We start from the raw sequence: 72089 nt of genomic DNA, 5'->3' as shown, positions 1-72089 counted from the left end.
AAAAAATATCATTTGCATACAAGGGATTTTTTTAAAAATGCCAAAAAGTTTTCTTAATAAATAGAAAACTTAAATATGATAAATAAAACTTACTAAAAGTAAGAAAACATTACATTAAGTGATGAAGTAATAAAATTTTCTCACCAAAATTCATGACTTAAACAAGGATGCCCACTCTTGTTACTGTTATTAATTTTTTAAAAAAATTCTGGCTAAGGAATAAGACAAGAAAAGGAAATAAATGGCATACATCTTGAAATTAAGAACAATTATTCTCATCTGTAGACAACACAACAATATTATATTGGTAGAGAAACAACTAGAATTTATTAAAGATCTGTGACACTATTTGAAATCTTATTTACTAGTTCTAGTTCTTGCTGTACCTGAGGAGAAATTGATTTCATGAAGAGATATTAGATACTATCTAACCATCTCTTCCCCTAAAAAATACAAGAATTGTTCAGCTTGGTAAAAACAAAAACCAAGGCAAGAAGGTATTCAACTCGTGTATTTTCCTTACCATTAACTACTCATCTCAATGTTATTTTGATTGTGCTTCTCTTGTTTCTTTCAAATCAGCTCAATGTGGACGTTAGCATTATTCTACAATTCTACAGACCCATGCTGCATCTTATAATCACACTTGTTGGGTTTTCTTCTTGTATCTTAGACTTCTGAAGTCCCAGTTCTCTAGAATTCCCCATTCAATCCTGTTTTTCTTCTCACTGGCATCATTGCTTAGAAATACACCATCAGAAATTAAATGTATTTGCTTCCCAGCTTCCTCATAACATCTTTCCTCTCCAAGTCTTCTGCCCCCTAATTTCCCTGCCTTTGCGTGAGTGTTTGCAGTATTCTTTTCTAAAAGTAAATGTATGCATCTGACAACTTCTAGACTTTTCGTGGTTATAAAAAAAATTCTTAGAATGTACATTACAGAAGTTCTTAGACAACAGATGGCCAATCTTCCCTAAATTTCTGATACTTTACCCTTCACCCAGTTTTGGCTTCTCAGTTACAATTACATAGAGCAAATGTTCTCACAGTGTGGTTCTTTAGACTAAGCAGCCTCATCAACATTACCCAAGAACTCATTAGAAGTGCCAATTCTCTGGTCTAACAAATGTCAGACCTAGGGAACCAGAGACCACGGGGATGGAGCCTATTCATTAGTGTTTTAATTAGCTCTCTTGATGATTCTGATGCAGTCTAAAGTCTGAGAATAAAACTTCAAAGGATAAATGTTGATAGAGGATTGCACTATTTAGCTCATTAAACATTTTTAGTAATGAAATTTCCAAAAGATATTTCTTCATCCAGAATGGATTATGTTAAGAACATGGTTTTGATCTTTCAGCCAAGTATTTTGTGACTGCTACTATTCTTAGGGTGATAAGTTTTCATGCACATGTAAGTCTTCTTGACATGCTGTTGTATACCTTCTCCTGTCCCGACAAGCCTGCTTTTTCAAATTGGACTTTCCCTCTCAGTGCTATATTCTAATTTTAAGTGCTTATCAGTTGATCTTCATGCAGCTGTTTCTGCATTCTTCACCCAGTGAACCAGCCATGATAGAAAAAGAGGAGGGAAGATTTTTTGCTTAAAAAATATTTGAAACTATCTAGATTAAGTAATTGGCATACAACACCATGTAGGAAGGCTTAGCATTGGCCTAAAGATGGGACAGGACATCCAGGGTGATACTGGCCTGGTCATCACCATCATTATCAATCAGAAGGCACTCGTATCAAAGGCATTTACTGGAAATGGTCTTTTTTTATTTTTAAATATTTTTTAGTTGTAGATGAACATAATTCCTATTTATTTATTTATTCATTCTTTTTACGTGGTTCCGGGGATTGAACCCAGTGCCTCACACATGCTAAGTAAGTGCCATACTACTGAGCCAAAACCCTGGCCCCTGGAAATAGTCTTTATTAAGACCTACAGCATTTCATAGAAAAGTTTACAAGAAAATGGATGATGCCAGCTTCATTCTTGACCCTCTGCTTCCCACTTCATCATCCAAAGAGCTAAGCAACTTTAATTTATCCCAATAAACTTTAACTGAATAGTAAATTCCAGTCCTGTGACTTGCTTTTGCTCTTCACCAAGTGGGATTGGATCAGTTTCCCTTATTTTCTTATAAACGTCCTTGACATCATTGCCACAGTGCTTAGCAGGTTATGTGTGTGAATGTCTCATTTCTTCAAAAGCATAAGGTCCCTATATCTCATGATGGTGGGCCTGGAATGAAGAAGTGTGTGTAAACAAACAGGGGAACAAGTAATGCCAGACAGAAACCATCTAAACCGTGATGGCTGATGGGGTTTTGATGTATGTATTCATCTATTAATTTTGTAGTAGTTTTAATTCTTCCAATGAGTTTGAATTTTCTCTGTTTAAAATAAGTGACTGCCAGGAAGGCATTTTTAAAGAAGCGCACTTAAAGACACTTGAGATTATGAAATTGCTGTAAAATTTTTCACTGTATGCAGAATGAAGAGTTATTGGTAGTGCTACATATTCTAATCACTTCATTCTTTTAATCCATGTTCTTCGTTTTACGTTTTTGGGTTAGTCTTATTCTCTTTTGCATGCCTGCTCAACCCAGACTCACTGTCTTTGAGAACTGCACCCCCAAAACATATACTGGATTCCTATAGCCACAATGTATGTGTGAGCGAGGCCCCTGGCACAGGTGACTGTCAGGAATGGAAATTCAGTTCATTGGTTGTCGATGGCCAGATACCTGTTCATTGAAAATGTGAACTGAGAAAAAGGCTGAGAGTCATGGGCAGAGTCACCTAATGTTGGTTCATTAAATCAACAACCTATACTTTCCTGCAAAGTCCCCCAGACTCCCTTGGCCCATGACTTGAGACCCAGGTCTTTAGCTTTCCTTGGACTCTGCTGTATATTTCCATAAATATGCCCTTTCTCTCTCCTTGGAGTGGCTTTCTGTCAAGTCCAACTACATTTCTTTAAGACAGTCTTTGAGATGGTTTATTTAATTTTTGAGATGATTATCCTGAAAAATTAAAACCATATGCTTCTCCTCTCACACTCTTAATCTCAAACCTCAGTTACCTTTCAAGCCATGAAAGTAGTCAATCAAGACTACTATTTAAAATTATCTGAGAGTCTTTCAAAACCTGCTGATGCCACAAGCCACATAGACTGAATAGACTGAATCTGAAACTCCAGGTGCTGATCCTTGACATAAAAGTGCTGTCAAGGTTCCCCAGGGAATTCTAAGAATCAGCCACATGACAATGACCCAGCATTCCCCAGATGTATCTAGTATGTGGCAATGCTCCTTCTCACCACAAATCTTTCCTACCAACATTTGCAACTTTAAGAAACATAATTATGTGTCAGTGTTAGTTCATCAATTATAATAAATGTGCCACTCATGGAGGAGGCTGAGCACGTGTGGAAGCAAGAGATATATGGGAAATCTTTGTACCTTCTGCTCAAGTGTTCTGTGCACCTAAACTACTCTAAAAATAGTTTATTTTTTAAAAAACCTCACTAGTCTCTCATAACATCTTTCAGTTCCTGCTTATTTTCTCTGCTTTCTTTCTTTCTTTTTTCTTTTTTTTTTTGAGCACAACTTTTAAATATTGTGATTGAGTACCTTCACAATATCTCCACTTAGATGCCAACTACCATGGCCAGAACAGGGCTCTTTGTTCCACCTTCTCCTCATAATCCGGAACCAGATGCTGTTCATCTCCATCTCAGTAACCAGCAACATCCTTGGCTGAGGAGTCAAGTCAAACATTTGAGTGGGATTTGATTATTCTATTTTCCTCATGCCACTCCCCGCATGTGCCCATGAAGCAAGTTCTGTGGGATCTACTTAAAATGCCCCCAAGTGGCTGCTGCTCACCATCTTTCCTGCTGTGGCCTCAGGCTGTGCCACTGTTGACTCACTGGACAAGTGGTGTAACCTGAGCACTTTACTTCTCTGCTCCAGTAGCTTCCCACCAACGCAGAATAAAATCCCAAACTTCTGAGCTAACAAAAATGCTTCAATGATCCAGCCTCTGCCTCCTTTTCCAACCTGCATCTATCTCTTCCCTGTGCCCCAGGCTCATCTAGTCAAACCAGTCTGCTTGCTGTTCATGGGACATCAGTGGCACTCCTGGCTCAGAGGAGCTCATCCCCCAAATAGTGACTTGGTTTGCTCCTTCATTTCTTCCAGGTCTCCACCCAATGTCATCCTCTCAGAGAGGCTTTTTCAGACTTCTCCACCTAAAAGGGCATTCTTTCCATTCCATCCCTGGCAAGCTTTATTTACCTGCATTACTTTTCTTTGTAACACTTATTATGGTGGAATATTACACTGTATTTTTGTTTATTTGCTTATTGTCTGTATGCCTTACCCCACTGAAGTGCCCTAATAACAGCAAGGATTTTGTCTGATTTGTTCTCACTATAATGATGGTGCTTATTGTGTGCCTGGCACATAGTAGGCACTAAATAAACAGTAGAGATCACCGGGCACCAGAGAGCTCAGCAGAAAAACGAGGACCTGTAGGTACAAGCAGACCTATAACCAATGTGGGGAAAGGAGGGTCATGATGGGAGAGAGAGAGGTTTTGTTTTTGTTTTCCTAAAAAAAAAGAGACACTTAGATGAGACAGTTAGAAATTTGCCCTGTCTCTACCATGGATGAAAATAGCATAGGCTCAACAAAACTCAATCTCTTCATCTATCAAGCAAGAAACAGAACATTTCATAGTGGGTTGGGGCATGAAAAAACAAAGTAACTCAACCAAAAAGTTTTCGACTTCTCAGAAAAAAAATGAATTTCATCAATCCTAGGTATTGTTAATACCCCATCTGGCCAGGGCTGATGAAACAGATATTTGGATTCCATGAATTGAACTACCTGCTAATGTCACTTCTGGATTCTTCAACCTTCTGATAGGAGGTTGGTCCCTTGTTCTGTTAACACTTCAGGTGTCATGTGAAAAAAAAACCTTACCCCCGTTTTATGAGACCATTCTCTGTCCTCACTACCCAGAAAGTGACCGTTTTATTTGTTTTCTCAAGCTCTGACATTAGACATGGAAAAAACAAGGGAGGAAACTGAGTTTTTATGGGGGATCAAAGTTGCTCAGAATAGCCAAGCGGTTGACATTAAGCCCAAATTCCTAAGCCTGATATTTAAGATTCTTCATCATCTGCCCTAGCCTCTCCCTTTAACATTGTCTTTCTTTTTCTTCTTTTTTGCTGTCTTTGCTAAAAAACAAAATTCTGCTTCATTACACCCCCAACATGGCCTCCTCCTCTTTTCCTGTTTAATGTCAAGCTGCCGTATCACCCACCTCCCTGTCCTACATGTTCAGGAGACATGGCTGCTCAGCTCTGTTTCTGGAGATCCGTCTGCTCTGAAGGGGAGGAGGGTCCAGAGTTAAAGAGTTAAAGAGAACCCATTGTGCTATCGAAATCAAGACTTTTCCTCAGCAGGCCAATGATTCCTTAGATTCACAGTTGAGCCTCTGGCTGTCCTATCCACTGACACTCGGGATTTCAGTCAAATCCTTTGCAATACACAACCCAATTGTGGACTCTAAAGTCACATATGACACTTCACTGTAAAGTAGAAACCATTAAAGCCGATTCCTGCTTCCTCATGTCTCCCCACACCAGAGCTCCTGAAATTTATTCATACAATCATTTATTCAAAGGCTACTTACTGAGTATCTATCATGGTCTGGACCCTGCAACAGCACTAGGAATAAAAAGATGACTTAGAAACATACTATTTTTTTTAAAAGACACATCAAGTCTAGTTGGAGAGATCAGATGTGTCTCCAGAGATCTACAATGAGGTCATAAATTGGCAGATGCCACGAGATTAAGGCTATAGTTGCATGTTTAAGGGTTCAATAGACCTGGGCACTTAGACATGACACTACTCGTCATGAATTTCATGAGTATGGGCACTGATAACCACCAGGAGATTCAGAATCTTCATTTGTAAAGTGGAAATTGTGATAGCACATCTTCCTCATGGGACTTCTATGAGAAGTCAGTGAGATCACACACCTGATCAGCTGGGCATGGTACCTGCCACATAGCAAGTGCTTTACCCACAATAGTGATTGTTTTCAACATTTATGAGATGTGGATAAGGGAACAGCTCAGAGAAGAGTGCCTTCAGATGGAAGATGAGACCTTTTTCAGGAGGTAGACTTTGAGTATGACCTTAAGAGAGATTGAACTGTGGGTTTGTGGATTCCACAGACACACAAAAAGAGGAGGAGCCTATGTAGGGGGAGTAATGAAGAGTTTAATTTTGTTTTGTAGCAAAGACATCAAGAAGGAGAAAAAGGAAGACTAGGGAAGATCATGAAGAATCTTAAATAGCAGGTTTAGGAAATTGGGCTTAATGTCAAAGTTATTACGAACACTCCTAAGACTCTTAAGTTTTAGAAAAAGAATGGAAGAAATACAGAATGAAGGAAAATAAGAAGGTTCATTTGAGTCAGCAAAGCTGGTTTGAAAGCTAAGTGACACAAATACGATTTCACCTCCCTCTGAATACCACAGTCCACTAAGCTGATACAGAGCCTCAGAATCTTCATCAAGTAGCCATTAGTAATTGATCAGTGCTGGCTTAAGAAATAAACTTCATTATTATCCATCCCTGATGGAGAATCCGACAGAAGAGGTGAGGGAGATGTGGCTGATATTCATGTAGCAAACACAGGGTGTACTCAAGTAGAAAGCGGGGACAGGGATCTGACAGGTACCATAGTTACCAAATGATAGCAAAGTCAACTTTCAATTGTTAGGGACAGAGGATTCAGTCTATGATTCATAAAAACCAACTGTTCTTGCCTAGTATTTTACTGGTGGAGCAATTCACAAGTCCTCCTTGGGAACCAGACATTTGAGTGGAGGAGGGTTATTTGATTCATAGTGGATTTTGGTTTTCCACAGGACCCCTGCGCCCTGTCTAGTAAAATCTGGTGGAAATTACAAAGTGAGAAATTCAACCCAGTGCCACAATAACAGGATGCACCTGTACATTTCACAGAATTAGCAGCCCTGTTCTCTCAACACAGTTTGAGAGAAAGAAAACTGTTTGTATAGTGCTAACTGGGGAGAACATGACATGTTCTCACAGCCTGTCAACAATGGACGTAGCAATCATGGTGACAATTGTCCAGCCACCCAGCAACTAAGAATCAGAAGCCCACATGCTACAAGTCCTCTTGCATTACTCCTCTTTATTTGCTCCTCTTGGTATCACTAAATTTTCAGTTGCACTTGAAATTAATAGGAGGCTTTTATTTCTCTATTCCCCAACCACCTCTGTTACATTGTTGGCTTTTTGAGAGCAAGAATCCCTTTGGTTTTGCATCTTTCAGACCCTAGAAGAGAACCTGGTTCCCTCCTCGATTAGTATTTATTGCATTGAATAATATTAAATGATGTGACTGAGAGCCCATGAACTATGAAAAAAGTAAATCATGGGTACATTTCAGGTCCATATCTAAGAGATAAAGGACAGAAAGGCTTGGAACGCCATTAGCTGGTAAAACCAACTCTTAAAAAACCCTAACAAGAGTTATCAAATATGTAAACAATATACTTTTTACAACCACCTATGTCATCTCACTGCCACCCTTCAAGAAAGCAAAACTTCATTATTATCCAAAGGGTTCTCTCCTCTCTCAATTTTGGCTCTGAAACCACACAGCTCAGCACATGGCTCTTCTAGAGAAAGGAGAGTGCGGCTGCTTGCGTGTGGTGCCAGTTGGGTAACACAGGGCAGCCTGACCAGGTAGAGGAGCTGCCCTGCAGAAATGAGTGGTTCATTCCCTTTTCAAGGCCCATAGCCTTTTCTCTTTGAGTAGATTCTGAGCATCCTCGGAGCATGGACCAGGACTCAAGTTTCTTGGAATTCTCCCCAGATCCCAGCAGAATGCTTTGTTTAATTGCAGGTGTTCAGTCAATATTTATTGATGGACTACTTGACAGAATTGAAATTCTTTGATCTGAGTTTCAGCTTTTTCTTGCCTTGGAGTTCCTGGTGAAGATGCTAATAAACAATGAAACCATCAAGGAAGCAGCAGCAGTCAGGCAAAGAGAGAGATCCTGGAGTCCCAGACTAAACGTGCTGCCCTCCTATCTCTAGCTCACAGAGAAAGCAAACTCTGGTGCCCATCACGAGAACAACCCACTGTTGTTCTCTGAGCTCGCTTCTTTCATCCTTACCCCATCCTTTCCCTCCTGTTTTGATTTCTGCACTTAATCCTTCAGGACCCATTTCTTTTATCTTCCTTTCTCAGGGTCAGAAATTTGGGATAGCAGGCATTGTTGAAAGACAAGCCATGAGCATGAGTGAAGGGAAAAGAAAGAATATAATTGATTTCTCAGCACCTCGCCATTACCTTCTTATTCTTTCCATTCCCCTCCCCCGTCTTAACCCTGATAGGCAGAAAGTGTTTCTGTTGCAAGTGAATTCTTTAGTAGTGTGGCGCGGGGAAAGTTTGAGAAATCAAAGTTTAGGGTAAGGATAGTCTGGATAAACTCCAGAAGCAGAGCTTCCTTCTGCAAGAGCCATTCCACATCTTTTCCTACCTTCTTTCTGTGCTGCAAGAAGGGTGCACATGAACACTCTGGCTGATGCTCTCAAAGAGCATCCATAATGCTAAAAACAGAGACAAACACCAGGTCATTACCAGGCCATGCTCCAACGTCATTGTCCAGTTTCTAACTGGGATGATGAAGCATGGTTAAGCTGGCGAATTTGAAATCACTGATGATCACAGAGCTGGGAAAATTGTCATGAGCTTTGCAGACAGGTTAAACAAGTGTGGAGTGAGCAGTCCAGATTTGAGGTGAAGCTCCAAGACTTGGAAAAGTGGCAGCATAATCTGCTCCCATCCTGTCAGTTTGGTTCATTGCATTGACAACCTCAATGGGCCACGAAGAAGTAAGACTAAAACACACAGGAGGGAAATTCCTGGGATTCTTTTTCTAGGGATGTAAAACATACATACAAATAAAATCCCTTGGTGGTAGGGGGAGAACTTTTCCATAAAGTGGGGATGAGAGAACAACCATAGAAGGTATTACCTTTCTGCCACTCACCTAATGTCAGCCTCCTGCACCTGGATTTAACCAATTCATTTGATTAACTCAAGTCAGTGAACCTTACCTCCATCAAAGCTCACAACTTCCATTCTCTACCTCTTGTCCCCGCATTCAGGTATTAAAAACTACATTTTGCCTTTGCAAGATATTCCAACAGCAAGCCTCCAAGTCATTCTGATTTGCATCACCTCATTCGGCTGCTTTTATTTTTTGCCTGGAGAATATCTTATCATCTTTGTGTCTCTATCTTCCCTACATATTTCCTCTGCCTCACTGCACACCACACCAGCTCAGGCTAATTATGGCATCACCTGGATTATGTCTGACTCTGTTCAGACATCTTCAGTGGATAAAACCCAAACTTACTCTATCCTTCCAGATCCACTCACCTCTGAATCAAACTGACATTTCTAGCCTTAGCTTCTGCTGTCTACCTAATTCTACGTCCGGTTGACTGTAGACCACGTTCGCTATCTCAAGATCCACTTACCAAGGCTACATCCATCCTTCAAGAACAGCACTTAGGTCTTTCCTAATGATATCAGTTCAGTAACTTTTCCCTTCTTAAAATTCTACTGTTCTTCTTATCATGATCCTTAGGGCCACCTTTTACTGTTAGAAAGAAACTCACCTCTAACCCAACACAAGTCAGTCTAGGTCAGAAATTTGGTATCTGATGTGATGAGCTGTTTCTTCTGGGAAGTACCAAGCATTTCTGTTAACTGAATTGAGCAATTTCCTGATAAACTGAGACTCACCTTGCGCTGTTGACCATCTGTCCTGTGAGGGACTTAGTTAGCTTTAACCAAATGTTTCTTTTTTAAACTAATCTATCAATGTTATCTAGATATCATTTCTTCCTGAAAAATCTCTACTAGGAAAAAAATCTTTGAAGTGAATTTATTGGAAATTGCTTCCTTCAACTAGGTTTGAAATAAAACTTTTATATCTGCTCACAAAAAAAATTGAAATTGCTGAAATATATTCTAGTTATATTTTTATGTGCATGCTTTTTAACGCATGGTGTTAGACTTCCCCATGTGTTATTCACTGTGTTAGGTGATAGATTCAGCATAGGCTGGTCCTCTAGAAGCCAACAATTTGGCACCTTTAGCCTGAGATCCTGGGACTCTCAAAGTTCAGAGTGCCCATGACACTTCTGAAACTTTCTATAGACTATGTACATGTTTATGTGCATGTTTCTTCAAAGAGAAGAAACCAAAGATTTCATCATATTCTCAAAGAAGTTCTAAATACCCCCTCAAAAGATTATAAGCAAGGAAAAAAAAGAAGTACTTGAATAGTGTATTACAAGACAGTGTGGCAAGTGCTATGATAGAGTAGAAAGGATGACAAGAGGCCTGTTGGAAGGAGCAATACCACCCAAGTATCTTCCCATTTCAGTCGCAAACTTGCTGAGGGCAGCAGTTCTGATACAAAGTCAATCCTCTATATTGTGGACTCTGTATCCATGAATTCAATCAATCGTGGATCAAAGATACTTGGAAAAAAATTGTGTCTGGCCTAAACATAGTTTTTTGTTTGTTTGTTTTTTGTTTTTGCTTATCTCCATTCCCTAAACAATGAAGCACAACACCTATTTACATAGCATTTGCCAGTTATTAGGTAGTATAAGTCATTTGTAGATGACTTAACGTGTAGGGAAGCATATGCATAAGTTACATGCAGAAGCCATGTCATTTTACATAAGGGACTTAAGCACCTGCAGATTTTGGTGCCCACATGGAGTTCAGGAACAAAACCCCCATGGATACTGAGTGACCACTGGATATGTAGTTTCAGTATGAGATGATGTACAATATATGGCAAAATGGATCTGTTTTCTTTTCCTCTTCTCTCTCCCTCTTAGGTCTTGGCATAGTACAGTGAAGCATCAACTAGAAAACCTAAGGTCAATAAACTAGAACTGAGTTCAGCTACAGTGCAAACTGTAAAAGTCAACTAGATTATTTGTTTTGCAACAGTCCATCTCAGCTCCAGGAGCTGGTCCTCTTTTATTTTGAAAAATTGTGGGAGCCTTGTGATTTAAACAAATATTTTCTTTAAGATTAATTTAGTATTCTATGATTACAGGCAGTATAATACTTAAGGATATTTTTTCTGATATTTTACTAATAGAGCTGGGTCTTTCTTGCTTACTTAAACTTCCACAGATGTGCTAAACACCACTTCCACTAATGTTACTTGGCAAGAATTCCATTTCAAGAATCCACTTAGCTGTGGGACGCCATGAAATGAATCCTGTTCATGTGTTCAACAAGAGAGAAAGGACAATTTTGCTGGACTGCTGGCAGCCTGCATCACACTAAATAATGTATTGTGGTTGTCTATTTTTTGGTCTCTGGTCCATATTGTGTAAATTGACTTTCAATTTCATCATCTGCTTGTAAAATTACTGTTTAATGAACACCCAACATTTATATCATCCAATCATAGTTGACTTGGCTCTGTGGCTAAAGAAATTTCACATGGTTTTCCAACTGGGACTCTCTTTATCAAGCAACAAGTCCTGTTACTTCAAAATGAAAATTTAAAAATTCAATGTGTAATTTTTTAAAAATTGAGAAATGGGTATTTCAAAGTAAATCAACTGATAATTTTTCTTGAGCAGTATGCAAATTTTGTGTTTTTCTTTTTTCCTCTATATACCCTTGTAGGATAGGAAGTCAAGATTGTCTACTGTGGCTTCTGATTTGAGGTTCTAACTCAGCAAAAATTACCCACAAAAATTAATTATATGATTCAAAATACCCTGAAAATCACTATTTTCATTTTAATGGTTTGTATGTCATTTTTTAAATAAAAAATGTAAAATTAAAGATATTTAATCTAGTTAGCTAATATTTTATTACTTGGTTATTAAGAAAGTAACTTGAGGGGCTGGGGATGTGGCTCAAGCGGTAGCGCGCTCGCCTGGCATGCGTGCGGCCCGGGTTCGATCCTCAGCACCACATACAAACAAAAGATGTTGTGTCCGCCGAGAACTAAAAAATAAATATTAAAAATTCTCTCTCTCTCTCTCCCTCCCTCCCTCTCTCACTCTATCTTTNTTAAAAAAAAAAAAAAAAAAAAAGAAAGTAACTTGAATATTTATTATGAGGAGGGATTTACGAAGATTCTGACGAAAAGCAAAAAGACTGTGTTTCATCTTGATTATTTTATATAGCAATGAATTAATATGTGTGGTTAATTTTTGTGATTTAATTAAAGTATAACTTACAAGTGCTGATTCATATTTCTTTGATCCTCAAAAACATTTTAATATAAAAAGCATTGAATTTAATTTTACTTAATAGAAGAAAAAGAAACTGATTTTTTTAAAAAATAAAGGTATTAGTGAAAATATTAGTTGATCATTACTTTCCAATAAGAAATACTCATCCCTAAAACCTACTAGAGTAAAAAAAGTATTTAAAACACATGAGAAGCTGTTGGCCATACATACAGGTTGGTTGACTTCTTCATTACAATGAACATGTGTGCTGATTCTCTGAGCCTGTCTGGATTTTTAATTTTGGCCTCATTTTTCATTTCACTGCATTCTTCCTGAATGGTCGTCACTAGCCTTTCCTTCTCTCCCCTTTTCTGAACAATTCAGTCCTAAAACTTCAAACAGAATGTAGCCAGGGGACTTCTGTGATATTCTGGTGGACGTAACTCAGAGTAGGGTGTCAACAGCCTGAAGAGGGGTAGGAGGGAGGGGTCTGCATGGGGAGACGGTCTAGAGTGTGCAGCCAGGCTCCATGCAGAGTGAAGAGAGTACCCCACAAGGAGTAGCTTCCTGGGTTCATCAGAACCTGATGAGGGTGAGAGGAAGTCCACAGAGACAGGGGCTAGCACAGCCAAGTGGGGTGAGCAGGATAAATGCATAAGGCCCGTCAGGTAAGGGAATCAGAGCCCAAACCAGCTGAGGAGGTCATTTTCAACAGGGGCATCCCAACACAGGGATTCAGCACCCAAACAGGATCAGAAGGACATCTATGTGGGGGCAGGTGGCTAGCCTGGCAAGGGGCAACAGGCCCTGACCAGGTGAGGAGGCCATTCCTTCAGAGTCTGGGAGTTGACCAAACATAGGGAATCAAAACCTGAGAAGGGATAAGAGGAAACCCATGTGGGAGAGGAGCTGGTGTAGAGATGAGATTGGGAAGACAAAGGGATTGAGCATAGCAGTAAATGCCAGGGAGAGCAGAAGCCAACTGTCAAGGAAGAGAGTTATACATGGAGAAAAGGAGAAACTGAAAAATCCAACCCTATGGTGTCAGATTGGAATGAGGGTGTTGGGAAGTATCAGTGTGAATTCATGGATTTTAGCTTCTATAGATAAACACAGAAGTAAATATAGACATAAAGGTGAATGTCTGTGTGCATGTTTGGACATACACAAATTCCCAGCCACAGGGAGAGTCCAGGAGTGGTTGCTGCCCCTATAGTAATGAACACATCCAATGCCCAGAGCTTGGTTTCCAAAAAGAGTTCTTTGAAAGGTACCAGAACATGTTGGAAAAAGAAAAATGGCTGACTCCCAGGGCTGGGACAGAGAACACACAAAATGGACCTGAAAAATCTTTCCATGCACCCAAAGCAAGGAAGCACTCAAAGAATAACAGGGACATGTCAAAAAGAAAGAGAAACCAGCTTGAATTGACTCCCAAAGGACAAATAAGAGATAAATTGAGCATTAAAATAAGTGAGAGTAATTAAGTATAACCCAATGAATGAAATAGAAGAGCATGAATCCATGTGGATATAAATAAATATGAACAAAGTGAAAGTCTGACATATAATGGGATATTTACATCATTTCACAAAATGCTTGTTTATTACAAAGGAGAAAAGAGTAATTTTAAACCCAGAACATACCAAATAATCAAGTGGTCAAAGTGAACATTATGGGTGATGAGATAAAAGGATGCAAGAAGACAAGCATGGATTTAGTGTTATCTCTGCCAGAGAGGCTTAACCTGAATCCAGTGAGGAAGAAACAAAGAGCTAACCCAAATTTTGGGATATCCTATAAAATAATTTGCCTATGATTCTTAAAAATGTCAGGGTCGTAAGAGTCAAGAAAACACAAAGAAATTGTTAAAGACGCATGCAAGCTATATGCAATTGGTGATTCAGAACTGAATCTTTTTGCTACAAAGGACATGACTGAAACACTAGAGAAACCTAACTATAAGAACTGAGTGATGTAGTAGCACATCAGTGCTATTTCCTGATTTTGATGGTTGTGTTGTCTTGATTCTGAAGAATATCCTTGTTTGTAGGAACCCATGTTGAAGTATTTAGGAGTGATGGAACAAAATATTGGCAACTACTTTCAAACAGTCTAGGTGGAAAGTTAATTGTGTTATTTTTTCAATTTTTAGTAATTTTTTTCAAAATTACATGATAGTAGTTATTGCTAGCAAAAATTCTTATCTTAATAACTGGGACAGACCCTGGAGATAATAGGAATTATAGTCCAAACATTCACCTGCACAGTGGCAAATACTCCTAGTAATGAAATTATGCTTGGTCTAGAATCTTTTCTTATTATTTTTTAATTTTTTAGTTGTAGATGGACACAATACCTTTATCTATCTATCTATTTATTAATTTATATGTGGAGCTGAGGATTGAATCCGGTGCTTCATACATGCGAGGCAAGCACTCTGCCACTGAGCCACAATCCCAGCCCATGGAATCTTTTGAAAAGAGAATATTGTCACATTTTTATAAGCACCCCATTCCCAGAAAGAAAACAGTTCACTTTTTTTAAACTTGTAAACTATGATACTTATCTTGGAAACCACTCAGTTCATTTTCTGACTGCCAAGTCTCTTTTTATTTTTATCTTTTTATATTTTTTGTGCATTATAGTTGTACATAATGATGGAATTTTTTGTTACATATTTGTACATGCACACAATATAATACAATTTGGCCAATATTCCCCATGCCAAGTCTTGTCTCTGAGGGAATGTTATGGGCAGAGATAATCCCTCTTGCAACCATGAATTCCTTTGTTTCCCAGGTGGTCTTCCTTTTATCAATGCCTTCTTTCCTGGCTTTCTAATACTCTAGAAATTATCTTTTACTGTAACTAGATGATAGGCAAGGGGAACAGATTCCTAGGTCACAAAACAGTCAACCATATCATGAAAACTACAACAGAGCTCTGATAAATAAGCAAGATCAAATTAAAAAAAAAATCCAAAGTTTAGAAGCTAAGATCACTTCTAGTAGGATCCTTTAAGAGAAAGACAAATCTGAAGGCAAAATATCTTATAAAACCACAACATACTTTGAAGAACCCTGGATACCACGTTGAAATGATTATGGCTGGTACCCATTATATGCCATAGGAGGTTATTCATGAATTCTGAGTATTAGTCCACTGCTTACTTTTCCATGATCTGAATATTGAAGATCCAGCCCCAATGCCTGCTAGACTTTTGAAAAAGACTCAGGGTTGGACTACTTTAGGAAATGCCCATCTATGGTGAAGGCTGCCTTTCCCTGCTCTCCTGTGATTGCCCCTCCATCCCCTGGGACCCCTGCCTGCAAAGTAAGGGCTAGGGGGGCCTTAGTTTTCAAAACAGTAGATGAGACCACTGCCAAGAAGTGCTTGCTCACCCCTCCTTTAACAGCAGGGGAATCTCCCTTTCCTTTTATAGGTGAAGCTGAAGAAAGATTCATAAATGAAGCCTGATCCTTCTCACCAACCTCAGCCCACACCTCCCAGCAATTGAACTTGAAAAAAACCCTGGTTTGAAAATTACCACAAACTCTGTTGTCATAAAAAAAAAAAAAAGCCACTTTCTATATTTGAGATCAGAGAACAGAGTGGTAGCACAATTTCCTGGCTGAACACACCAGTCTGATACTTAAAGAGAGCAACTCCTGGCTGTAATAGAGACTGGCTGGACCAGCAAAGATGACAGGTCGAGAGGAATGAGTCTTTGCTCAGGCACCCTCCCAGCACCATGTGAGAAAGCTGCTGACAGGCAACCCGACCCACTGGAGAGAATCGCTTCCTCTTTACTGTCCGAGTTGGTCCCAAGTGCCAGGAAGATGGAACCAAGCTTGCTGATGTGGGGATTATTCACATTCATCATGGTACCTGGCAGCATGACAGGTAAGAGGCCATGGGCATCTTGAAAAGGCTAGTAGATGTCACCTCTCCCCAGCCACTGAGCCAGAGGGGACACCAAGTAGAAAGTTATAAGAAGGGAGGGAACCTTGCTTTCTACCTCTTGTCTACAGCCCACTGGGACCTCATTTTACACCTCGGTGGCCCCTGGTTTATAAAGCAAGCTTGGATGCTAAGAGACTCTAATCATTCACAGTTCTTGACAGTTCTGGGAAGAATAGTGATATGATATTTGGATGTTAACAGGATACTGATGAGCAAATTCCTCAGGACATTTTTCTTTATTCTCCAATGAATTTAGTTTCCCACTGTAAGATAATATTAAAAGGCAATGGGCTGGGGTTGTGGCTCAGTGGTAGGGTGCTTGCCTCACATGTCTGAGGCACTGGGTTCAACCCTCAACACCACATTAAAAAAATAGATAGATAAAATAAAGATATTGTGTCCATCTACAACTAAAAAAATAAAAATTAAAAAAAAAAAAGCTGTTAGACAGAAAAGGGCTAGGGATGTGGCTCAGTGGTTGAGTGCCCTGGGTTCAATCTCCGGTAACCAAAAAAAAAAAAAAAAATATTAGAGCCAGGCTTGGTGGCACACACGTGTAGTAACAGCGGCTCATGAGACTGAGGCAGGAGGATGTTGAGTTCAAAGCCAGCCTCAGCAAAAGCAAGGTGCTAAATAACTCAGTGAGACCCTGTTTCTAAATAAAATACAAAATAGGGCTGGGGTTTTGGCTCAGGGGTTTAGTGCCCCTGAGTTCAATCCCCAATATCCCTGACCCCTGAAAAAAAAAAAAAGCTATTATACCTCTCTTTATCCAGATTAATTTGCCTGAGACACCAGTAACTCATAAATGAAACACTGGAATAATTTAAGAACTCAAAAAAATTTAGCTTCTTTGCTTTTACTGCCTCAGGAAATAATACCTAGGAAACTTCTTTTAAGTGAAATTTTGTAGAAATTTTAGAAAATATAAACATACGTTACTTTTTTCCTATTTGTATATATACGATATATATATATATGTGTGTGTGTGTGTGTATATATGTATATATGCCTGCATATATATGTGAACATTTTCAACTTCCTCATCCTAGTTTTTTTCAGTTTTTTAGAGAACTAAAAATCCACCAACTTATTGCTCAAACCACCCTTTCTAATTGAATGTGAAAATTCTGATAACATTTTTCCTTGCTAACTCAGAAAGATACATAAGAAAGTATACATATATTTTGAAAGTATATAATTTCGTGTCCTAAACTTCTAGAAATAGAATCCTAAATGATTGCCAGAAGATGTGTTAAGAAGAGAAAAATGATGCTACATACAAGGAGTGTGTTTGCTTGCTTTGGGGAAGTGATTATGTTGTGTTGGGCAACATACTGACCCAGGGTAGGAATTTTCCCACTTTGGAATTAAAGGGTTATGATTTTAACCCTTTTGTGATTCGTCCCTCAAAAGGGTCCTTGCCAGGTCAATCACACTCTGAAAGACAAAATCTTCACAATCAATTGCGCCCTGCCTCTGGGAAACACATTTCAAGTAAACTTGTGTCATTACCAGTCCCTGGTGATTTAGCTGGGGATCAGAATGGTCTTGGTGGCAGAGTATCAGGCTAACTTTTTCATTCACTTGATTCTCCATTAGTCTACCTAATGCCTCTTCTGCCCTTTCCAGTGCTGTAGGCAGAAATTTTACTCATGTAGTGAACTTGACATGGCCCTGATCCTTAGGAGATAAACTTTGTTGGAAGAAGAAAGGCCAAGAGTGGCCATAGTGAGCCTTAAGGGAATATGGGCCGGAAGTAGGCCTTCATGAAGGTGGAGTGCCAACAGGACCTGAGGGACTGGTGAACTTCAGTAACAGATTCCATATAGAAAGGACAAGTGAGCAAAGACACAGCAGAGCACTAGGGAACAGCAAGGGGTCCACCATGTTTCCTGAATTGGGCGGGGATGATAGGATGCTGGGAATCAAGACTGAAAAAGTAGGATAGGGTCAAAGGGGTGATCCAAAGCCTTGGAGAGCACATCAAAGCCTTTGAATTTCACTTGGTAAGCAAATTTTTAGAAAAGAAATTATCACTTATAGAGTGACTTCTTCATGCCAGACATTTGCATCTTATTTGTAATCCTTATAACTACTTTGCATTGTGGATGTCATGAACCCATAGATGAAGAAGAACTCAAAACTCAGTATTACACAGGCCATGAGAAGGCCAGGGCTCAAACCCAGCCTCCCGGCTTGTGCTCTTTTGGTTCACTGCAAACAGGGTCAGAAATGACTCTGGCATAGATTGGAGGAAGATCAGGTACAGGGAGAAGGGACACGGGTCTCTTCAAAATAGTCCAACCAAGAGGCTAATGAGAACCCATGATAAAAGAATTAAATGAATTGAGATTTTGGAATCAAGAAACAGCACAGGAACCACTCCAGAGAAAGAAAGAATCTCATCTCAAACGTTTTCCTCCCAGAGGAACTCGGTCTTAGGATAAGGAAGTCTTTTTTATTCCCCAGGAGTCAGAGTTCTCTAACGAAATCAGTCTGTCAACAGATGCAATTTCTAGCTGATTCATAAGGCAGATTTTCATTCTGAAAATTTCCAAACCACCATTTAAAATTGTGATGAGGTATAGGGGATGTATTAGTCAACTTAGGTGTTTTTAATCTCTATATTACTGGGTCCTGGGATGTGGTTAAAAAGAGAATTCTCCTGATGTTGTCAACACAGCACGTTATTGAAGCTACCTTTCTCAGAATTGTGGAAATTCTGAGGGCTTATGTGTCCCTTGATCATCTTTTTTTCATTCTAGGAATTCTGTGATCAAATCTTCATCCCCTAGACCAAAAAAAAAAAAAAAAAAGAGTGCGGGAATCTATCAAGGTAATATATTAGTCTGATTCCCTTTCTTGTAAAGACTGCTGCCCACGCTAGAATTTCCTACCTTCAACTTGGTCATTAAAACACAAGATGTTTAAGCCTTCACATTTAATCCTTCCATTTCTCTGGATCCCAAAGTATTATTGTGACTGTTACCTTGTTCATCTTCAAAAGATCTTAGAGAGGTAGGCCTTTGCTAAGCATTTTGGAACTAACTCATAAAAATAGCCAGTAACTTTCTTTAAAAGAGTGTGTCTTAAACAGGCAGTTTGACATATCACCTATGCATATGCTCTATTTTAGCTCTGAGAATCGAAAAGAATTCACTTTACAATTCTGTGCAAAACAATTGACTCCCCTGGCGTGTCCAGAGAGTTGCTTATGAAGAATAGCTAGTACATTCTACCAATCCATTCCACTGGTCTCAAACATGAAATTTTTTCAAGTTTTTCTTTTCTCTCTGGCTAGAGATAGGGTATTATGGATACTTCCGAGCAATCTCTTGTGGAAACCATTCCCATGATAGCAACAGGCACCATTAAAGCAGGCTAGCCCTCAGTACACTGGCCATTCAAGTTAATTTCCTGCTCCCTCATGCCCAAGCATGAGTAGAAACCTTAGAAATAAACAGAGAATTCCTTTACAAAATAGGAGTGGTCACCTGAGATCAGCAGGGAATAGAATTAGGAGGAAAGCAAATTTTGTAGGAAATAGAAAGTAGAGTAAGGCGCCTCCCAGAGACATTGTTGGAGGACCCAAGACATGTGAAAGTCATGTCTTTTGACAAATTTCTCCCCATAAAAGGAAAAGGTTGACCAATGAAACCTTTTTGAGAAACTCCCTTTCAGTTCCATCACTCTATCAAGAATTCGGAAAGGAAAAAGAAGCTCTGTTTAAAAGGCATTTTCAAATGGGGGTACTTTTGGAAATGAAAAAAAATTTTTCCCAAGCAAAAACATACCCAGCAGGGTCAGGCTTGAGAGATCTTCAAGTGTCAACAGACTAAAGCCTGGTATCTTCTTGTAGGTTATTTCCAGCTCTTCAGAGGCACTGCCCTGCCCGGCAGCATGACCCACTGCTTCCGTATCCCTGCAGTGTAGGTGTTAAGGCAAAACCACTAACTATTGATGAGGTCTTTGGCTGTTGGCTCTTTAAGGGAATTTTTGCCCTTAATCAATGCCCTTGTTTCTCCTGGGAGAGGTTTTGCATAGGTGAAAACCTGTCCCTCCTCTCTTTATATGTAGACACTCACTGTAGAAAAGAAGGGAGACTTTAATTCAATGAACGGCTTCAAAAACCTACAAGCCCTTCATGCCTAAGTGTGTTCAAGTAAAGCTTGCACTAGAATCCCGCCTCTTAAATTCTAGCCCAATATCCCCTGCACATTAATTACCAATGATATCCCCTTGTCTATGCATTAGCGCTCTAGAATTACAGGGATGAAAAGGTTACAATCCTTGTCTTCAAACTGCTTATCATTTAACCATGGAGATGTCTCATCTGCTGAGCAATCCTCATCTGGAAGACTACCAAGGGAAAGCTAGTAGTATTTGCCAGTGAGTCCACATCTCACCACCAAATCCCAGAACTTACTTGTTTTCAAGTAAGTCACTCACTGTTTTCCCCCAAATTCTCTGGGAATTTTACCCATGTTCTACTCTAACATTACTCAGATAGTTTTTTTGTCTATTTTGGCTGATTTTAAGGTTACTCCGGAATTTGTCTGCATTAATTAGAGAACACAAGTCCCACTGGGAAATGTCTTTGGGACAATGGTTCCAGGCACCTGCTACACATCTGGGATGTTCTAAAAAGTGATGTCCATGATTGATTAAGAGTGGAAAAGTCAGACTCTCAATCTCTCTGGGGAGAACAAGATGTAACAATAACATTTGTTTCAACTTCCTTAAATGATTTAAGATGCAGTTAAAATTGAAACTTACCCACTTTAAGAAACAAAATGATAATTCCTGCAGTTGGTCTAATTCCATGATTTTATTTCTATTCATTGAGAGTAGAGCAGCACTTCTCAAACTTCAATGCATTTACAAGTCACCTGGGTATGTTTTTATAAAGCAGATTCTGATTTGAGAGGTATGGGTCTGGCGCCCAAGATTCTGAGTCAAACAGGCTCCAATATGAAGCCCGTGCTGGTGCGCAGAGTAGCAAGCTATGACATAACAGAAGCATGTATTGCTTCTACTGACCCAGAAACTGAGCTTAAAATGGGAAAAGATCAGATATTGATCAAATAATGCATAGTATAAAGAGCAAAACTGATGAATGTCATAAGTGATGAGAATGTGCTACCTGGATAATTAGGAAAGACTTCTGGATTTTGCTTTTAAAAAGTTGACATAAAAAACAAAAAGTTTGCAATCAGTTCTGTCTTGCTGCCTCTTTGTGGCTCTGTGGAAATCAAGGTTGTCTGTGCCCCCAGAACCCAGCCACTATTGTCATAATTGGCAGCTCCTCAATCTACTGGTGTGCCCAGCCTCTTGTAGGAACTCCTCAGGTTTCATCTGGTCTGCGGAGTCTGGGTTTTCTGGATCCTTCTGTCCCTGTTCAGTCCTCCTTTGACCCTCAAAGGACAGCTTGGGGTGTCTTCCTTGCATCTGAGTATGCTTCAAAGAAAGCCTCACAGTCACGGCTGCCCCAGCAGGCCGCAAAACAGAGGAAATTCTGAACACCCCTCCGCATGAGTCACTACACCATGCTCAGGAATTGCCATCACAGCCCACAGAATCACCCACTCTTTTCTGTTTGGGACCAAAATAGATGCCTCCTTCAGAAGCCTGCTGCTTTCTATACTCTCAGCAATAAAAAACAAAGGCAAGGATAGGTATGTGCCTCCCAGGTGTGGAGTGAGAGCATGGCTATACCAGTGAGGACAACATTCAGGGTGATGAGACAGATGGCAGGAGGAAGCAGTAGGGCCACTAGGGACAGCCCATTGCTTGGGGCAGGACTTCTGCTTATTTGTTTGTCCACTCCTTAGTTTACTCATTCATTCTGTAAACATTTATTGAGCAAGTACTACATAAGAGATAGGGTTAGAGATATTGAGATGAGTAAGACCCAGTCCCTGGCCCCTGGGAGCTCATCATCTACCAGGAAAGAAACACACCACCACCATGATGACACACACTAAGTGCTGAGATTCGAATTTCAGGAAAGCTGGTGGAACTTGCAGACCAAACCCTTGTTCACTTCTGCAAGCCATCTGAGGACAGTGACTGCCTCTCATTCACACCAGCCTGTGGGACACAGAGGAGAGCGGGAGCTGCTTGGTCATCATTAGCCACCCAAACTCCAACACCTGTAATTTTGAATTAAAAATAATATAGACAAAGGACATAATATAGACTGTTTTCTTTTGCTGAGGGAATTCCTTTCAGAAACATTTCAAGTGGCAGTATTTAAATTTCCTTAATAAACTGATGGCTTCCTCAGCCCCAAGAATCTTAGAGGCACTATTTATAGACAGTGCCAGTCAACAACCATGTGCCCAAGTCTGTATGAATCCTTCCAAATCCTAACCACGCAGGATCTTTCCCAGGGAGGGAGGGACCTTGTTGATTCAGTTTACTTTATTATGATGGTGTTCTTTTTTGTTTGGCTGGTTTGGTTTTTGTTTATGATGCTAGGGAATGAACCCAGGTCTTCATAAATGCTAGGCAAATACTCAACCATTGAGGTACATCTCCAGACCCTATGAGGCATTTTTTAAAAATACCCTTTTGTTTTATTTATCTATTTTTATTGGTGTTGAGGATCAAACCCAGGGCCTCACACGCGCTAGGCAAGCACTCTATCGTTGAGCCACAACCCCAGCCCGCCCCAAGTATGATGCTTTTTAAAGCAAAAAAAAAAAAAAATCATGTCTTTTAAAAAATATATTTATACATATATATTTATAAAAGTATACATTTACATATTTATAAAATATAAAAATAATATGGAACATATAAATACAAAAATATACTATTAGCTATATATATATAAATATACTTTATAGCTATATATAAGTATTGATCAAATGAGCCCCTTGAAGTGAATCCATTCATCTCCCCAGAGAGAGCTCTGTTTCTCAGGTTACCCAGCAAAAGGCAAAGCACTCATTTCTCAAAGTCTTGTTTGAAGTCCCCAAAGCATAGGTTGACGTCAGCATCTTCCTGCCCGGGCACCCTGAGAGTTTCCTGGGAGTTTTGGGGCTGGGGACGGGCACAGGCTGCGTGACACTGTGCCAGCTGTGGGCAAGCTGTCGGCGGCTTCCCCGGAGGAGGAAACCGGGCGGAGCTGCGACCCAGCTGAGCACTGGTGTGGTATCTGCTTCCGGCACTTGTGGTAGTGACACCTCTGTTCAGAGCCTGATTTAGAACAAAAAGAACCTTTGTAAAGGGAAAGCTCCTTATTTTAAGTGGAAAGCAAAACAAACCAAAAACAAAACAAAAAAAAAATTTTTTTTTTAAGGATTTTTTGAACAAAAGGGCAATTTCCTCAGACAGCCTGCTGACGCTCTTGGCCCTGAGCTGGAGCTGCAGCCCACAGGGCCAGCTCACCAGCCCTGATGTTCACCCCTGGGTCGTTTTCTTCACTCTGGTTTTCACTGCCTCTCACCCACCAGATCATCACTTTTACTTTCCTTTTCCCAATTTATCAGCTTCCATTTCTCTGGCCCAATTTTCAAAAGCTAGTGCCAGGGGACTAGCAGAGGCTCTGGCTTTGTCCCTCTCCTCATGGGATGTGATCATAGCCACTGAGGGCTTCCATGGTCCAGCCAGGTCTGAGCCTCATGCTCTGCCTCCATTATCTCATGGAATCCTTGCAAAAATTCTAGATGGCAGGGACCATCAAGACCATGCCTGTTTAACAGATGAGAAAACTGAGGCTGTGAGCCACTAATCACTTGCTGAGAAAGCAAGGAGCTGGATCATCTGACTGCAGCCGTGCTCCCACCCTGCATGAAGGAAGCAAGCCACGAAGCCATCATTCATTGCACGGGCTTCTTAGGCAAGCCCTCTGTTTACCATTTTAAGGGGCAGTAACAGGATAGCAGAGTTTATTGAAAGAGAGAGAGGAAGAGCGGAGGAAGCAACCCCATGGGAGAGCAGGTCTTATCAAATTGGAGAGCAACAACTCAGTTTTTTGTGAACTCAGTTTTTATTGGGGTTAAGGGGCACTCTCCAGAGGGTCCCATCTGCGTACCACTTCCCAGCTCCTGATTGACAGATTACATCAGACTTCTAAATCCCTGTTGCATCTAACTCATGAGTGTCTCAGGGGTGAAAAAATAATATGTCAAGGACCTAAAGGCAACTTTGATCATCCTGGCTTTTGCCTGCTGATTTTACCTGGAACTTGATTTCACAGACCTTGAAGCCACTGAGCTCTCTAGTCTCAAGGCAGAGCACTCTCTCTTCCCTTATTTGGGGAGAGCTTCCAGCAAAACTTTTCAGTCCTGGGTATAATATGTTGTTTGTCATCAGCTTTATCCTAAACCAGAGCACGGCCAGGATGACTTTGTGTGCAGTTTCTCAAAAAACATGTTGAAGCTAGGAGCAGCTTTATGGTTCTGTTTCACTGGAACAATGAGGAAGGCCAAGGAAAGACAAAAGACACAGTGAGTTCCAAGAGCTGCCATACTTGCACAAAGCTGAAGATTTGAGGCATGTGGCGGGAGGTGGAGGCTGTTGAGGCTGGGCATGTGCAGTGATATGGAGCCTTGCCATGTGAGAGGGGTGAGATGGCAGCAGGAGAGGGGCCAAGGCAAGGGACAGCAGGATTTATGCTTCAGAGAAACAGCACTGGGCTCCATGTGGAGAGTGATGGAAGGCAGATGTGATGGAGGCCCAAGGGGCAAGCTCAAAGGGTCATGAGCGACCAAGGTGGGGACTGATGGTGGGCCAGTACTTAGCCTTTGTGCAGCTCAGTTTCTGTTGGTTGCCTAAGGTGACTAGGGTGTGGGCCCAAGTGGCCCAGTAGACACGACTCACTGGACTTAGAGTTCACATGCCAAAGGCCCTCAGCCTTTCTGCATGGATGCTCACCAGCTGCTCAAACTTGTACAGAATCATGGCCCCAGGCTTCCCTGTCTCCTTCGTTTCCTTTTTCAATGAATGCTATCCACCGGGAATCCTGGGCAAAATCCCATTTCTTCCCTTTCCCTCCTCCTGGCAGCCAACCAAGCCCCAAATCCTGGAGATCCCAGGATTAAAATTTCTTAACATTAACAACCTCTCTTCCTCCTCACCCATCACCACCCAAGTCCCAGGATTCGCATGCTGCGGAACAGAGACGTGGCAGTAGAAGGTCAGAGGTCACAGTGGCCACAGGAACAGGGTGCAGCCAGCCCACAATGGGAGAATTAGAGTGCGCACCGCTGTCCAAATCCTGGCTCCCTCCACTATCGCTGGGCTGTGTGACTCTGGGAAAGTCACTGAATCTCTCTGTGCCTTGGTTCCTTTGTCTGTAAAACAAAGAAAAGAAGAATGCCTTGCCTAATTATCGTTGCATGTAATTATACAGATGTTATGCTATGGTAGCTTATGATATATTTTAATTACTTACTGCATATTTATATTTTCTTATATAATAGTGTTGATTATTATACTACACATATTTTATATTTATATATTTCATTATATTTCACTACAGTATAAGATATAACATAAAATAACAATTATTTTAATTATTATACCATAGTAATTTACATATCTTAATTAATCATTATATATCTATACATTTCTGGGATATGTAATGTAATGCAAACTGCATTAATTTTATCATAATATATTTTACTTATGATATATTTTCATTGTGATTCATAATATAACCTTAAATAATAGTAATGTTAATTGTCACTAACATTAGCAACACCTCATCCCTTGGTGGCTGTGAAGATGGGAGAGGGGATGCCCCACACAGTGCTTGGCATGCAGCACGTGCTGAGTCTCAGCTCATACGATTGTTACTATCAGTTTCTCAAAAGCTTCAGAGCAAGGTTGGCGCCTGAGCTTTCCCCAGGTGCTGAGACACCTGACCCCCCTGGGTGACACACCTGCCCTTCTCAGCCTCTTGTCTCCCTTTGGCTTATCCAGCTCCTGGTCTGGTTGCACTGGGTACTGTGCAGAGTATGAGATTGGGACAGAATGCTGTCAGTGTGATAGTGAACTCATGCACTGCCCGACTGTCCCTTCTAGCAGGTCAACAAGTGATCTAGGCCAGGTTTCTTCACTCGGTTACCACCATGCTGAAAAATACATAGTGCACCCAAGAACTTGAGAGGCCTTAGACAAAGTGTGCACTTTCTCCAGGCAAGTGATAAGATGGCTATCAAGTGTCTTTAAGACCCCTGGCAGTCCTAACTTTCTATGGTTTAATAAATACTTGCTGAGTAAAAAGCAATATCTCAACACCACACTGAGGAAGACATTTAGCTTCCCAGTGGGAAAGCAGCTCTTGTCCTGTGTCTTAAATTCCCATGTACTTGGAAGATGTGGCCACCTTGGTCACTTCCAGAAGAAGCCCAATGTTAATGCTTATTGCAGTATGTTATAGTCAGCTTCCATTGCTATGACAAAATACCTGAGAAAATCAGCTTAGAAGAGAAAAGATTTATTTTGGCTCACAATGCTAGAACTTGCAGTCTATGATCATTTGACCCTTTCACTTTGGGCCTTTAACAAAGCAGAACATCATGGCAGAGAGCATGTGGGAGGGCAAAACTGCCTATCTCATGGCAGCAAGAAAGAAGACAGAGAGAGGTGGGAAGCGGGGAGAGGAAGGGACCGAGGACAACACACCCTTCAAGGGCATATCTCCAGTGACCTGTTTCCTGAAACTAAGCCCCATGTCTTAAAGTTTCCACCACCTCCTGATAGCACCACCATCTCAGGACCCAAGCCTTCAACAGGTAAGACTTTTGAGGAACATTCCAGATCCAAAGTATAATACAGGAGCAGTCTGCAGTCACACACTGTGTCTGTTAGAAAAATAGCACCTACTGACTAAAACCGTCAGAGACCTAGATTTTGTGTGTTAAGTAAGAACTTATGCAAGGTAGAAATATTTTAGAGCCAACACTTTAAAGAAAACTCTGGGGAAGGGGAAGGCTGAGCTTCCTTTCTGCAAGACATGGGGAGCAGGACAGAGCAGCAGGTAGAATTTCCACCAGCCCACTCTAAATACATAGACCCCTCAGTGAATGCCTTTTGGATGATTTTGGTTTTCTGAGGCCAGTCCTTGGAGAACAAGAAAGGGCTTTTGATTCCATTTAACCTGTGGTCTTAGCATAATCTTCTCCCAGCTCAACCGCATCCATCTACCCACACCTGAAATTGGTTATGCTTCGCTTCCTTATGGAGTGTCAACACCTGGGGTTTGTGGAGTACGCACAAGTGCCATTGGTCTATATTGAACCCATCGCAAGCAAAACCACAGTAGACCAGCAAATCAGGGCAGCATATGAAACACCCAGGACTTGGAGCCCAAATCAGTGCTTCCCCTGTACCATAATCTATGGCTATGCTTCCATGTCACTCTCCATGAAAGGGTTTGAACCTATCAAAATGTGTAGTGTGAACAACCTGGATCTTGCTTAAAATGGAGTGTGAATTCTTGATGGCGGGAAGGAAAGGGAACACAGGAGGCACCATCTCAGAAGCAGGCAGAGCACAAGTGTGGCTGAGAACGGGCATCTTGGGTGTGGTCATGTGGTTGTGGCCTACTGATACGTCAACATGACACACCCTGTCTGACACCGGTCCGCCTGGGCCACAGGAGCAGTGTTGGCATCGTTGCCCTGGGTCCCTGTCATTTCCCATGTCTTTAAGATTTTTTTTTCCTTCTTTCTGTTTCCCTTCTCTGGTCTGCAGTCTCTACCCCACATTATACTGACTTACAGGGTCTTTCTTTAAAATCTCAGGGGAAATCCCATTGATATCCAGTTCAAAATCTCCTTAGCAATATGGTCTAGTTTCTCAGAAGACTGTCTCTTTGCAGAAGACTGTGGGTGGGATTCACCAATTTAGCATATTTCTACTAAAAATATGACTCTGTCCCAAGAAATTGGTTTCAACGATTTGAGGGAAAACTGCTTTCAGATTTCGGAGAAAGAGCAGAGTGTTATTTCTTCCCCCTCCCCCACAACCTTGTTATTCTTATCTGATGACACTTTAATTTTAATCAGGTTGACATTCAGTGGTAAGCCTGTGGTTAACTCAGACATGGAAGCCTGTCACCGACTCGAGGGTGAGGAAATAACCAGCTCCTCACCATTCCTTCCTGAAGCATTTGAGACCCCCAAGATGACACAGCTCAGAGACAGCTCAGAGACAGCTCAGAGACAGCTCAGAGACAGCTCAGAGACAGCTGAGTGGAGGGATACTTCTGGTTCCCTGTTTCCTTTGTTGTTGTTGTTTGTTTTGGGAGGGTTTGTTGTTGTTGTTGTTTGGGGGTGCTGGGGATTGAACCCAGGACCTTGTTCATTTCAAGGCAAGCACTCTACCAACTGAGCTACATCCCCAGCCCTCCTTTTTCCTTTTCAAAGTAAAGAGAAAATAACTAGATCCCCTAACCCATAGTTTGGGTTTTTTTATTGTTTGTTTTTATAACAAGTACTGATTTTTTTCCAAAAGGGTCTGAGCTATGAGTCACTCATTCTTGGCTTGTGGGAACTCTGACCATTTGACACGGTCAGGGGAAGCCAGGCTGCAGAAACTGTGGGTCAGATAACACAAATAACTCACAGACGAGCAGGGGTAATTAAGGGAGAAACCCATGCCCGGTGGCCTTGAGATCACCTGCCCCGAACACATGACATCCCCTCTCCCACCAGAGAATCAGGCACCTTTTCTTTGATGACAGTAACTTTCTTTAAATCCCCTTAAAAGAAAATAATTATCCTTATAACATGGCACCTCACTTCTGCCTCAGTTTCCACAGTGTTTATACTGCTGGAATGAAAGGGCAAAGAGGGATCCTCCCACTGGGGATGTAGCTCAGTGGGAGGGCACTTGCTTAGTATGCCCAGGGCCCTGGGTTCCATCCCCAGTACCAAACACACACACAAAAAAAAAAAAAAAAAAGAAAGAAAGAAATTAAAATAAAGCAAAAAAGTCAAAGGTGGATAATTGTTTGAATAAATAAATTGATGGGTAATTGTGGGAGTTCTGTGTTTGGGATTGGGGTCTCTGACAAACTTTGTGATTGTGACATGCTTGGTAACTAGGAAGTTTCTATGCAAAGACACAGAATGCCTGGCTGCTAGGATATACCTGGCTACTGGGAAACTCCTGTGCAAAAGCACGGGATGCCCAGTTGCCATAGCAACATTCTTCACACGTTTACCCTGTTTCTCCAGGCTAGGAATGCCCAGCAAGTTTCCCCTCCTTGAAGCTACTAAGATAACTATGCAGGTGCATTATCTGGTTTCCTTAGCAATGTCCTTGGAGAGAAGGGGCTCTGTGTTTGTACTAACCGGGACCTTATCTCCGTTAGCTAGCACTTGGGCTTAATGAAATACTAATGAGGATGTGGTCATGGTAATGGTGGTTTGTAACTTTTTTTGAGTTAATAAACTCGGCAGGAGGAAGGAGTGGACACTTCACGTCTACCTACACTTCTTCTCCCTCTTCACTTCCTCCTCACTGCTTCTTCCCCCTCCGCTCCACCTTGTCTGCCTACCCCTACCCGGCCTCTGTCTGTCCTTTTGTTCATCTCTGCACAGGTGTTCTCCACAGGTATTCTTTATAGATAATATCACCAACACCAGTGCTGAAACACCCAAATATTCGCTCAGTGCCTACCACAATTCATTGCAAGGGAGCTAAGAAGCTAAACAAAGCTTACGGGCTGCTCTTGGGTGCCCATCTAGCCAAAAACAATGGAGGGCAGTGGGTAAGATCTGAAGTTCCCAAACCACCACTTGTATTTTGTACTATCCCATTTTTTTTGTTGTTCTGGTCCAATGCATATATAAATTTTCATATTGCTGTAATTATGCTATTCTCAAAGTCCTTTTACCACCTCCAGAAAGATGTTTTAGTCTTAATCCTCTTGTTGAATTCAACTACTGAGAGCTGAGAGCAATGATGGAGACAGCTGGTTTGAGAAATAAAATTGGGAGTCCAACACTCCTGCTGCGTAGAGGGCCCTGGACTGGGGGAAAGCCATTTTCCTCCTCTGTCAATGGTCAGATCCACAAAAGAAAGAAAAAGGCCCTGAGTTTGTGTTTGCCTTAGGAAGAGGCTTCAGCAAAGAATTAGGTTGACATAAAAAACTTATTTGTTCTATATATAATTTAAAATTAGTAAAACTTCAAACAATACAGAAAAGCCCTAAGATTAATATAGCTATCAAATATCCATCCTCAGGATTCAATGAATGTTTATAGTTGACCTTGGTTGCTTTATGTTCATTTTGTTCTCGAGCTTGAGAGGTACCCCCTAATGCAATGTGCACTACTGTTTTTTATAATTTCATTTTATTTTTGTTTTTCAATATATATTAATAGTAAACTTCCTTTTGAAACTTGTTTTTTCACTTAACAAATTTTTACTTAAACTTGTTTTTGAAATCTGCTCTTAGCAATGCTTGTTTATGCATTTAATTATGATTCTATTTTCTGATTATGCCAGAGTTCATTAATCTAATGCCTTCTTGATTTTTTTTCCTATTATAAGCAGTGCACTAATGAATAGCCTTGAATATATGCACATGTACAAAAATTTCCCTAGGAATTTTGCCTAGAAAAGAGATTGCTCATTGTAGAACATGGACAGCTTCAATCTTACTACCATATTTTTAAATTTCTCTTTGAAACAACTATGCTATTTTACAGTCCCACCAGCAATTTATGAGATTTTCTGATTTCCTCACATAATCCTCATTATCATTAGCATTGCAAAATCTTAACATTTTTGCCAATCTGGTAGAATACTATGAAGTCTCATTGTTGTCTCAAGTTTCCATGATTCCTGGTGATAAAGAGCATGCTATCACAAAGTTATTATTTACATGATTGCTTTTTTATAATCTTTATCCTTTTTTACTGGGTTGTTGCTTTTTTACTTATTGATTTGTAAGAGTTCTTTGTATATTCTGGATACTAATTCTTTGGGTAATTGCCTGTAGATTTTTGGATCTTCTAAGTTGATGCCATTATTACTTACAAACAACAGTTTCATCAACTCATTATATTTTTTCACGTGTTTTATTGAATTAGTTAATCCATGCAACACATTTGAATAAAAGTAGAGATTATGTATATTTCTGCCACATTTCTGACATTAAATAGATTTTAAAGTATAATTTTCTGTAAATTGGAGTGTCTTCCCTTTAGAACTCTTTTTTTTTTGCAATACTGGGTATTGAACTCAGGGCCTCAGGCTTGCTAGGTAAGTACTCTATCACTGAGCTATATCCCCAATCTTTCTCTTAAGTTGTTTAAGAAACTTCCCTTTTATTTCTGATACCTTAAAAGATTTTTTTCTTTTAATCATTAATGGCTATCCTTTTAGTCATCATTAGATGCCCCTTATTATCAAAATTATTACATGATTTTCCTCCTTCAGATAGTAAAAGTAATGAGTTACATCAAGAGACTTTCCACCTTAAACCATTCATAATTGCTGGGATAAATTCAAATTGATCAGAATATTATTTTCTTCTTAATATATTGATAGAATCAGGGCAATTATTTTATTCAATAGCCTGGCATCTATTTTCATAAGTGAGACTGTCCTATAGTGTCCTTTTTTCTATAGTCTAATCCAATTCATAGAAAGATTAAACTAACTCTGCAAAAAGAACTGGGGAGACTTCTCTCTTTTTAATTTTACTGTTCTGAAATAGTTTTTATAAAACAAATGATATTTTAGGTAAAACTTACTTTGTATGTTTTAATAATTTTTAATTATTGATTTAATTACTTTATTGGTTACAATTCATTCTACTTCTTTTTGAATCAATTTTTTCTTCCTGAATCTATTTACTGATTTATCTATGGTTTTGTAGTTGCCCATTTCATCTGTTTTTAAATGTATTGACAATATATATTTTCACAGTGGTCTTTTATTTTCTTTTAAATTTCTATTCCTCCCTTTTCTTTATAATATTGTTTCTTTGTGTCTGCTGTCTTTATTCTTAATCATTATTATTTTATTATAGTAACAGAAAATGGACCAAGACATAACATATAGGTTTAATATTATTATAACTTCTCATGATTTTTAACTGTGAAAATGTTTTTTGTCTAGTTTTGTTCTCCTTCTCTCCCCACCCCCTGCCTCTCTCTCTTTCTCCCCCTACCCCTCTCTTGGCTGGGGATCAAACCTAGGATGTAGCATATGCTAAACACATGTACTACCACTGAGCTATACCCTGATCCCAGTCTAGTTTCTCTTATGTTAATGTAGTTTCAGAAATTTCTTTGGATAAATAGTTACATGGAATGTATCTTTCAACCCTTTAGTTCAAACTTCACATGTTATCATATTTTAAAGAGCTCTTACAATACTAAAGACTGGACTTTGGTGGGGTTTTATTGCAGGGTGGAGGGGATATAGAGGGGCTTTTTCCTCAATTTGAATAGCTCTGAATTTTATAAGTTTAATCCATTTACATTTATTGCATCATATTTGAACTAGTCATGTTATCTTTTTTGGAATTTCATTAACCTTTATTTTTTGTTGTCTTTATCTTCTTTTGTATTGAATCAATTGAGTTTCTTTTGATTTCTTTCCTTCTACTGGTTTGCAAGTTATACATTTTAATTCTACTTTTAGAATTAAGCCTTCTTTAAAAAAAATTTTTTTTTTTTAGTTTTAGTTTTATATGCAGTGCTGAGAATCGAACCCAGGACCTCATACATGCTAGGCAAGCACTCTACCACTGAGCTATGACTCCAGCCCTAGAATTAAGCCTTCTTTAAAGATCTCCAAAATGGTCTTAACTTTCCAAGTCCACAGGTAATTAATGTTTCTCCCAGTTCTCAGATCCACTGTTTGGAGTTTATCACATTGCTTGTAACCAAGGATCAAAAATCATTTTAAAATGTGATCATTTTCCATTACATTTTCTGCTTGGCTATTCTCCAAATAAAGAAAATGTTGAATTTTATAAACTGATTTTGTATTTGGCTACCCTGCCAAACTCTTGATAGTTCTAATACCTTACCTGTCTTAGGTTTTCTAAGTACCTATTTAAACTGCTCACACACAATGATTATTTTGTCTTTCTTTTCCCAAAAGCTATACATCTTATCTGTTACCAGTTTTATCAGGTCACCAATCATTTAGATCCTTTTAAAGTTAATTGGAATGAGGAAAATCCAAAGATACTACTTAGCCTTTCAGTATTAAAAAAAAAAAAAAAGATGGGTTCAAGAAAAGAGAGACAAGGGCAAAGTGGACAGTTACTATGACAGTGTATCAGAAAGTAAGAAGTGATGCAACAGTGGCTAAGAAAATAATGAAAAAGTTGCATATATGTAACATAATGTATGCAAAATAGTTTAAATAAATAATTGGTAATCTGGGCAACCAACAACCCAAATAACTCAAAGTACAGAAACTAAACCACGAATTTACCATAATTTAGTAGATTTTAAATCCATTATAATCTACAAATGTGAATATAGGCCAGAGGAAAAAAACTAATTCAGAATTCTCATAAATAGTTCTTAGAATATGAATTCAAGAGAAACTCTATTTCCTGGTTCTGAGACAGTCGGGCTTTAAAGTAATAACATTTTTTCAATATTTCTTTCCAGCTCACAAAATAACTACACATTTTATCACTTGGTTGTACAAAACAACACTACTCAAAAAGTTATTGTAGAGACTGTTAAGATTTGTGGGGCATGTTATAGATTTCAATTTCGCTTACATTGTTTCAACTGATGCTCACATTTTTTTTTTTATATTCATACCCTTACAATTCATGCTCCAGCAAAAGATCCTAATTATAGTCTCCTGAACACAGCATTCTATTTCATACATCCCCTCTGCTAGGACGGCCTGTCCTGCCCCCTCCGCCACGTCAGGGACAGCCCTCATTCTTTTACCTGGATCCTGGGCAGGGGCAGTATTTCCAACAGGGGTCCCATGTCCAGAGGTGCAGAATAACAAATTAACAGGGCAAAAGGCAATGACTTGGGGTGTCTGAGGAGTTCCAGTCACATGGCTGGTTGACGGTTCAGAGGAATATGCCATCTACTATTTGATTGACAACTTGATACCCAAAATATAGTCATTACCTCTTGCAAAAACTTAGCATATATTAGACGAAACATTTCCTAGATCAAAAGAGAGTGAAGGGAGTTTTGCTATTCATGGTATAAATAAATCACAAAGATGGAGGACACATTAGACTTCATCACTTGGTTCCTTATTAGGCCCCTGGTACAGTCAGTTCTGTGCATAGGGTCCTTGCTTTTGCAGCGGTTTTTTGTTTGTTTTGATTTTGGTTTTTGGTGGCACTGGGCATTAAGCCCAGGGGTGCTCTATTACCAAGCTAGATGCCAAGCCCTTATTTACTTATTTACTTACTTACTTATTTATTGCTTGCTAATTCTGAGACAGGGTCTGGCTAAGTAGCCGAGGTTGGCCTTGAGTTTGAGATCCTCCTGCTTCAGCCTCCTGAATAGCTGGGTGGACAGGCATGTGCCACTGCTACCAGCTTGATTTGATAGTATTTTTAAAGAGGTATTGGAGGGGTGGAGAGAAGAGAGGCAGAGAGAAGTGGTAGGATGCTGTTGCCAGGGCAGATGGCAGATGGCCGCTGGGCTGTCACAGGGGCTGAGGCGGGTCTTGAAAGTCCGTGGAGATGAGGGTGAGTGGTGTTGAGGTAGAAATTATGACTCTGGGGAGTTGGCTGGATGTTGGGGGGCAGAGAATGGAATTAAAGCAGATGCTGCAGAGTCAAGCTCCAGTGACTCAGAGGATAAGGGTCACTAAGAGAAACAGAGATAGTAAGAGAGTGGAGTGTTCGACCTCGTGTTTCGAGATAATTATAGATTTATACTTCTGTCCTCTTTGTACTTGCTGCTTCTCGATACAATTATATTGGGTATTGGAAAGAGTTTCCTAAAAGTAAAAGTGAGATATTTTAAAAAGCAAAAAACGAGGGCAACAGTAGTAGACTTTCACATGACTCCTGCCCCACCACCTGGAGCTGTGTGGTTTAGGCAACTCAGGGTCTCTGGACCTCAATCTCCTGGCAGGGAAAGTGTCGATGGCACTGTCTACCTTCCAGAGCTGCAGCAAGACCAGGCAGGGATCAAGCATCATGGTTCATATTATACAAATAACCCCAAACAGAGGGTCTGAGCTCTCTGACTTCTGCAAAGATAATGATCTGAACAAAACCACAAGATTACACAAACACCTCTCAGTACTGGGATAGTTGATATAGTTGAGATACCTCTCAGTGAGAGAGAACCTTCAATTGGGGTGTGTGTGTGTGTGTGTGTGTGTGTGTGTAAAGCACACACACACAGATTAAGGCTCTCCAAAATGGGAAATCTCTGAACTGGGAGTCAAGGGATGTGGCTGTAATCTCAGGCTTACCACAAACTCATGGAATGACCACAGCTTCAGTTTCCTTACCTAAGTGTCTCCCAGTTCTCAGATTCTTTTGGTCCTATTTAAAAGATATAGTCAACATGTTCTGGGGTATTTTACTTTGCACCCAAAACACTTACTTTCTATAAGGCCCAAACACTGATTTTGTTCAAGAATATGGGAAACAATTTTGACTTTATCTTCGGAGTTCTCATTGGATCTGATGCAGAAGAGGGACTTTGGGGTAACAACCAGACCATTTCTTTATCAGGTGGCCCAAGCTCTTGATGTACTCCTGTGTCCCTTGTAAGGCTTAGCCATGCCTGGGCTCAGTGAATTATTCTCATCTTCATCCTCAATCTGTGTTAGAGAGGTGGAAAAGAAGAGAGGCACAAAGATGAAGTCATTTTCTCAGTGCTGACTTGGCTATGGGCAAAACAACTTGACCTTGATTCACCTGAAAAGCAAAGAATTTTATCTTACACTCAGTCCACATCCTTTGGAAGCCCCTTCCTTTTCTTTTTCTTTCATGTCACTCACCCGTGGCCACAAGGGCCAGATGAGTTCTCCTGGTTTTGAACATCAGAGAAAAACAACAAAAAACATCACCTAGCCCACAAATGCTTCTCACCCACCCACCTTTTCTCCAATCACCATGTTGGGTTCTGAGTCAAGGGCTTGTGTACTGGCTGCTCTGGAAGAAACCCAGCAGTGCTGTGGTACTTGCTCACTATGCTCTGGAGGGCTTGGGAGGGACAGGTAGATGATGAGAAGCACCAGCCAGGGGCTCTCTCTAGACCCCTGCTACTCTAAGTGGATGGGCAACCCCAGCAACGCTTAGCAGCTTGTTAGAAATTGTTCTTAGCCCCTCACCTTCCCCCCGGATCCCAACACACAGGACCAGCAGGTGACTTGTATATGCACTGCTGTGAACAACCTCGGTGTCGGTCCTGCTGGGTGTAGAGCAGCCAGCTCCCAAGTCACTCTGCAACGGTGGCATCATCCTGATGATCAAATGACTGACTGTCCCCCAAGTGGCCTTCAAGAGTTGGTATTTCTGGTTAACTCAAGGGAAACCAAAATATCCCAGGGCAACATTAATTTTAGTTCTGGTTCTTTTCTAAAAAATAAGGGACAGCTTTTAGTTTGGGGGAGTGGAGTTGAGGGCATAGGGCAAAGCCCAATAAAGGATATGGCAACTCGACATCACAGAAGAAGCATAGATTTGCTTCTGCTGTCCTTAATCTTCTAACAGGGTCCCTGTGCAGGAAGAGAAGCAAATAATACCAAAGGCAAAGGTGATCTCTTATCATATTATTCGTTTTTTATTTTTTATTTTTTGATCTCTCTTTTGAAATCCAAAAAGTAAAAACTGCACATTTGTCCTTCTGGGAATAATGGCAAGTGGTTGATAGTATTGGTCTAAAACTTGAAAGGAGAGAGAAGATGACTGAGTTAGAAAAGCTGGTTTGATTTCCTAACTCTGCTGCTATTTTTTTTCGTGGTTATGCTGTTTTGGTCATCTGTGACTAGAGGACAATGAGTGCTTTTTCCTAACTTGAACAGGCATGGAGAGGTGAAGCTGAGTCTCAGTGACAGAAAGAGAAGAGTCCCCGAGAGTCCCTAACCTTTACCCACCATTCTTCTGCACCTGCTCTGTGCTACAGTCCAGAGGAAGGTGGCTCTGTCACTCTCACTAGTTTTTGCCAAAGTATTAGCTGAATAAACTAAAAGTTCCTACAGGGTGCATTTCAGTTGTGCAGGGAAGTCACAGAGGCAAGAAATCCACAAATATCCCAAGGAAAGTTACATCCATGATGGTATTTCAGGGATGTGATGGAGGTGCCATGTAGCGAGGGTAGGAACAAGAAATTCTGCCTGAGGTTTTCAAACCATCTTCCACAGCAAGACTCTGACACAGGATGTGTCGTGTTCAACATCAGAAGAGTTCAGTTTAGTTCTCTCTTAGTGGACATTCCAGGCACAAACCTTGGGATTATCAGCATTAATAACTGCTGGCTGTGTCTTTTTCCCCTCTGCTCACATGAAAGGCCTGAAAGCTTAGAGGCAAGGCCACATTGATGTGCCTGGGAGCCTGAGGAAAGATTCTCCTCCCAGGAGCCCCATAATCCAAGCTCTGAGACCTCAGAGCACCACCACCTTCTACCCCCACGTTAGTAATCTCAGGTTTTCCTCCACTCCTCAGGCACTGAATGCTTTACTCTCAGAAGAGAAAATGGCATCTAAATCCAAAATGGTGCCAATACTAAAAAATTAAGGGAGGAAAATATTCTCCTTCCCACCTTCTAAAGAAAATTCTGTTTTTCTTCTGAGCTTCCAGAATCATGGTGGTGGGAGCTGGGGATAGGGAGAGCTGAGAACAGGAGGCGATGGGAGGGTGGAATGATTTATGTTAACAATTCAGAGCCTCTGGTAGAAGCAAGGGCAGGACTGGAAAGATAAGAGCAAGGGTGGACAAAAGCCCTTGTTGGTCAATTTTTGAGAAAGAATTATCAGTGTTTTTAGTGAGTTAAACGGAAGAATGAGGGTAGCTGTCTTGCTGTGTTATGAAAAAATGATTATTATATAAAGAGTCTTCAAAGACCCTCTGTTGAGTCATAGTTAGTGGAATTCTCCTTCATTATCTTTCTGAAAGATGTCTGTACTTATTATTTTTCATTTGTTTTTGGATGTTATAGTGCTATTTCTTTAATGACACCAGACTGAGAAGAGGTTAAAAAATGAACATATTTTATTCCTATTAAATTTTTAAAAACCAAACCTCCAGGGCTACCTCCCCCAACATTTATCTAGCTCCCACTTACTTCACAGGATGTTTGGAAGACCCTGGGAAAGGCCTTTATTATGGTGTGGATCTGAGGTGTCCCCCAAAAGCTCCCGTGTTAGTGCAGGGATATTCAGAGGTGAAACAGTTTGGATCATGAGGAACTGTAAGCTTCTCGCTCTAGTTTGTCTCTCTAGTTTAAATGGACTGGTGGTAACTGTGGGCAGGTGGGGTGTGGCAGGAGGAGGGGGGCACCTGGTGCATTCCTTGGAAGGGTGCTCCTTCCCTATAGTCCCTTACCCCCCTGCTCCTTGGCCTCCATGAGGTAAGCAGCTTCCCTCCAGCACTCCATTTCTGCCAGGATATTCTGCCTCACCCAGAGCAATGGAGCTGACCCACCATGGACTGAACCCCTGAAACTGTGAACCAAGCAAACTTCCTCCTGTAAGTTGTCCTGGTGGGGTATTTTGGTCACAGTTTCCAAAAGCTGACTAACTCAGCCTTTCAGGGTTAAGTATTGCAGACAAACTCTTTATTGGTTGCTATAGGTCTGGAAGTTTGTGTTCAATTCCTGAATACATTCTTTTATGAAAGAAAGGGTGGGGAAAGTAGGAAGTTCTGGAACTTCCCCTCGTCCCCACAGGATCTCCTTGGATACTTAGGCTAATTGATGATGACTCTGGAAGTTTCCATGGCCTTATCTAGAAGAAGAGACCTCTACATATGAAAGAGTTTCTAAGGGCCTCAAAGACAATTGGTCTGACCCTTTTCAAATTTACGTGTTTAGAAACTTTCTTGGCTTGTGGTTGAGATATCAGATTCTAAATATATCTGAGGTCAATCCCTGACTATTTGTGCTAATGAATGATTTATAAGAGTCGCTAAGTGTACTATTCATTGATTTTTGTGGAGGTGAAATTATTTGTAGAGAAATGCACAGATCTGCAGCACACAGTTTGATGAGTTCTGACAAATGTGTGCACTTGTAAAATCAACACTGCTGTCACTCTGCTGCTACCTCCTTCTGGTTGATCCACCTACCAAGAAATGACTGCTCTGATTTCTCTCTTTCTAGTTAAGTTCTGTCTTTCCTTAAACTTCATATAAATGGAATCAAACCGAACTTACTTTTTTGTCTTTAGCTTGTCTCGTTTAATGTAATGTTTTTGATATTTATCTATGTTGTGTGTATAGGTAGTTCATTCTTTTGATGTTTGAGTGGTTGTATGAATATATCATATCTCACTTGTCTGTTCTCCTAATGATGGATATTTAAGTTGCTGGGTTGGTTATTAATCATGCTACCATAAATATTTTGTAAAAGTTTTTTTTTTTTTTTGTAGACATATTCTTTCACTCCTCTTAGATAGTAAGGAATGGAATTGCTGGATCATGTGCTTAACTTTATTTTTTAAAATTTCAGTTTTCCAAAGTAATTTTGTATTTTATATTCCAGTAGCTCTGCTTCCACTTCAACATTTGCTGCTGCCAATCCTTTTTATCCATTCTAATGGGTGCATTTCATGATGGTTTCCAATTTTCATTTTCTTGATATCTGTTGTGTACTCAAGCACCCTTTTGATTGATTGCTGATAATCGTGTATCTTCTTTGGAGAAGTGACTGTTCAAGTCTTTGACCATTTATTGGCTTGTTTGTCTTTTAGTATTGATTTGTGGTTCTTCATATATTCTGGACACAAGTGTTTTTCTCCGATATATGTGTTACCAATATTTTCTCCCAGCTTAATTTCTTACTGTCTTTACATTAGTAGAAACTTTTAATTATTTTTCTCTTATGATTAGTGCACACTGAGTCGTAAGAAATCTTTGCCTACCCCCAACTTGAAAAGCTGACACCAGACTGAGAAGAGGTTAAAAAGGTTAAAAAATGAACATATTTTATAGTTTAAACTTTAATGTTTTTATCTATCACATATAGGTCAAGTATATGAAATTTTTGTGTTTACATTAAAATAAAACTAAATTTTGTACAGGGAATAAGAGGTTTTTTTTTCTCCATATATTTATTCATTTGTTCTGGAAGCATTTGTTGAAAAGATTTTCCTTTTCACATGGAATTGATTTGTCAACTTTGTAAACTAATTAATGAAATATACATGTGAGTGAGTCTAATTCCAGACTTTGTATTGTGTGCCATTACTCTATTTGTCCTTAAGTCAATAACACTATGTTGTCTTAACTGCTATAGTTTTATAGGATATCTGTGTATCAGATGGCATGACTTTCCAAATTTGCATGTCTTTTAAAATTATCTTTAAATGTTTTAGATTCTTTGCATTTCTAAGGTTTTAAAATCAACTTGCCAAATTTAATTTTTTAAAACTAAGAAGGTTTTAAAATCAACTTGCCAATTTTAATTTTTTAAAACTAAGAAGGTTTTAAAATCAACTTGCCAAGATTAATTTTTTTTAAATCAACTTGCCAGTTCTAAAATATGTTGGATTTTTAAATTGTAATTGTATTGAATTAGTGGATGAATTTAAGGTGAACTGACATTTTTTCTTATTAAAAAAATCTTCCGATCTATAAACATTGTATATTTCTCAATTTATTTAGTTCTTTTTAAATGTATCTCAGCAATGTTTCTGTTTTCAGTTTAGAGGTCTTACAAGTTTTTGACAAATTTACTCATGAGTATTCATGTTTTTAAGTCATTGTAAATGCACTTGCTTGTAAATATTGTAATTCCTAATTGATTGCTTTCAGTATAAAGAACATACTGCAAGTGATTTTTGTATATTGAGATTGCTAAACTTGCTAAGTTCTAAATTCCACTTGTAGATTTCTTAGTAAATAGTGTTTCATCTGTGAATAATTTCCTTATCTTGGAATCTATTTGCTATATTAATATAGCCATACCAGCTTTCTTATATTTACATAATGCTTTTTTAAAAATTCTTTTAATCTGTCATTTTCTTTGTATTCAAAGTGTGTTCTCCTAGGAACAGCATATAGTTGGGCCCTGCTATAATCTAGTTTCTATCTTTTAACATTTTGTTCATTTACATTTAATGTAATTAATGATGTGGATGACTTTAAGTCTGTCTTATCACTGTTTCTTAGCTCTCCTTTTGTAGTCTTATTACTCTAGTCTTCCTTTTCTCTCCTTTATTTTGCCTAACTAAAAAGAAGTTTTTTAGTATACATATATATGTATATATACACAATGTGAATATATATATATATATACACACATACACACACATACACATATATATGTGTAAACTGTGTGTGTATGAATTACTCTATTTCATTTCTTCTATTACTTTTTGAAATACACTATTTGTATTATTTTATTATCTGGTGGTTTCTCCAGGCTATTCAGAATTTCTTCTTATTCTTAACTTATCATAATCTACTTACACCATTTCATACATAATATAAGAACTAGAGTCAATTTCCATTCAACCCAACCTTTATACTATAGTTACTATATATTTTGCATTTATATATGCAATGCAACTCATCTTACAATATTATTTTAATATTTATTTATTTACTTTTGTACTAAGATTGAATACAGGAACACTTTACCATTGAACTACATCTTTAATTTTTTTTTTCTTCATACAGGGATTTGCTAAGTTGTTGAGAGTCTCATTAAGTAACCGAGGCTGGCTTCCACCTCTTGAGTTGCTGGAAGTACAGGTGTGAGCCTCTGTGCCCACTCTATTATTTTTATTTTAAAAGTTGTCTTTCAATAAAAAGGTAGTCTTTTCGTGTACCTAAATATTTACCAGATCTCATTATTATTTACAGTAAATTTACATTTCTAGATAATTTCCCAATAGCTTGAAAAATTGCCTTAGCACTTTTTTTTTAATAATGTGGGGTGCTGGTAACAAATTCTTGAATCTTTTTTTTATCTGAAAATATAGTAGTTTCGCTCTCATTTTTGAAGGATTTTTCTCTAAGTAGAACTATAGGTTCACAGGCTTTTTTTCTTTTAAAACTGTGACTATGTTGTACTATTCTTTTCTGGTTTCCATTGTTTCTGTTGAGAAGTCAGTCATTATTATCATTTTCCCATCTATGCATGTGTCCTTTTTCTTGGGCCACTTTTAAGATTTTTCTCATTACCTTTGGTTTTCAGCAGTTTGGCTATGATGTACATAGGTGTGATTTTTCTGTATGTATATCCTGCTTGGTATAATGAACATCTTGGGTTTTTAAATCAATGTTTGTCACCTAATTTCAGAAATATCTGGCCATTATTCCTTCAAATATTTTTTGTGCTCCATTTTTTCTCTTATCTTCCTTTGGAACTTCAATTAAATGGATGTAAGATAGTTTGATACTGTTCCACAGGCCACTGAAGGTCTATTCAATTCCTTTCTCTATTTTTGTCAGTTCAAAAATTTTCTATTAATTTGCCCCCAAGTTTTGGTAAAGTTCATTTCTGATATTGTGCCTTTCAGTTCTAGACTTTTCATTTGTCTTTTTATATATACAGTTTTCATTTATCTGCTGAGATTATTGTGTTGTTTCACTCATCACAACCATTTTCCCCTTTATATTAGCAGTTAGTGATTTTTTTTTTCTTAAAAGGTAAGAAAATAAATATTTTAGGCCACCTGGTTATACAATCTTCCATTGCAGCAGCAAAGCAGCCATAGATGAAATATAAATAGGTGGGCATAACTTTATTCCATTGAAACTCTATCTATGAACATAAATGGTAGCCAATTCGCACGTCATAGCTATGAAGCTAGGAAGTTTGCTGACTTCTGCTTTAGTTATAATAAATGTTCTCAATGATATAAAATATTTTAAACAGTTGTTCTAAATTCTTCATCTGCTAATTCCAAAATCCAGATCATTTTAGGATCTATTTCTATTGACTTTCTTTTTAGTGGGTCACATTTTCCTGTTTCTTTGCATATCTATAATTCTTTTTACTTGCTAGGTATTATGAATTAGACTCCACAGACAGTCTGGATGATAATGTTGTTGTCCTCTAACAGGTGGTAATACTTCTGACAGGCAGTTGAAGGGATAGTGTATCCTCCTGTCTAGCAGGCTTGATTTTGTTTTTGTAAAGGTGGGTCTATTGTGGTTTTGAAATTCATTCTAGGAAAGTCTCTTCTTCTAGAGAAGATGGGCCAGATGTCTGTTTTTTATTAATAAAATTTGGTGAAACTATTTTTCTCTCAGATTCCCCAATAGGCAGTCAGTGCTTGGTCTCACTGCATCTTTCATGTGGAACCCAGATCTTGGCTAAGAGCCTGAGGTGCCCCCCATACTTCTGGGTCCCCCTTTGTTCAGTGTCCTCCTCTCCAAGGCTCCACCCAACAGATCCCAGTCATACCAAGTCAAGGAAGCCACCACAGTGCCTGGGCTCCACTTTGCTGCTTCCTGAGAGGAAAATGCCCCAGGAAGAAATTCGTGCAGTTGTGAGCTCATTTCACGTGTTAGCCTTCTCTCAAATAATGTAGCCCTGAACTGCCTGTCACTTGATACCTGAAACTCCTGCTGCACACATAAGGTGTAAAGTTGTTTTCAACAGAAAAGTAAGTTGGTCCCAGTTACGCTGCCAGAGCTGGGAGCAGAAGTCCTCATTAGTTTTTCTGATATTATCCATGCCTTGTCTTGACAACAGATTGCCTTCTGGCACTTAAACATTGGATTGGCTTTTTGATAAATGCCAGCAAGTAGTAGCAACCATACGGACAGTAGAGAGAGATACCCTTTGGCAGGAGTTAAACTTCACAGTTTAACTTTTAGCGTCTGTTTTTATTGACTGTTTAGGGTAAATAGTACCTTATTCCATGTAATTTTCAAGTCAATAAAATAATTATCATTACACCCATTGCAGAACAGGAAGCTGAGCCATAGAGAAGTAAAAGCAATGAATCTATGAAGCTAGTAAGCTGGCAGAACTAGAATTTAGAAACTTGCAATTTTCTTTTAAAAACTTGTGGGTTTGGTTCTTGACTTCTGACTTCATTGCACTGTGGTTAGAAAATGAATTTCTGTGATACTTATTTTTTGACATTTGTTGAGACTTCCTTCGTTTCCTAGTAAGAGGTCAGTTTTTGTAAATGTTCTAGGTATGCTTGCATTTACAAACCCAACTTTCTCCTCTTTCTACTATGCTGCTTTTCTTGCTTTACTATGAAATTATCAGAATTTATTGAGAGTCTGTGCTAATGATTCCATATAACTGCTGGCCCTGCAAGCCCATTTAAATTGCTTTTGTTTCGTACATTCTTGGACAGAGATAGGCCAACCTGTGCAAGTTCTCCCTAGCTTCAGTTCTTGGGGGAATCAGAGAAGGCCTGAGACACTGTACGGTGTGGTCTTCAGAGTGAAAACATGCTGGATGTCATAAGCATCGAAAAACTTCACTTCATCCTGAGTGATTAAAAGGGGTATTAGTGGAACCCGTGCTGTCTGTAATCCCAGCTGCCTGGGAGGCTGAGACAAGAGTTCAAAGCCAGCCTTAGCAATGGCAAGGCGCTAAGCAACTCAGTGAGACCCTGTCTCTAAATAAAATACAAAATAGGGCTGGGGATGTGGCTCAGTGGTCAAGTGCCCCCGAGTTCAATTCCCAGTACCAAAAAAAAAAAAAAGGCAGGGGGGTATTAATGAGGGCTCTCCAAAAAAACAGAAAAACAGAACATGGTGTGTATGTGTGTGTGTGTGTGAATTAAAATCAGCTCATATCATCACAGAGGTTGAAAAGTTCCACGATGGTCATCTGCATGCTGCAGAGCCGGTGGTGGTGACTCAGTCTGAGAAGCAGGAGCTTCCGAATCAGGGAGACCAACAGCACAGTCTCCAGTCTCAGGCTGAAGGTCCTCAAACCTTTGGAGGACCTCTGGTGTGAATCCTGAAGTTCAAAAGCCAAAGAACCCGGAGTCTGATGTCCAAGAGCAGCAACAGCAGAAAACGAAAATGTATCCATTTTGCCAGGAAGAAGAAGAAGGGGAAGAGAGAGAGAGAGAGAGAGAGAGAGAGAGAGAGAGAGAGAGAGAAAGAGAGAGAGAACACAAACTCTCTTTCTCCCTTCTTCTGCTTCCTGTTCCATCTGGAGTCCAGCTGACCGCATAGTGTCTTCCCCTCTCAATCTGCTGACCCTCTGTTCTAGTCAGCTTTTTCATTGCTGCAACCAAAAGACCTGACAAGAACAACTGAAGAAGAATAAGTTTATCTGTGGCTCAGGGTTCCAAGAGTCTCCATCCATAGACAGCCAGCTCCATTCTTCTGAGCAGGAGGTGAGGCTGAACATCATGGCAGAAGTATGTGGTGGAGGGAAAAGGCTCGAGACATAACACCAGGAAGCAGACAGAGACTCCACTCACCATATACCCCAAAAGCACGCCCCCAATGACCCACTTCCTCCAGCCACACAGCCTGCCGATAGTAACCACCAAGTTAACCCCTGTCAGGGCATTAATTTATGGACTGGGTTAAGGCTCTCACAATCTAATCATTTCACCTCTAAATCTTCTTGTATTGTCTCACCCATCAGCTTTTGGGGGACCCCACCCACATATCTAACCATAACACCCACCTGCCAATCTTCTCTGGAAACAGCCTCACAGACACACCCAGATGTGCGCTTTACCTGATCTCCCGGCTTCCATCAGTTCATTCCAGTTGACATCCAAAAATAACCCTCACGCTAAGCAGTGGGCCAACCAACATCTAGGAGTACAGCAGCCAGGCCTGATCACCTGTCTGTACATTCCCTGGATGGACAGATTCTGCTGTGCTAGACACTTCTGCTTCCCTGCCTCTTCATGTCTCTGCCATCCCTCCATCGGCCTCTTTTATCAGCCTGTAGCATGTTTGTAATCATCCAGTCTCTTGCATCAGAAGAACTTGTTGCAAAGTATGCAATGGAATCATTTTTCCTGAGTGGGCCAGAGCCATATTCCCCCTCAGGATGGACATGGGGAACTGCTCCTCATGTCCTTACTGGGTCACCTGTGTCCATTTTATGAACTGAGGGATAAGGTCTTCATGGTATGAGAAGGTAGTTGGTAAGTCAGTGGTGGGCAGGTAAGTAAGAACTACATCTCCCACATTAAGTGCAGCACTTATGTCTATTTCTTCAAAAAAAAAATGCAGAATCATTAACTATACAAAGCCTGATGACTCTTATTTCCTGAAAAGTATCTTGCATTGACATATTTAGTTCCTCAGTTAAACTTATTTGTCTTTATTCCTCTCCTTTCCTGACAGTCCTTTCTCTGTGTATATTTGCTAAACATGAGGCATATTCAAAATAAAACCTCATTAATTTTTCACTCATTTAGAATTTACTCATTTTACTTTGGAGAGTAACGCAGGTGCAAACTCTTAAACCATGTCTCATACAAAGATTCTTGGTTCCTTTCTAGGAAAAAGTGGGATGTCTATAAATCCTTGAAACAGAGTGAAGAAAGATGTGATTAAGTCATTGCCTGATCAAATATGTGAGGGTCTGGCCAGGGCCTCCTGAACTCACAGTCTGCTTCTCTCTCTTTGCAGAGTTTTGTGATAATGAACCACCGGAGATCAGTTATGCCACCTTCAAAGCCTTGTCCTTCGTTAACGGCACCATGTTAACCTGCGAGTGCAAGAAAGGGTTCCGCAGAATACAAAATGGGTCTCCCTATATGCTTTGTACGGGAAACTCTTTCTGGGAAAACAAGTGCCAGTGTGTAAGCTCTCGTAAGTGGTTCCTTTTGTAAACCCATGGAAAGAAAAATGTGCTAGGCACGATGGTGCATGCCTATAATCCCAGCAGTTCTGGCGGCTGAGGCAGGAGGATCATGAGTTCAAAGCCAGCCTCAGCAACTCAGTGAGACCCTGTCTTTAAATAAAATGCAAAATAGGGCTGGGATGTGGCTCAGTAGTTGAGTGTTCCTGAGTTCAATTCCCGGTACACCCCTCTCAAGGAAAAAAAAAAAAAACTGGAGGACAGAATGAGACAGAATCCATCTTTCGTTCACTCAGCCTTGAAGACAACAAGTGGCCAGCCGAGTCTATGGGATAACTCACATTGGAGACTTATGAAATAATCACTCATTAAACAAATGCTTAGTAGGGTGTCTACTACCTCTAAGAACTCCTCTGGGCTTTCTAAAACTGAATTGATCTGACACTGTAATTTTGCTGTTGACCTTTCTCCTTGAATCCCCAAATCTCTCTCACAAAGCCCTACTTCTGCATTGGCCTCTCACCCACCCTGTGGTATTAGAATGTGCTGAAAGTGGTGGGATTGTTTGGAGATTGTGTGGGACAGTAAGTCAGACTACTATAAAGCCTGGAGATTGCTGCTCTGTGGAAGCACCTGCTTGAGTGTTTCCCAGCAGCTCTCTGTCTTATTCTGACCCCCACCCCATTGGAGTGCTCCCTTTGCCAAACTCTTTTGCCAACTCCTTTGCCAAACTCTTCACTATAGGGAGGGGTATTATAGGAGGGGTCTTCCTGCTATAGCTTTAGGACAGCACTTCTCTAATCGTAAGGATTTGAATAGCATTAGGGGAGTGAAGGGTTCATGGGGTGGTGGAGTCACACCACTCCTGTGTGCCATCTCACATACCCATGCACACCACTGTCAGGCCTGATAGCAAGCAAGGATCCCTTTTAGTGAGACATATATGAACAAAAAGGATTATCCACCAGAAAATCTTTAAATTCTTCCAGAAACATTTTGTAGCCATTGTCATTATAGACAGAATATGTAGAAGCCCCTGCAGGGCCAGGTGATAACCCTGCTCTCAACATCAACACCAGCACCAAGATAGAGAATTAGTGCCCATGCAATTAGTAGATGAACCATGTGACCCATTTTAAATGTTTGTGAAGCTGTTTGCTGTACCCCTCTCATATCTTCCAGACCCTAGGAACACAGGGAAACAAGTTACACCTCAACCTGAAGAACAGAAAGAAGGGAAAACCACAAAAATGCAAAGCCAATTGCAGCCTGTGGACCAAGTGAACCTTGCAGGTAAGTGATGCATCTGAGCAACTGACTAGCTGACTCCTGGGAGCTGACCTTCTCCTGCATCGGAATAATGTGTTTCCCCATGGAGAGAATTGAGTCCCACACACTATCCATAAGTGTGTGCATGTCATTCTCCTCTTCTCGGGATATCCTGTGGACAAGAACCATCACTTAACGTTGGCAGGCTGTTTGCTCAGCATCTCCAGCTACCCTTAACAGCACCCAACCTGGGCTGTGATTTGGGAACTGGCCAAATAGAATCAACGTGGTTCAATTCAATCCAATTCAAAGGCATATGTTGGGACTCACTGTGCCAGGCTCTGCCAACAGAAGATGCGAACATGGGTGGGACAACAGTTCCTGCCCTCATGGAAACCCTCTGGTTTTCTCTGAAGTACAAGATGATGAATTACAAACAAAATGATTTTTGTCCAGGTGTTTCTTACAAGATGGAGTTATAAAATGTGCTGTACTATCCTGATGATACTTAAAGGCTCCAGACAAACATCTCCTGGCTAATGAGCTGGAGATGAGTGAGCTCAGCTTTCCCAAGTGAATATGCTTCCATTAAGGCATGACGTCAGGAAACGGAGCCCACTGGGAACACCTGAGCTTTGCCAGGAACAGTTGGCCATATGAAGACCCATTAGTCCTCTAGCCTTACAAAGAACCTTACCATATCGTATAATCTCATTTGAGCCTCACACCCCGGTGAGTCAGGGAGCAGAAAGCATTCCTTCATCTTACTAAAGAAACTGAGGCACCAAGAAATGAAAAGTACTCACATAATAGAACTGGAGTAAGATCCCAGGTCTCCTGGATTAGATGAGGGATCTTTCTACTGAGTACTTATTTTAAATGACTTTGAATTTATTTATAGCTTCCATTATGAGGGGAAGGAGGCCAATCCAGGGACGCTATGCACTGTGGTGATTTTTCCCTTTGCTCTCTGACTTTGGGCTGCACTAGAATTTCCAAACACGTGTAATGTGTGTTTTGTTTTGTTTTCCCCACGTTACCCTCACAATGATTGAATGATTTCAGAAGTCAATGTGTGTTGTCCTTACTCAAGAGATAACCAGCTGGATCTGGCAGATGGATGCTTCATAAATTGTCATAGTTTGGATGCTTTCATTTGAAAGAAGCAAACCCAATTCAAACAGATTCAGGCAGTGATGGATTTTATTGTCCTTTAAAGAACATTTTATTCTGAGATTAAAACTCAAGCTCAGTCAAGATTTTCAAGGCTCTCTGTGACAGAAGCCAGCTCAGGACCGGGTCATTCGGCTTCCTGCAGCATCACAGGGCTTATCTAGAGTATTTGCAGAGGTTACTTTGGGTACTGAGGTTTATGGAGCATCTGGAAGTTCATGAAATGTGTGCAGTTTCATGGTCTTGGGTTAGAAGGTACACACAGTTCCTTATGATCAGACTGGGGACAGTGGGCGTGGCATCCTGAGATTAAATCAGAACAGAACACAATCTCTGAGGCCAAAGGTTAGCCCAGTCTGGGTTGTAGACAGTGTATGCAAAGTTTATGGGGCATAGGGGAGCTTAGAGTTCTCCACAGGACTCATGTGGATCAAGCTGCAGGCCTGGCTTAACCAGAGCTCATGTTTAATTTCTCTGAGATTTTTCTCAGTTCTTCCCTCTGGGCTTTGGCTTTGTCCCTGGTCACCTGCTGCCATTCAGGGATGTATTTCCTTTCTTCTTCAGCAGAAATCCAAGGTGTCTTTGCCTTGAGTTGAACCTGCCCTTACCCTTGAGCTAAGTTTGTCCTTTCCATCCCTGTCACTTCTCAAAGCCCTCAGTATCTTCCAGGAACCGGCTCAGACACTTCCTCATCTGGGTTAGCATCAGTCAGAATGAATGACTCATTTCCCCATGTCCCCAGCAAGACTCTCTGCTCTTCTGCGATCCTCACCACCTTCTGCCTTCATAGTTCTTACCCCATGGACTGTCCAACCCTTGCGGGTCTCTGTGCCACCCCACAGTGCCTAGCAAGGTTCCCAACATAGGGATGTTCTCAGTCTGTGTTGGTTAAATGAAAGAAGCAAACAAAAGAGAAAACAACAAGGTCCAGTCTCTAGCAAGAGGCCACCTGGACATATTCACAATGCTTTCCGCAGCTTGCCTTCAGAACAGCTTTCTCTCTTCCAGGTCACTGCCAAGAGCCCCCTGCGTGGGAACATGAAGACACAAAGAGAACTTATCATTTCATGGTGGGGCAGACACTTCACTATCAGTGCATCCAGGGGTACAAGACCCTACACAGTGGCCCTTTCCTGAGTGTCTGCAAAACTATCCATGGAGGAACAAGGTGGACCCGACCCCGGCTCACATGCCTGGATGAAAATGAGCTCCATCTGTTTACAGGTAGGTGGCTCCTCTCTTGCGTCCACGCCTTGCTCTCTCCCTCTGTCTGACCAGGGTGGGATTCCTGACTTTACCTGCCACGTGACCCTGGGTAAACCCCTTGATGCTCTGGGCCTCAGTTTCTTCTCATTCTAAAACGAGAATGAGATCTCTAAGGCCCCTTCACCTCAGGTGGCCCTGGGCCCAGAGTGGGCATAAATAGTGATGGAAGAGGAAGTTCTCTCAAGTGTTCTGAAGCAGAGGGATGCTGCTCAGGGCAATAGGATCAGGATCAGCTGCCCTTGGTCTAGCTGATCCTGAAATTTTCCACTACTTCCCCGAGTTACCCAAGCTTCAATCTGCCGCCCCCACGTGTCTTCCTTTCCCAGATTTATGATGTAAACCTGTCATTTGTTAAGTGCTCTACTGTTACCATGCGCCTTCCTGTGTAAGTCCCCACCTGAGCTTTGACGAAAGTGCAGAGAAGGGGTTCACTCAAGCATGAGTGAACACATGCCACCTGCCTAAGTTGAGGTTTTCTGCTATGTGCTCTGAAATCTCACTAATTTCACATTCACCGTGAGAATTCCGGTTTCTTTGCTCACCACGGTTTCTCGTGCCCCATGACTTCCTCTGGGGTTCTCTAGGGATACTATTTCTTTCCCACAGCCTGACTCCAGCGAGCCACCCTGATGGCTAGGGCATGCCCATCATTTCCTCCCATCAAGTGGGAGAGCCTGAGTAACTGATCCCAGCCCGGGACAATGACACTGGGGAGGACCAGAGGACCTGTCAAAGAGGAAAGCTAGCCCTTTGTGCATTTCCACTCCATGTGATGGTTCACGGTGCTTGGGTTATTAGCACCATTTCCAAGTCAAAGGTGGAAGCTAGGGCTGAACAGAGAGACTGGGGAGAAATCATGGCTCACAGTTCCATGCACAGCCAGGATCAGGGCCAGAATTCCCCATCGTCGGCTCTGCTGCAGCCCTTTACCTGTTTCCCAGTGACCCTGATGTGGAACCGTGTGGTGTGCCATCCCTAGAGATGCAACCACACCAGGAGACATGCCTCAGCAGGAGTATCCAGGGCCAGCTGCAGTGGGCAGATGCAAGAGGGGGGACTCCTGCCTCCCCACCTTGGGCCTCACAAGCAGCACTTTCTCTCCCCAGGTGAAGTTGACATTCAAACAAGCACAGATGATCTTCCTGAGAGTGAGACTTACCACACCATCACCACAACAGGTATGGGGGAGATGCTTGGCCATCAAAGCCAGATCAGGAAAGGGCAGGCAGTCTGCCTGATGCAAGCCTCTCTGGCAGATGGGCAGGGTCAGGAGAACCAACCCTGGCAGCCTCCTCCAGAGCAGGGACACGCCTCAGCAACCTGCATACCCAAAGCAGGTGTCAGAAAGAGGAACCACAGGACCGAGGTCTCCAGGCACAGGGATGAGGCATCTGCCCTCTGTTGACCATGGAGAAGTCACTCTCCCCAGCCTTGTGCACTCTACTTGCCATAAACTGAATGTCTCCCCCGCCCTCTTTTCATAGATTTCCAACAACACTCAGAAGTAGCAACAACCATGGAGACGTTCTTGTTCACGATGGAGTACCAGATAGTAGGTGGGTGACGTCCTTTTCTCTGTGGACAAAATGTACACCAGACCCTGACATGGACAGGTTGGTTGGCTGGTTTAAAAGGTCCTGTCCTCACATGACATGTTAATAAGGGTAGAAGGTGAATCCAGATCCTAACATTACCCAAGAATCAGTTATAATAGGTTATAAGTTAATTTTCAAACCAGACCCAACGTCTTCCTCTTGAGTGGGTCTAAAAGGAGCCCCCATAACCATGAGCCAGGCAAGAGGCCAGGGAGAGAAAGGAAACACGCTCCATAAACACTGTCGTTGTTTCCACATACGAGGGGAAAATGAGCCTTGGAGTTCCATCGGCCTGGACAACTGAATGAACGTGGAGCTCCAGAACCAGCAGTTGGAAAATGTGAGCAGGTTCAGGAGGGACTCATGTACTTATCATTTCTCTTCTGTTTCAATGATTCTTTCACCAGACACAGGCCTCACTCGCAGCCTCCTTAGGTGAGGCCTGGCCTCAGAGCGCGTCCGAATTGCTTGTCTTGTCAGTTTACCCCAGAGGAGAGGTACCAGCTCCTTTCCCTAAAGACTCTCCTTCCAGGCCCACCTGGCCCTTATCCTCCTTGAGCCTCCTAAGAAATCCGTGGGGGTGGGACCTGCATTCTAAGAATTGAGAGCGGAAAATGCAGTGCCCACCCTTCGGGAGGCTCTTGCTCATCTGGAGCACCTTCTCCCCAGCTCTGGGGACCCAGCTTCTGCTGGCCCCATGCCCAGCCCCAGGCACCCCTGCTGAACGCCCTCTCTGTTGACAGTGGCCGGCTGTGTCTTCCTGTTGATCAGCATCTTGCTTCTGAGTGGACTCACCTGGCAGCGGAGATGGTGAGTCCCACATTGTCAAGGAAGCCTGTCATTTAGAGTAGGGAAAGCGTCCCAAAGTTTGGTCCCTGTAACAACAGCAGCATAAGCACTGACCAGGGCTGTGCGCTAGGCCAAGAGTATTAAGAATTAAGAAGCCATCTTGAGAAAAGCCTTTAGAGAGTAGACCATAAGACCCACGGTGTCACTCTGTGAGTATCCAGGACGTCCCTGCCTGCCAGAATCCACTCTGGCCAACCCTGACATAAACTCCCAAATAAGACTTGGTAAGATACAGATCCTCCCCTCAAAACCCAAAGTTCTTAGAGTCTTCATTTAGCCCAGCCAGAGAGGGGGGAAAAAAAAAAGCAGATTCCTTCCATTCCTTCCTTCCCTAAGGAAGGAATACACTCTTAACTTTCCTCATGTGGACTGAGAAGTACAAATTATTTCAGTGCAAATGAGAAGCCCTTCAGGGTTATTGCATTGGGAATTATTCACAGATCTGGCAATCCCCCCGTTTCTTTCTAAGGCGTTATTTCAGGATTACAGGAGATGAAGCGTGTGAAGTGTCTGACATATTGTCAGGTCTTCTCCCTCCCCAAGCTGAGTACTTGGCAAGGACCTTTCCGTTTGGTAGCTTGAAGACCAAAATCCCTCAGTCACAGAGGACAGACCACTGGGGAGCAGTCATGGTTCAGTTTATGTAGAGAAGTAAAGGACTGCCTGAAACTGTCTGAATTCCCACAAGACCTCCCAGGATTACAATCTCTGGAGAGATTCAAACTATCTGAGTTCCCATAAGACCTCCCAGGATTAGGTCTCTGGAAAGATTCAAACATAAATCTAAAAAAAAAAAAAAAAAAAAAAAAAAATCCTACTTTCTAGAATCTAATTTCATCTGATGGCGCCCTCTTGTGGCTCAACAGATATTCTATATTTAATTTACTGGACCATCATGGGACCCCAGCCAGAGATTAGTTTTATTTTTTTGTTTGTCTGTTTTTGTGGTACTGGCGATTGAGACCAGAGGCTCTTTGCTATAAGCCACATCCCCATCCAGTCCTTTATTATTTTTCTTTTTGAGACAGAATCTTACTGAACTGCTGAAGGTCATTTTTAAATGGTTTGTTTTGGAGTAATCACCAGGAACCAGAGAAGTGTTACAGCAAGCTCACATTTTGGTTAAATTTTCAGGGACTTTTTGGGATAGTTTGATTTTGTTGTTGTTTAGCAATGGTAGGGACCAAACCCCAGGGCCTTGAACATGCTAGCAAGTTCACTAACACTGAGCTACGCCCCCAGCCCTATCAACTGTTTTTTTTTTTTTTTTTAACTTATCTGCATTTATTACTGTTTAAAGCAGAATGTTGACTTGGGCACTACATATTTCCATTCACAAGCCTTACTGAGTTACTTTTTGAACAGCTTTGTAACACACCTAAGGGAGGTTTAAGCTTTGTTTCTTGAAATACTTTTCTTTGGAAAACAAGCCCTGGAGAGTTCCTCCCAGCCAGTTGTCTGTTTCACATACTTGGTTCTAGAGGACTAGTACATGCACAGTGGGTAACTACGGGGGATCCTAATGAGATGAAACTCAAGCCATTTTAACAAATATCTTTCTTTTAAACATCAAGGTCTATCTTGGAACACTTCAGGGACAAAAGATTTGGTCTGGTCTACTAAGGGATACAACTTGGTAGTGGAACACTTTAGACTACAAAGTTAGGTTACATGTCTTAGAACAAACATCTCAACCTGTTAAAATAAGCCAATGTGAAACTAGAAAAAGCATTACTAGCTCTGCTTTAGTGCCTAAAGTATCACAGTATATCACTTAAAAGTACAAAGAAATCTAAGCACAGCTGTTTTTAAAAATTAGAGTATAACAAACTATATTAAAAACAAAGGCAATACATACTCAAAACTGATCACTTCCAAATTATTTTACTGCATTTCACTGAGATCTTTGCTCTCAAGGTAATTCACATCTATTGTACCTGTATCATGGAAATACCACAGGACGGTGTGCTACTGTGACTCTCCTCCCAGTTTTGTGTCCAGGGATGTCACGTGGGCAGCTGGATGCTTAGCATGGTAGGAGTACCTACACAATGGAAACAGGCAAAGTTTTTCGGAGGGTTGATTGTAAGACATTCCTAGCACACCTCTGCTCTGAGTTTGCCCTGAGAAGCTTTAAGCAAGGTAGGGAATAACCTGATATTCTTATGAGCTCATTAAGGACTGAGAAAACTAAAAACCATACTGTCCAACATGGCAGCCTCTAGCCACTTATGGATATTTAAGTTCAATCTTGGATAATTTAAATACCATTAAAAATTCGATTCCTTGGGCCAGGCATGGTGGCACACACCTATTTAGGGATATAGTTCAGTGGTAGCTCACTTGCCTTGTGTGAGTAAGGCTCTGGGTTCTATCCCTCATACTAAAATAAGGAAGGAAGGAAAGAAGAAAGGAAGGGAGGGAAGGAGAGAGGATGGAAAGACGCACGGACTCCTGTAGCCAGGACTCCTGTAGCCACCATGTCCTAGAACAAAATGTAAAGTGAAGATCTCAGGTAATATGCCCCTTGGGATTTAGCCACAAAACAGCCCATCTGTTCTTTGCTCCCTCAGACCCACTCAGTCTCTGCCTCTGGAGTAATGGGGACACAGGAGGGCTTCCAGGACTCTTCCTCAGACCCCCCTTATTGAACACTAAATTGAAGAGTGATCCATAAAACAGAGGCTAAGACTGGGCAGCCACTTTGGGCCTCCAGAGGGGCAGCAAGATCTCAAGGTCAGGTTTCACCAAGTAGGAAGGTAATGGTATCCTGGGGTAGAATCAAAATTAGCAGGTCACACTTCTGGTTGGGACTCAAATAGAATATTCTGTCCATATTGGTATAAGGTGGGGACCACATTTTCCTTGGCACAATTATTACCCATATGGCTATGACTGAGTTATTATCACCACAGGAAGAAGAGTAGAAGAACCATCTAGAAAACCCAGAGTGGTGAGAAGCCAAGAACAGCCAACAGAAGTCATGAGGCAGAAGCAAAGTCAGAGAGGTCAAACGCTCATCTTGCATCTCGCATCTCACATCTCTTGGCTTTGGGGAACCTCTGGATTTACATCACAGGACATCAGGCAGCTGCTGCCATATCACTAAGACAATCTGCACCATCAAAGAGGGAGACCTGCCCACTTCTATCCAGAATTTCCAAGGTCTTTAAAGGGAAATGGAACTCTTTGACTTATCTTTGTGGACATGGGTTGATTAAAGATAGAACAGCATGGAATGTTCTCCATATCCTATACAATATAAAGTAACTTTGTGTTGACTTCATCCCAATTTCCCAGTTTGGAAATCCCAGGTAAAGCCTTAGCACTAACATAAGTAGTCTCCCTCCCATGCCACCCCGTGTGCCTGGATTTCATCCGTGGGGACCTTTCCCAGCTCCGGTTGGCTAGTCCATTCTGATCACTTTGTTTACTAAACAACCTTTAAGAACTCTGGGCTGGCGACTAGCACACTGAGCCTAGCTCAATACTGTAACGCAAACCTTTTCTTTTGAGGCTTCAGATTTGAATCTCTAAAGAAAAAAAAAGCTGTGGCAGAATCATTTGTGGAAAATATCAAAATAAGGCAGCTAATCCCTTGGAATTGTGAAGCTTCAATATTGGAGAGGATTTCAAATATTGAATGCTAGTGTCAGGAACAGGAGGGTAAACTATGTTCCAGAGAATGAATTATACTTATCAAAATACTTTACTTGTATCTTATTATCAGGCCTCTTTAAGAGTTGGCTTCTTTGGGATTACTGTAAATTACACTCAGAGCTGGGCCTACACTAATTTGATGTTTACTGGTAGACACACAATGTACAAATGTGCACATTTCCCAATACATGTCATAAAAACACTGAAAAAGGATCAGTTCATTCAATGTTGATGGAAGGAAGGAAGTGAATGGGGGAAGTGATACTGATAAAATTTTGCGGTAGAAAAGGTGCCCCTGTGGTCCTCAACTGTTGCCCAAAAACTCAGCAAGTCAGAAGGCTTGGAGGCCTTCTTAAAACAGATGGCTGGGCCCACCTCTGGAGTTGCTGAGTCAGTAGATCTGGGATTTTTATTTCTAACAAGTTTCCAGGTGATTCTAATGGTGCTGGTCCAAGGAACCAGCTGAGAATCAGTGTGCATTCCGTGTGCCCACCCACCCTCAACTGCTAGTGAAAACATCAGCTTCAGGTGCTGAGGCCTCTGAGCATTCTTCTTCAGTCTCATATGAGATATTTCTTCAAACCGGTTGGCTCAGATGTTCAAATTTAACATCACGTGATTTCATGAGATTAGAGAGAAGTTTGAACTATCAATCAGTTTTCATTTCTGGAAAGACAGAAGAATGTGTATTTAGGAAGGACATGGTGGAGCATGACTATAATCCCTGTAAGTGGGAAGGCTGAGGCAGGAGGATTGTAAGTTCAAGGCCAGCTTCAGAAACTTAGTGAGACCCTCTCTCAAAATAAAAAAAATTAAAAGAACTAGGATGTAGCTCGATAGTAAAGCACCCCTGGGTTCAATTCACGGTACCAAAAAATAAATCAATAATAAATAAGAATGAGCTAGTTTCACCAGGATCTACATTCAGATTTTTTCTGTGACCAGCCAAGTACAAAGCAGACTTTCTTTTTCATGCTCCCTTTCCCAAATACAGGCTTTCCAGGTAAACTAAATTTTAGAGGCATCTCAGACAAGAATTTTAAAATATAATATTTTTTAAAAATTCTTCCTTGAGTAAAACTGAATTGTATGATCATTACTCATTTTGGAAAAGAGGGGGCTATTACATCAACATTTTTTTCTTATTAATTTCAGATTTACTTACCTATTTTATTCTCCCTCACTTATGACAATAGAAATAACAAATTTGAAATAAGAAAACGGTTTATTCTGAGCCAACAAAAGCCCTGGGAACACCAACTCAAATTAATGACATGAGTTCCCAAAGCACAGGGTTCCCTAAGGACATGATCCTCCCGGAAAGAGATTACACAAGTATTTTATAGTGCCAATAAAGTAGGTGGGGTCCCCAGGCGAGCTACAAAATGGTAGGGAAATCTTCCACAGTTTTCAGTAAAGCAGGGGAATCTCCTCCAGGAGTCAAGTACCATCTCATTATTAGTCTGAAAATTAAATAGTGGTCCGTGAAGCTTAGCAGACATTTACCCAGTGGTCACAAAAATGCTAGGTTGGGCACAGAGGCCCGTGATACATGGCTGTAAAAGGAGCCTAATTAAATCATCCAATACAACTTAAGCTTCTTATGACATTTCATCTCTCCACAAGGTCACAACACTCCAATCAGTGAGATTTAAACCATCTGGGAGCTCTTAAATACAGACATGGCCTCTTTGAGGACTCTTCAGTTCACACTCAGAAGTAGTGGAATTTTCAAGAGATCACATGCTATGTGATGAGTTCATATCATGAGTTCATTTCCATTGTTGATGAAAGAATGGATAAATGGTATTGTAATTTTTTCTTGTTTTTAGTTTTTAAGTATGGTAAATATCAACAGATATAAACCTACACAAACAAAAGCTCTTTGGGATCCTCCCAAGTTTGTAATAGCTTTAATGTTTTTAATTATTTTTTATTCTAACTTGTTATATAAGACAGCAGAATGCATTAAAATTCATATTACATATATGTAGAGCACAACTTTTCGTATCTCTGGTTGTACACAAAGTAAGTCACACCATTCGTGTCTGCATACATGTACTTAGGATAGTGATGTCCATCTCATTTCACCGTCTTTCCTACCCCCATGCCCCTTCCCTTCCCCTCCCTCCCATTAGATAAACTCTACCTAGAGTTTGTCTATTTCTCCTATGCTCCCCGCCCAACCCTATTACGAATCAGCCTCCTTATATCAGAGAAAACATTCGTCATTTGGTTTTGGGGAATTGGCTAACTTCACTTACCATTATCTTCTTCAACTCCATCCATTTCCCTGCCATGATTTTATTCTCTTTTAATGCTGAATAATATTCCATTGGGTATACATACATGTTTTCTTTATCTATTCATCAACTGATGGGCATCTAGGTTGGTTCCACAGTTTAGCTATTGTGAATTGTTCTGCTATAAATGTTGATATGGCAAGAGGGCCTGATGAAGGACTAGCGAGAAAATCAGTTGCACAGGTATTTCAAAAAGACAAAATTTAAAACTACAAGGAAAGCCAGGGTGGTGGCACACACCTGTAATCCCAGCAGCTCAGGAGGCTGAAGCAGGAGGATCACAAATTCAAAGCCAGCCTCAGCAACAGCCAGGTGCTAAGCAATTCAGTGAGACCCTATCTTTAAATAAAATACAAAATAGGGCTGGGGATGTGGCTCAGGGGTCAAGTGCCCTTGAGTTCATTCCCTAGTAATCCCCCCCCCCAAAAAAAACCTTCAAGGAGATATCACTTTATGCCCATTAAGGAGACTTTAAACAAAAGAAGGAGAAGAACCCTCATAAAGTTCTGGGGGCAGAGTAAATGGTGCAGCCACTGTAGAAAAGAGATTGAGGGCTCCTCAAATCACTAGGCGTAGAATTATCCTCTGACTCCACAATTCCACTGTTATTCATGTTCCCAAAAGAGAAATGTCCAAACAGAAACATGTACACAACTATTTCTGTTGTGTGCATGCCAAAAGGTGTTCAATCCAAGGGAACTTTTCAGGCACTAGAGAACAGGAGAGGTGGGGACAACTAAAGGTATTAAATAACCCAACAGGAGACAGTAAAACCTAGATGACCTTTAAAGACTGCACCCCGTTGGGTATTCAGCCAAAGGGGAATGCAGGGCTAGGGGGACCACAAGCTCTGGAGGATACAATGCTAACTGTACCGGATCTGGGTGTGCCTGCTCCTCAGACACCCAATCTTGCAAGAGCGTCATTAAAGCCTCTATTTTTTGCTACCCTTTGTGTCTCTTAGTCCATTCTTAGTCCCTCTTGTCCAGTCCAGTGAGCCTCCACTCCTCCCTCCCACCCCACCACCCACTGTTGTGAGTCAGCATCCACACATCAGAACGAACATTTGGCCTTTGGTTTTTGAGCTGGCTTATTTCACTTAGCATGATAGCCTCCAGTTCCATCCACTTACTGGCAAATGCCATAATTTAATTCTTCTTTGTGGCTGAGTAATATTCCATTGTGTATATGTGCCACATTTTCTTTATCCATTCATGTATTGAAGGGTATCTAGGTTGGCTCTGTAGCTTAGCTATTGTTAACTGAGCTACTATGTACATTGATGTGACTGCATTGCTATAGTATGCTGATTTTAAGTCCTTTGGGTATATGCCAAGGAGTGGTAAAACTGGTCAAATGGTGGTTCCATTCCAAGTTTTTCGAGAAATGTCCATACTGCTTTCCATTGTGGTGGCACCAATTTGTAGTCCCATCAACAATGTATGAGTGTACCTCTTTCTCCACATTTTCACCAACATTTATTGTTACTTATATTCTTTAAACAATTTTTTTTAGTTGTAGATGGACATGATAGCTTTTTAAAAAATTTTTTATGTGGAGCTGAGGATCAAATTCAGTGCCTGACATGCTCTATGCATGTGTTCTACCACTGAGTTACATTGCCTTTCTGATTGGAGTGAGATAAAATCTCAGTGTAATTTTAATTTGCATTTCTCTAATTGCTAGTGATATTGAACATTTTTCATATATTTGTTGACTATTTGTATTTCTTCTTCTGTGAACTGTCTGTTCAGTTCCTTTGTCCATTTATAGATTGGGTTATTTGGGTTTTTTGGTGTTTTTTGAGTTCTTTATATATCCTGGAAATTAACACTGTATCTGAGGTGCAGGTGGCAAAGATTTTTTCCCATTCTTGATCTGTAGTATAATCTTCATGTTCTTGATCATTTCCCTTGCTGTAAAGAAGCTTTATAGTTTGATACAATCCCATTTATTGATTCTTGATTTTTTTTGGGCAGGTGTCGTGTGTATCCAAGGAATTGAACTCAGGGGCACTCAACCACTGAGCCACCTCCTCAGCCTTATTTTGTATTTTATTTAGAGACAGGGTCTCACCGAGTTGCTTAGTGCCTCACTTTTAAAAAAAAAATATTTTTTTAGATGTTGATGAGCGTTTATTTTATTCATTTATTTATATGCAGTGCTGAGAATCGAACCCAGTGCCTCACACATGCTAGGAAAGTGCTTCACCACTGAGCCACAACCCCAGCCCTTACTGCCTCACTTTTGCTGAGGCTGGCTTTGAATTCACAATCCTCCTGTCTTTGCCTCCTGAGCCGCTGGGATTCCAGGCATGTGCCACTGTGCACCACCACACCCGGCCTGATTCTTTTTTTTTTTTTAATTTTTTTTAGTTATACATGGACACAATATCTTTATTTATTTTTATGTGGTGCTGGGGATTTTACTTCTTGCGCTTTTAGGAGTCTTGTTGAACAATTTGGTTCCTAAGCCAACATGATGGAGATTTGGGCCTACTTTGTTTTTCTATTAGGCACAAGGTTGCTGGTCTAATGCCTACGTCCTTGATCCACCTTGAGTTGAGTTTTGTGCAGGGTGAGAGATAGGGATCCAATTTCATTTTATTTCATATGGATTTCCATTTTCCCCAGCACTATTTGTTGAAGAGGCAATCTTTTCTCCAATATAGGTTTATGGCACCTTTGTCTACTATGAGATAAATGTATTTATGTGGGTTTGTATCTATGTCTTCTATTCTGTACCACTGGTCTTCATGTCAATTTTGGTGCCAATACCATGTCATTTTTTGTTATTATAGTTCTGTAGTATAATCTAAGATCTGGTATTGCGATGCCTCCTGCTTTATTTTTCTTGTTAAGGATTGCTTTGGCTATTCTGGGTCTCTTATTTTTCCAAATAAATTTCATGACTGCTTGTTTTATTTCTATAAAAAAACCTTAATAGGAATTGCACTAAGTCTGTATAGTGCTTCCAGTAGTATGGACATTTTGACAATATTAATTTTGCCTATCCGAGAACATGAGAGATCTTTCCATCTTCTAAAGTCTTCTTCAATTTCTTTCTTTAGTGTTCTGTAGTTTTCATTGTAGAGGTCTTTCACCTCTTTAGTTAGATTGATTCCAAAATATTTTATTTTCTTTGAGGCTATTGTGAATGGGATACTTGTCCTAATTTCTCTTTCAGTTGATTCATCACTGATATATAGGAATGCAATTGATTTATGGGTATTAATTTTATATCCTGCTACTTTGTTGAATTCATTTATGAGTTCTAAAAGTTTTCTGGCAAAGACTGTTGGGTCTCCTAAATATAGAATCGGTCATCAGCAAATAGGGATTGAGTTCTTCTTTCCCTATTTGTAGCCCTTTTAATTTCTTCTGTGTAATTGCTCTGGCTAGAGTGTCAAGGACTATATTGAATAGAAGTGATGAAAGAGGGCATCCCTGTCTATTCCAGTTTTTAGGGAGAATTCTTTCAATTTTTCTCCATTTGGAATGATGTTGACCTTGGGTTTAGCACATATAGCTTTTACAAGGTTGAGGTATGCTCCTACTATCCCTAGTTTTTCTAGTGTTTTGAACATGAATGGATACTGTGTTTTGTCAAATGCTTTTTCTGCATCTATTGAGATGGTCATGTGATTCTCGTCTTTAAGCCTATTGATGAATTACGGTTATTGATTTCTGTATGTTGAGCCAACCCTGTGTTGCTGGGATGAGCCCCACTTGGTCATGGAGAGGTGAGCAAAAGGAACGTCCAAGATGTGCCCTTGAAGAGGACGGGCGTGCCCTTCCCCCTCATCATCTCTTCGCACGGACAGGCCCTTGGTCTTGCTAGAACCACCAGTGGCAAGAAGCCACCTGCCAAGTTTAACAGGGACACAAAATCAAAGGGACCTGGACACCTATTTTCACAGAGGTGTTATGCTGTGATTGCGTACACCTGGACTGTACTCATGCCAGAAATTCACACCCATTCCCACTGTGATTTTTGCCCTTGTTAGGGAAAAATTAGCAATCACATCCCTACTGATATTAGATATAAACCTATACTTTCCCCTAAAAATATCTGCTTTTCTAGTCATATTAACATAAAAATATTTTCAACTAAAAATAGGATCAAGAATCAATATTCAACATCATAGCAGATTCATGTAATGACAGGTTTTCTGCTCCATGCCTACCTCCTGGAAAGTTCCCCCTCCAGGAGGTAAGTCTATAAGATAGAATGGCACCAGCAGAATTTGACTGCTCCCTTAATCATGTTCAAGGAATGATGACAGTCAATTTGCAACATCTCTGAAGACTTTCCAGAAATGTTGGTTCACATGGAACTATTCCTATGAGATGATGTTTTCTGGCTAAGTCGGGAATGAGAAGTCTGCTGAGACGTTCACCCTCACTGCAATTTCCACTCCCACTTCAAGGAACAAGATGCCAAACACATGTCCTCTTCTATGGTAGTGAGGATCCTACCAATGTGACAGTGGAGATAAGAAGGAATCTTTGATCACAAGGTAACAAAATTATCAAGCGCTATATTTGCCTATGTGTCACTTAAGATTCAAAGTAGGAAATCAGAGAAAATCCCAATAGTTCCATGGAACTATGCATCCCTCACATGGTAGTTTCCTTCCTGGCTCATCAACCTTATGAATAACCTAATTGATATTTTTTCCCTCTCTTCTGTCTCTAGTCATGTTAGCTTGATTCAAAAGACCAGCCTATCCTCCAAAGCCTGCAGCCTCAGCTTCTGCCTCTAGCTTTTCTATGTATATGACATAGGGCCAGGGAGTCAGACCAATGGAATGATCTCTGAGACAGACACCCTCCTTTTTCTTCTCTTCCAGTCTCACTTCTTTAAAAAATGCAGTTAGTCCCCCTTAGGTGTATCAGACATGCCCAGATAAACCTGTCAGGGGTGAACCTAGGTGAGAGGGACTTCCAGTCCATGTACATCATGTGTAAAATGCTGTTAGGACCTTTAAATTCTAGGTTCTTCACGTATTTATTTTGCAAATATTTAACACCTCTCCCTTGGGAAAACCTGCAAAAAGCTCTGTAGCTGGTGTGATCAGATGCTATCTATGTAAACTATTCCATTTTGGCAGAGTAAGAATCTAAGGCTCCACACAGTACGCACTGTCTCCCCGCAACAGCCTACACTCAGATACACAGAATAAAATCGATAGATATTGATCTGCTGTATTCCAAAAACACCACACCAGGTGTGAGACCCAAGAGGCAGGAAATAGGAGACAACCAGGAAAACAGGTTTCCTTCCCATCCACATCCTCAATGCGCCTGTTGTTAAGGAAGAGAAAAGGAGTCTCCATCTTCTGGCTGCTCTGTGATTTGTAGAGGAAAGGTAGGTTTGGATACACAGTATCAAAATGAGAAGCGCAAGAACTCAAGGGAATCCCTGAATGAATACAAGTCCTGCAGACGGAAATTGGAAAGGCAAGACAGAACTTCAGACGGCCCCCGGAGTTTCCCTCTGGTAGATGTGAGAGAATGGGATCCACACATCCGCAGGTGCCCACTGGTGAGGGATAGTTAACTGAGACCATGGACAGCCACACCTTCCTTCCAGGGGTCACCAAGAAAGGATCCTGGGCTCCCTGCTGCAGTCCCACAGGATGCTGGAACAGAAGAACTTGAGATGGACATCCATGCCGGAAATTGAATGAGCACCCTCAGATTTGCAGGCTCCTACTTGATGGGGCCTGTCACCGGGAATCCTCAGCATCTAGGCACACTGGAACCAGACGGAAGTGAAATCCCCACCTGCAGGGTATGACCAGTCAGGATACTTCCACTATCCCTCCCTACAGTCCCTGGCTGCCGCTAGCTGCAGGATCCCTCCAGGAAAGTACTCAAAGAAAAGGGGACTTTAACTCAGACTCTGAGTTAATAATTGACCTGGAAACTACTGAAGTGAACCAAGGAAAAGGCATGGGTGGGAAGTTTCAGTTGAGAGCGCCTGGTCAACCAGGACTTCCGACTCAGAGATGGAGAGTTTTGACTTTAAAATATGCTTCCTGCCTTGGGTTCCTGCAAGGCCACCACTTGCTCACTCTCCTTAGGAGAATCATCTTGGTATTTGTGCTCCACAAACAACCTCTTTGGCATTCACAGTCTTTTCTCTTCCTCTTCAATAGTTCCCCTCCCCAGATATCTCAGGATGACTTATTTTTTAACTGAAAAACCATTTGCTACAGCTCCAATGAATCCTATAAGACAACAATAGTAGGGAATAAATTAGCTAGAAAGAGACACTCTACCTCTAAATGGGTACAAGTTTTTACAAATAATCAATGTCCTTTTGGAGGAGAAAATACTATTCACCACTCTCTTGAGTTTAGCAATGGTCATTGATTTGCCTTGGCCAGTAAGTGTGACAAGTGTGTGCATCACCACTGGCTGAAGCTTCAGAGACAGCACATGAACCTCTCTTGTTCTTTTCCCATGCCTTGGTGGCCAGCAAGTTTGCACCTAAGTTTCTCCAAAAGCCTGTCATAGTGGGAAGACTTATGGAGCACAGTCTTAACTAAATTTTGATACAATGAAACTCAAATACTAAACAAACTTGTGCCATTGTAAGCCACAAGTATTTGGGGGCTGCTTGTTATTGATGCCCAGCCTGCCTGATGGTGACAGATACACAACCTTTCAGATGCACACAGAAATTGTAGCTTCTTTATTTAATCAATAACAAAACAGCCTTTACCCAGTAGTAGGCAGGGAAACAAAATGTCTTACCCAATTTAAACAACCCCCGTAGGCATCCTTCAGCCTCTTTTTAATAAAAATGTTTAGTTACTCAAATATCCTCCCCCTCCCTCTACTTCTTGCCCTATGATGGTTTCTAGTTGATGAAGGAGCAAGCCACAAGTGGAGAGGAGAACGGCTGGTAAGACCTTGGGGTGATGGGAAAGGTGACACCTTGGCTTTCCTCAGACCCAGGTACTGATTGCTGGCTGGGAGTCTCAGCTAGAGCCTGCCTCTGTTGTAACTGTGGCATGGACTATCTGGGGCTGAGCACTGCCTCACTAACCCATCCTGATCTCAGTCCCTACAGTTCTGGGCTGCTGGCAACCCTGCTGAGTTATCTTGCTGCTTCCTAAGGGACACCTCACCCCACAACAGTCAACCCCTCTAGAAAGCAACACAGTCAGACTCGCAGTTATTTTCTGGGTTCCTACTATATAGAAGAACCAAGAGTGTGGCTCAACTCAGCTCTTTCCCTCCCTCTAGCACACCCTACAGTCCTGGGACAATGTGGCTATAACTGGCCTGATCACTTACCTGCCTCCTGTCAATCTTCTCCCCCGTTTCCTGGGCTAAGAAACAGACAGACCTTCCCCCTTCTTACTCCTGTCTGTACCTCATGTGTAAAATTCTAAGGGTTAGTCACCAAACCTGACATCTGATATGCTAGAGGAGCACTAATAACAATACTTTGAAAGTAGACTGGCCAAAAGTCTATGGAGCATTTTGCTTCAAAATCCTATTTTGAGCTGGGGATGTAGCTCAGTGGTGGAGCCTCTACCTAGCATAAATGAGGCCCTAGGTTCTACAAAGCACTGGAAAAAGAAACACTGTTTTGAATATAACCTTACCATATGGCACAGAAATTCTCTTATAAAAATTTTAAGAGAAATTTAAATACACACACACACATATATTTGTACAAAAATGTCCATCTTTTTCATAATTACCAAAACTGGAAATAACCCAAATGTCCATCAACAGGAGAAAATGTATGAATTATATATTTGTATAATGGAATACAACTCAGCAACCAAGAGGAACAAACTACTGGTATACATAACAAGATGAACCTCAAAAACAATGCTGAGTCAAAGAAACCAGGGATAAAAGATCACATACTGTATGAGTCTACATATATGATTTTAGGACTGACAAAATGAATTCATGACAAAAGAAATCAGAACAATGCTTGGCTGGGACAGGGCATAGTATGGAAATCGGCTAAAAAGGAATATCAAGGATCTTTCCTGGGAAATTTTCTCTGACTTGATAGAGATATAGGTGTATGCGTTTGTAAGAACTTAGCTCAGTAGAGTATCAGTTAAAACTTTAGGACTAGGGGTGTGGCACAGTGGTAAAGCACTTGCTTAGCATGTGTAAGGCCCTGGGCCTATCCCCAGTACCACAAAACAAAACAAAACGAAACCAAAAACAACTTCAATATTACTTCAAATATCAGAAGCAATTACTATATTTCATGAAATACATTATCGATTATAAGATTCACTGTGGAGAGCAGTGACTTGGATCATGGTCTCTGCCCCACAGGCAGGAGGCTGCACTTGTGCTGGGAACTTCCTGTGCAAAGGTATAGGTCAAGATTACCTTGTTGCTGGGCTGGGGTTGTGGCTCAGAGGTAGAGCACTTGCCTAGCATGTGTGAGGCACTGGGTTCGATTCTCAGCACCAAATATAAATAAATGAATAAAGTAAAGGTTGGGCTAGGGATGTGGCTCAAGCGGTAACATGCTTACCTGGCATGTGCAGGGCGCTGGGTTCCATCCTCAGCACCACATAAAAATAAAATAAAGATGTCGTGTCCACTGAAAATTGAAAAATAAATATTAAAAAAATTCTCTCTCTTTTTAAAAAAATTAAAATAAAGGTCCATCAATAACTAAAAAAAAATATTTAAAAACAAAGATTACCCCATTGCTAAGTAGGTTCTATGCAAGGACTATCAGTCTTGACCTTGAGTTCAGACACCAGCTGCTGGGGATAGAGAATTATGAGCACAGGTAGAAATTATAATTGCTTGCAGGTCCTTAGACCTCAAAGCCTACCTGCTTTGGAGGAACTTTCTTCCAGAAACCCTTTTCATGATAAAACTTATATAATAAATGTGCTGAGCCAGCTCTGGGTCACTGTTCCTCCATCAGAGAATGGTGTCCCACCTGGTCCAAGCTTTCTCTCTGTACATATTTTTTTGACCCTGTTAATCTCCCATAGCCCCTCACCGGTTTCTAAATTAGTGGCCATGCAGGTCACAGCAATTCACCATTACTTTATGTAAACCTAAGAAAGAGAGAAAAAAAGAGTACTTCCTCTAAAATTATGACACACCTCTTAGGCTACAAGATGCTTCTGACTTAGAAATGTTAAAACTGCTTATTTGGTTAATAAAGAGGGTAAGGAGGTCCTCAGTCTGAACTGTTCTGTTCACAGTGAACTGAACCTCATATTTATGACATTTAGCTCTTTTACTTTAGAGAGCCAACTATCTTTCAAAGAGATTAAAAATGAGAAAAAATGTTTTCCATATTTGCCCATGTATTTCCATTTCTATGTGTAGATCAAAATTTCTCTCTTATACTCCTTCCACTGGAAGAATCTAACATTTTCTCTACTGACAGTGTGCGGTTGATAGAGTCTATCATCTGTTTGTGAAAGATATTTTCATTAATTGTGAGATATTTCAATGAGGACTCTAAGCTGATTTTCTTTCTCTTTCAGTATTTTAAAGATGCCTCTCTATTGCCTCTAGCTCACATGGTGTTTTCCTGAGGAAATATTTAATATTTTTCAAAATTTCCTCCCTTATTGCTGATTTTCAGCCATTTGACCATCGATGGTATGCCCAGGCTTGTGGTTATTTGTATTGCCTTCCTCAGGGCTCTGTGAGCTTCTGGGATCTGTAGTTTGTTGTCTTCATTTATTTGAGGGAAATCTTTTCATGTGTCTTCCTCTTGCTTTTCTTCTAAAACTCAATTACATGCCCATTAGATAAGTTTATAATGTCCCACCACTTTTAGAATATTGTAGGGGGGTTGTTGAGTTTTGTTTGTTTGTTCATTTTATATATATATATATGTGTGTGTATATATATATATATATATATATATATAGAGAGAGAGAGAGAGAGAGAGAGAGAGAGAGTTTTGTTTTTTCTTTTTCACTCAATGTTTCCATTGACCCACCTTCAAGCTCACCAATTCTTTCCTGTGCTACATCCATTCTGCTAATAAGCCTATTTTACAGAATCCCTCATATCTAAGAATATGGTTACAATTAGTTTGCCAACATAGATCCTACTCCCAAATACAGTAACGTTGGAAACTAGGGCTTCAATAAACAAATCCAGGGGGACACAATTCCGTCCATAAAAATGCTCATTTTCACTTCTAATATTTCATTTAACTCTTCTTCTTTAGAGTTCTGTAAATTTTTCCATCTGACATGTTGTTCACCTTCTTCATTAGATTCTTTCACCTTCTCCCCCCACCTTGTGGTGCTGACGATCAAAACCAGGACCTTGTACATGCTAGACAAGTGCTCTACCACTAAGCTACATCCCCAGCCTTAGATCCTTTTACATATTAATTAAAATTCTCTGATAATTTCACCATCTGCACCATCTGTGTCTGACTTTTTTGACTGTTTTAGCTCATTTTATATTTTGGGGGGTGTTCTCTTATAATTTGGATTACTTCATGAATAAAATAGTAGTAGAGATGGTGGCAAATAACACAGCCACCCAGAAATGGACATACATTTTCTCTCAGTTGACTAGTTGAGAATTGATTCACTTTAGGCCCTATCCACCACTGGTTTTATGGACATGTGACCCAGGCTGTCCCATGGGGCCTGATTACTTAAGAAGTGGCTTGAACTTGGTTTAATGCTCTTATGTTGAAATTCTTCATAATTTGAACAGGGAATCTCATATTTTCTTTCTGTACTGGGCTTTGCAAGTTAAAGAGCTGGTCTTGCTTATAAATATGATTTAGCACCTGCTTCAGCATATCTGAAGATAAGGAGAGTGCCACAGAAATGATGGAAGTGTCAGTTCTCTATACACAAGTTTGCTTAAGTTATTGAGTATAAAGAGTGGGTGAGCCAATATACCCAGCCAATAAGATGGTGCTTTTAATAGCCTCTAAGTTCTGATCCAGAAATTAAATGTGGTGCTGAGGATCAAACCCAGGGCCTCACATGTGCTAGGCAAGCGCTCTACCGCTGAGCCACAATCCCAGTCCTGTATGAATGTGTTTTTAAAGGTAGAGAATGAGAATAATCTTATATGCCTTATAACCTTATAAATGTTCTTTCTACTGTATTATAAAGTCAATGGTCGATTATGTCTATGTACAATAACCACCTTCTCTTTTAAAATACAATATAAGTGGCTGGACATGGTGGCACATGCCTGCAATCCCAGCAACTCAGGAGGCTAAGGCAGAAGGGCTCCAAGTGTGAGGCCAGTTTCATTAAATTAGAAAGTCCCTGAGCAATTTAGTGAGACCCTGACTCAAAACAAAATACAAAAAGGCCTGAGCATGTGGCTCAGTGGTTAAGTGGCTAATTGGGTTCAATCCCCAATATGCCCCCCACACACATTTGTGTGTTCCATATAGATAAAATATAATGAAATTCATTTTAAATCACTAAAATGTAATGAAAATGCGTAGATACAGCTTAATAATACATTAACATAGATGAAAATAAATAATATACTTTTTTTTCTTCCACTAAAATATATAAAAAAGAAAAAGTACAGAAAAATATCCCTCTTTCACTGTTAAAGCTGGGATGTGGAATGTGCTCCAGGGGCTCATGTGCTGAAGGCTTGGGGCCTGCTATTGGGAGATGATGGAAACTTCAGGAGGTGGGGCCTCGTTGGAAGAGGTGAGACACTGAGGGTGGACCTCTGATGGGTATGATTTGTCCCTGGACCCTCCCTCTCTCCAGCTCCCAGATACCATGAGGTGAATAGCTTCGCTCTGCTATGCCCTCTATGCCATGGTGTTCTGCCCCACCACAAGCTCAGAACAAAGGAGTCAAAAGACCATGGGCTGAAACTTCTGAAACCAGGAGCTAAAATAAATCTTTCCTTCTTGAGGTTGGTTTCTCTCAGGTATTTTGTCATAGCAACAGAAAGCTGATGAACATACTCACCCCATTCCCTTCTGTTCAGTTCTTACCCCCACAGAGAAGCCCATTAATTGCTTGCCTGTGTGTTTGTTTTTTTATATTCATTTGTTTTTTGGTACCAGGGATTGAACCCAGGGGCACTTAACCACTGAGCCACATGCTCAGCCCTTTTTCTATTTTATTTTGAGGCAGGGTCTCACTGAGTTGCTGAGGCTGACTTTGAACTTGCCATCCTCCTGCCTTAGTCTCCCCAGCCACTGGGATTACAGACATGCACCACCACACCCAGCTTCCTATATGTTTTTTCAGTGTTGTTGAATGTGTGTGTAAATATAAGCAAATATCAATATATTCTTACTTTCTTCCTTTTAACATAAGAGGCAACCTATTACACAAAGTTTTGCATGTCATTCATTATTGCTTTTCAAACAATATATTTTGGAGACATTTCCAAAAAGGAATTGTACTATTTTTTAATGCTGCATTATATTTCCTTTGTACTTGTTACATACTTTATCCAAACAGTTCCCTATTGTTAAGTGTTTGAGTCATTTCTAATCTTGGGCATTATTAAGATTCATTTTAGCATTTTATTTATGAGACAGCTGGAGAAATATAATTTGGAAGAAAAAACTCTAAACTCAGAAAATAAATGGTTTTAAGTTGACAGTTGGTTTTAACTTAGAAATCCATAAATGATTACAATTTTAAAAAAGTATAATGGCTATAAAGTTTTACCTCTTGTAGACATTTTATTCTAACATCTTAGGTCAAGGACACCTTTGGAAAGCTGATGGATGCTATGAGTCCCTCTGCAGAAAAGTGTACATGTGCAAAAACTTCTCATAAAATGTTTCAACAGGT

General features: G+C 40.7%; 1 protein-coding gene, 1 non-coding gene and 1 pseudogene across 2 annotated transcripts; 2 read left to right on the top strand and 1 right to left on the bottom strand.

The window, feature by feature from the left end:
* Positions 1–8639: 8639 nt before the first annotated feature.
* LOC107150318 lies at positions 8640–9013 on the top strand (annotated as a pseudogene).
* A 6984-nt stretch (positions 9014–15997) lies between these two features.
* Positions 15998–56622, top strand: Il2ra (interleukin 2 receptor subunit alpha). The gene is made up of 8 exons (XM_015495173.2): positions 15998–16267; positions 47013–47195; positions 48367–48477; positions 50635–50850; positions 51999–52070; positions 52377–52448; positions 53231–53297; positions 56252–56622. Exons 1-8 carry the CDS (start codon positions 16084–16086, stop codon positions 56274–56276), a joined length of 930 nt encoding a protein of 309 aa, XP_015350659.1. The 5' UTR covers positions 15998–16083; the 3' UTR covers positions 56277–56622.
* On the bottom strand, positions 28616–28689 carry Trnas-uga. Its single transcript is given in 2 exon segments — positions 28616–28649; positions 28653–28689. It is a non-coding gene; the product is annotated as a tRNA-Ser (tRNA).
* Positions 56623–72089: the final 15467 nt, after the last annotated feature.

The sequence above is a fragment of the Marmota marmota genome, unplaced genomic scaffold (assembly GCF_001458135.2).
Source record: "Marmota marmota marmota unplaced genomic scaffold, marMar, whole genome shotgun sequence".
In the NCBI taxonomy this organism is placed as follows: domain Eukaryota; kingdom Metazoa; phylum Chordata; class Mammalia; order Rodentia; family Sciuridae; genus Marmota; species Marmota marmota.
The sequence above is the reverse complement of the archived record's forward strand: the minus strand, read 5'-3'. Positions and strand labels throughout refer to the sequence as shown.

Coding starts and splice junctions, on each gene's coding strand:
- Il2ra (XM_015495173.2), top strand. CDS start 16,084: ATGAGTCTTTGCTCAGGCACCCTCCCAGCACCATGTGAGAAAGCTGCT. Junction 50,851..51,998: donor TGAGCTCCATCTGTTTACAG/GTAGGTGGCTCC, acceptor TTCTCTCCCCAG/GTGAAGTTGACATTCAAACA. Junction 53,298..56,251: donor CTCACCTGGCAGCGGAGATG/GTGAGTCCCACA, acceptor TTATCACCACAG/GAAGAAGAGTAGAAGAACCA.